Source organism: Nicotiana sylvestris, chromosome 1, assembly GCF_000393655.2.
Source record: "Nicotiana sylvestris chromosome 1, ASM39365v2, whole genome shotgun sequence".
Taxonomy (NCBI): Eukaryota; Viridiplantae; Streptophyta; class Magnoliopsida; order Solanales; family Solanaceae; genus Nicotiana; species Nicotiana sylvestris.
The window spans coordinates 21,165,720-21,237,808 of NC_091057.1; the positions used below are offsets into that span (position 1 = coordinate 21,165,720).

Consider the following 72,089-nt stretch of genomic DNA (forward strand, 5'->3'; position numbering starts at 1 on the left):
GAGAGAGGAAAATCAAGCAGAAACAGAAATCTAAAAAGGAAGATAGAAAGAAAGGAAAACAGAAACATTTAAACAGAATTCTACATCGGAAGTTAGTATTGAAGCTGATTCTGTATTTTGAAATTGAAAGCTTTTTCAGTCTGCTTTGTTCTAAGTCTCAAAAATCAGAAATATTATTCTTTGTATTAAATCTGTCCGGATTTGCTCGATCTTTTTGTTCAGTTAAAAAATCTGAAATTTCTTAAAAGTACTGTCACTGTGCATCTGGTTCCTCAGGTCTTATTATTGCTCAAATCTGTGGGAATACTGGTATTCTGCTGATTTTGTTACTGCTGCAACTGTTGAAATTTACTCCTTCTACTTACCTATCTTTTAAATTCTATGTTGGGAAGAGATTCAGCATGATAAATCAATGAAGCTTGAATTGCAATTCTATTTTTATTTGTCTAGGTTCATTATTTTAAATTTCAGTCTTGTTTCATGTTGGTTAGTATAGTAGTATGCTTGACATGATAATTATCAGTTGATCATTCTCTTTTGAAATTCATATAAGTGTTGTAATAGTATTATTTATTCCAGAATTTCATTAAAGTATAGTTATGATTGAATTGTCAAGATAGGGAACATGACATAAAGTTGGCCATTAATTAAGTCTTATGACATTGTTAGTCAGGTACAGAGTAGTAGGGAAATGTCAAGAAAATGCATTGTTAGCATATTTTAATTATTTGGTTGTGGATTTAGGCTAGATGATGTTGGTCGTATTTTGTCCATATATGGCGTAATAATGATTATGTTTATAATCAATAGTCGAAAGTTGCATTAGTAAAATTCGCTATGTTCACAATGTCAAAAATATGGCGAATAATGTTGTATGTAATATCATTTTATTAAGTCAATAGGTAAATTTGTTTTTCTTTCTTAATAACAAATCGCCTAGGAATTTTACAATGCGAAGGTTAGTGTTTAGCAATGGTTCACATGAATTGAGAATCAAATCAGTTTGATTATATATATATATATATATATATATATATATATATATATATATATATATATATATATATATATATCTTACGTTCAATCATAAACCGAATTAACAAAATAATTAGGCCTATTAGATTAAGAACAAGCAATGTAGAAAGAGATTAGATTTATAATGTGTAACAAGTTTAAGATTGTAAAAAATAACATTCATTGCAAATGGAATAATAAGAATTCTTCAAAAATATCATTTCCTTTCAAGAACTGATTTTTTAGTTTCATACGCTGTGCACATTTTAGTATACATATTGTATTTATTAAAATAGTATTAGTCATATGCTTATTGTGCTCTTTAAATTTGAATAACTTTGAGGAATATAATTCATACGCGAAGAAATATAATTTGCAATCAACGTCCAATATTGTAAATTCTTCTAAAGGAATTAGAGACTATAGGAATATTTATTTCTCATGATTTTTACATAAAAATACATGAACGTAATAAACAATTTATGGGAAATTTATGCTATTCTCAAAAAATATTCCACGTGATTAGGGATACGTTCGCGTAACCTGATTATATTTCTAAAAGAAATTCGGATTATGCGTTCGCGCAACTTCGAGCGAACATTTAATAAAAATGGGTTTCTTCGGAAAATATCAAGTTAATTTCATAAAAACCCGAGATGTGCAGTTCACTACTTAATTATACAAAGGGCGGATGTTCTTGATTTTATTTAAGCACAATTTCGAGTAAGTATTTTAATAAATATATTACCTATATTATTGTGTACACGTGCGCGTGACACGAATCCGCACGTTTTTTTTAAAATATAATCTATAACACGAATATACGTACGCGTGATTCGATTCAAAGAAGGGCCTTTAATTAGAAACAATCTAAACAAAAGTGATAATAAAAATTGGGCAACAGATAAATATGCATTTAACAAATCAAAGCCAAATATAAAAACGGTTAAGCGACCGTGCTAGAACCACGGAATTCGGAAATGCCTAACACCTTCTTCCGGATTAACAGAATTCCTTACTCAGGATTTCTGGTTCGCAGAATAACAAACAGAGTCATATTCTCCTCGATTCAGGGATTAAAACCGGTGACTTGGGACGCCTTAAAATTCCCAGGTGGCGACTCTGAAATAATTAAATAAATCCCATTTCGACTGTCCTTCAATTGGAAAAAACTCCCTACGCGGCCCGCGGGTGCGGAAAAAGGAGGTGCGACAAGTATCCCATCTAATCTCGAAGAAGTAGAGACGAGAGTTCGACTTGATACTTACTAAGGTCAAATAATATAATGAAGTGTTACACTAATCATGGGAGTCACAAATAATCAACAGTTTGTAGCAAGAGGTAATAAGTCATGTTCTTAACATTTTTACAATTAGCCATTTACATTTCAAATATTTAGCAGGTCAAGTCATGGATAAGATTTCACATAGATATCATGCGCACATTATGCCGAGGACGACGGCCCGATCCAACAAAAAATAAACTGTGCACTGCAAGAGGATCGAATGGCGCGAACCATAGATGCATCTATTTCTACCGAGGCGATCGGCCCGATCCACAATTTATATCATGAAACACAAGAATGTGCATTTATTTCCAAGTAAATTCATACAAGTGTCCAACAAGTGTGTACATTCGCTTATATTCCTTTCCAAATCTCTAACATGTCCTAAGTGATCACATTAGCAAGAAAATATAGAGATATTCACAAACATAGCATGATACAGGTCCTAGACTACCCGGACAATTAACATAATAGTAGCTACGCACGGACTCTCGTCACCTAGTGCATACGTAGCCCCCGCATTTAATAGCAAATTACTCAATTATTACACTTATGGGGACAGTTCCCTTTTACAAGGTTAGAAAGGAGACTCACCTCCCTCCAAAGCGCACTTCCAATACCAAGAACGAGTCCAAACCCTCAATTTGGAGCCGAACGATCCAAAACTAGTTAAATGAGGTAGGAACTAATCAATATAAGCTCACAAAATCGTATTCTAAATATTTAAGCAATTTTCCATCCCTTACCACAAGTTTCCTAAGACCCGACCCCGGGCCCATGTGCCTAGATTCCAAAAATTTTCGAAAGAAGTTGTCGTCTATAACCTAAGGATCAATAATATATGATTTCTAATTCATTTCATAACCAATTTCGTGGTAAAATCCTAGTTTTATTAAAACTCTAGGTCTAGCTCTAACCCCTTGATTTCTCCAAATCTTTAGGTGTTAATCTACCCAAAACTCGACTGTTAAACTTAGAAAAAAGGGGGATGGACTTACCTCACGATGCTATGTGGAAATCCCTTCTCAAGAGCTCCAAAATCGCTCAATACCTATGTGCCAAATGGTCAAAAATGGCTGGAGATCGACTTAAATGAAGCTCACTGCTTTAGTAGTTTTTGCATCTGCGGTCCCGCATCTGCGAGAGGAGACCGCATCTGCGGAATTGGCTAAAAGGGTTGGGACCGCTTCTGCGGTCTTGAAGCCGCATCTGCGTAGCCGCTTCTGCATTTTGGCCTCGCCAGCTCTAGGCCGCATCTGTGAGGCTACGACCACTTCTGCGGTCTCGCAGCTGCGGTCGACCAACCGCAGGTGCGGTTATGACAGGAGCAGATGCTTCAACACTTCTCTAAATTCCCAACTTCACTCGAGCCTCGTCAGTTTGACGTTCGGTGCTCCCAGCCCCTGCCCGAACGTACCAACAAGTCTGAAATTACGAGACGGACCTCCTCGAACCTTCGGAACACCCGAAACAATGCTAAATCTAAGAGTCACCCCCTAAAACCAAATAAATCAAACTTATGAACTTCAAGTTCTTAATTTTCCTCTAACGAGCCGAAACGCCCTAAAACTACTCGGATTGACACCAAATTTTGCGGGCAATTCTTAAATGATATATCGGACCCGTATTGGGCTCCAGAACCTACATACGAGTCTGATACCCATGTAATCAATCATTAATTAGTTTCTTTAAATTCTTAGAATTTCAGTTCAATAATTTCTAATAAATTCATTACTCGGGCGAGGGACCTCGGAATTCAATTCCCAGGCATATGCCCAGGTCCCATATTTTCCTATGGACCCTCGGAACCAACCATCCCCGCAAGTCATAAATTATTTAAAGCAGGCGCAGGATGTTTTATTTAGGGGAACGGGGTTCTAAAAGGCAAAACGACCGGTCAAGTCGTTACAGCCGCACGAAATCCTTCTACGCGATCGCAATGGTCCTAATGCAAATGCAGTGACCAACAAACTCACCATATGCGATCGCACTCCTTACTCTGCGATCGCAATTTACAACAAATTGCCTGGTCTCAGCTTACTCTACGCGATCGCAGGTGATCTCACACGATCGCAATGAACAACCAAACCTACCAACATATCCCATAACTTCATTTAAACTTGTTCCAACCTTCGGAACGCTCAAAACAACATCAAAACACCTATTTTTGATCGGATTCAAGCCTAAAAAACCCAAAAACTCTAAAATACGCTTTTGATCAAAAAGTCTATCAAACCTCGTCCGAATGACCTGAAATTTTGCACACACGTCACATTCAACACTACGTAGCTACTCCAACTTTTGGAATTCCATTCCGACCCTCAGATCAAAATCTCACTATCGAACCGGAAACTTCAAAAATTCAACTTTCAGCATTTCAAGCCTAAATTAGCTACGGACCTCCAAAACGCAATCTGAACATGCTCCTAAATCCGAAATCACCCAACGGAGCTAACAGAACCATCGGATTTCCATTCCGAGGCCGTCTTCATACTATTCCGACTATGGTCAACTTTCCAATACATAAGCTCTCATTCAGGGACTAAGTGTCCCAAAATTCTCCGAAACTCAAAACCAAACATCCCGACAAATCAAAATAGCAGAAATAAACGTGGGAAAAGCAGTTATGGGGGATCGGGGCTTTAAATTTTTAAAACGACCGGTCGGATCATCACATTGGTAATATCAGTTTGCCACACATTCTTAATTTGATATTTGTTCGTGATTATATGCAATATCTATTCGCTAGATAGATTTATCGATACTATAAGAAACTAAGAAACTTTATGACAACACTTTTGGAAATATTTTATTAACATTTTCTTTTAAAGAAAAGCATAATTAGCTAACATTTTCAATATTACCAACCCTAAATTTTAAATTTTAGCAATATGAAAATAATCGTCTCTTGGTATTTTAAAGTGGAAGACTTCTAATGTCACCTGGATTATTATTGTTCCAGGAGAAATAATAATTTTTGGAATTATAAATTCTTATGAAAATTATCTTACTCAAAATATAATTTATCTTACTGTGAATATATTTCTACATATTAGGATTTCCTATATAGTTTAGATAGAAAAGATTTAGTAGTCAAAACTTGAGTTGATTTCAACGTCCTAATTATTAAAAAGTAATTACTAACAATTAAACGATAATTTTGTCCAATATATAATTTATTATTAAATAATAAAAAAGGTTGATCAATTTTGCATTGAAGTTTCATGCTTTTATAATAGTTTAAAGTAATTAGAGAAGACGAAAAAGAAAAGTGAAATATTATTTTTCTATATACTAAATAATTTTTAATTTTAATCTCTCATTATTTACCATATAATAAGAATTACGTTGTTGTAAATACTAAATGAATCAAAATAGTTCTTAAAAGAAATTTCTTATTTGATGTTAAAAAATTATTTTATTCGTCATGAATAAATTAGAATGCCATTAGTGTCACGACCCGGATTTTTCACCCTCGGGAGTCGTGATGACGCCTACTCGTAGAAGATAGGTAAGCCACTAAACATAGAAATTTTTTAACTCTTTTATTTATAACCCTTTTTAAAAATCTGAATTAACAGGTATCCAACATTTAGATATTAACGATAAATGAAATCAAGCGAAAGACTTAATCTAATATAATAACCAAGACCAGTACGATAATAACAACACACATCTTTACCCGGAATCCGGGGTCACAATATCACGGACGGACTAAGATTACTACAACAAATGTCTGAAAGAAATACAATCTTACTCGAAATCTAATGAAAACAAAGTACATAATAATGTAGAAGAGAACGTCGGGCCTGCGGACGCCTGCAGGACTACCTCGGGATCTCTGGCTAGACTAAAGGAAGGTCCCCCAAGTGTTACTGTCCAAAAGCTGCTCCGAAATCTGCACATAGTGCAGAGTGTAGCATCAGCACAACCGATCCCATGTGCTGGTAAGTGTCAGGCCTAACCCCAGCGAGGTAGTGACGAGGCTAGGACCAGACTCCAGATAAACCTATGCAGTTATACAATATACAACGGAAAATAAATAGGAATAAATAATTAACATGGGAGGGGTACATGCTACGGGGGAAATATCGAATCCAGCAGAAACTTAAGAGAAATATGAGAGAACAATTCAAGATTTACAACAAAATCATAATAACACTGTTGTCGTGCGCAACCCGATCCCTATCATTTAACACTGTTGCGACGTGCAACCCGATCCTTTTATATCATTGTTGCAGCGTACAACCCGATCCAATATTACATTGTTGCGGTGTGCAACCCGATCCAACATAATATTGTTGCGGCGTGCAACCCGATCCAACATAACATTGTTGCGGCGTGCAACCCGTTCCATATATAGTATTGTTGCGGAATGCAACCCGATCCAACATAACATTTATATACCTTTAGTAACAACCATACCAAGAGTCACGGCAAGGGTTCAACAATAAGCTACACTATCCCGGCAAGGGATTCAACAGTAAAAGTAAATACGTCCCAGCAAGGGAGAAACAACTATAACCAATTTTAACCCAACTTCTGCTCACCTCAGCTAACACCAATACTCAATCATAAGCAATTTCCACGAAAACAAACTTAATCCTTGCTCAATGTCGAGAATCATCAATTAAAGCATCTATAGTACTATTTAAGAACACAAAATAAATTACAATTTAAGACTCACGATCATGCTCGACACCAACGTATAGACACTCGTCATCATGCCTATATGTCATACTCAACAAGAAGCAAATAGCAAATAGCAAATAGTACATAACTCATAATCCCTCAAGCTAAGGTTAGACCGAACACTTACCTCGAACTTCCACGACCAACTCAAGCCTCAAACACTGCTTTTCCTTTTGAATTCGGCTCCAAATCAATTGTATCTATACATAATCGACTTAATAACATCATAAATGCTAAACAATCCAATTCCATTGCTTAATTATAGCTTTCCCATCATTCTTTCCAAAAAGTCAAAAATTGACCCCGGGCCCGCTTGGTCAAAATACGAAGTTCGGATCAAAACCCAATCACCTATTCACCTAGAGCCCGAATATATAATTAGTTCCAAAATTCGACCCCAAAACGAGGTCTAAATCACAATTATACAAAAAGCCCTAACTCTAACCAAATCCCTAATTTTCTACCCTTAAGAACATGATTTTAAGCCTAGAAATCTAACGGGTGTTAATGGAAATTGAAGAAAATGAGTCTAAGATTACATACCTATGAATTGGTGGTGAAATACTATTTCAAAAATCGCCCAATTTGGAGTTTAGAAGAAGAAGTTATGAAATTTTGATTAAATCCCGATTTGGCTTCTGTTTTAAAATCACTGGATAGGCCTTCATCGCGTTCCCGATAGGCCTATCGCGTTCGCGAAGAGTTGGGCCTAAGTGACCTTCGCGTATGCAACATTGGGCTCGCGTTCGCGGAGCTTTGACTCCTCGAGCCTTCGCGTTCGCAGGCTAGTGGCCGCGTTCGCGTAGCACAAAATTCCCTTCCCCCTCCCCAGGCCCAAAGGCCTTCGCGTTCGCGATAGCAGATCCGCGTTCGCGAAGGGAAACACCCCCAAGGCTTCGCGTTCACGTCCTGTGTCTCGCGTTCGCGTAGAAGGAGATTTCCTTCAGCCTGACTAACCCTTCGCATTCCCGAGAGTCCTTCCGCGAACGCGAAGAAGAACACACCAGCACACCAGAAAACTGAAAACCTGCAATCTTTTCCAAGTTCAAAACCTTCCGAACCTCACCCGAGCCCTCGGGGCTCCAAAACATGTACACTATCTCAAAACATCATAAAAACTTATCCGTGTGATCGAATAACCAAAATAACCTCTTAAACAACGAATTTAACATAGAAATCTAAGAAAATCTTCAAAATTTTCAAAGTAGGAATTTTCACAACTACGGGTTTCGAATCACCTCAAACGACTTCTGTTTCTTACCAAATTTCATAGACTCATCTTATTTCACATATAAGACCTGTACCGGGCTCCGAAACCAGAATACGGGCCCGATACTATCAAATTCCAAATGCATTTCATTTCCAAAACTCATAGAAATTTCCAGAAAATAATTTTCTTTAAAAATTCATTTCTCGGGCTTGGGACCTCGGAAATTCGATTCAGGGCATACGCCCAAGTCCCATATTTTCCTACGTACTCTCTGAGACCATCAAATTACGGGTCCGGGTCCGTTTACCCAAAACGTTAACCGAAGTCAAATTAATTCACTTTATAGTCAAAACTTATCATTTCTCACAGATTCTCACAGATTCCACAATTATGTCAAATTAATTTTCACATATACGCACGTAAATCGAGATGATGCTAAAAGAGGTTTTAAACCCTCGGAACACAGAATTCCAATTTAAAAACAAGTGATGACCCAAAAGGTCATCACAATTAGGATGTCACGTAATTGTGGAAACTATGAACGTCTACAAGTTTTGTACTAACATATACCAAATAATTGACTTTTTAAACATTTAGTTAAGATAAAATTTTAATCATTTTTAAAGTCCTAAATTTTAGGTATCTAGTTTAAATAAGGAAAGATTTAATAACCAATTTAATTTTTATGTCCTAAATATTATGAAATGCTTAATTGACTATTTTATCTAGTGTGAATCCTATTTTTAAAGTGTAAAAAAGGCGAACAACATTTCGCTAAGGGCCTTCGTGCTTTTAATATACTAGTCTTAGGGTACGCGCTTTGCGCGTGTACCTATATCAATAAATATATAATTTTTTAAAATTACGTAAATATTATTAAATCCTATATTTTGAGTTATTGAATAAATATTAAAAAATATAAGATCCTAATGTTAATCTCACTAAGCTAACCCAATAAAACAAATAAATCATACTTCATATAAGTCTTTATATGCTTTATTATGATTTATGAGGAGTGAAATATCTTATGAAATTAATTGTTATCTCTGTTATCGAAGACTATAAACAAACAACATAAAAAATACTTTTACCATAATTATTCAAAGATAATAAAATAAATTGAAAATCTGAATCTTTTGATCTTTTAGAAATTTTTGAGTCATGATGTAGAACTATAGTACCTCAAAGATATTGATAAATAATTTAAAGTCTTAAATGACTAATATTGAAATATAAAAATAATATAATACTATATTAAAAAATATAGGAAGCTATCATTTATCGGAATGAATATTAAAAAAAAAATAATGACAACGTCTTTTGATTACCTTTTGTTTACGTTACATCCTTAATGATTTAACTTAGCATTTTTAGCAATTTAAATTTTAATACTATATTAAAATAAATTTTGCTCTAATTTCTTTTTCTCATGGCCAATGCTCTTTTTGTGAAAATAAATTTAAGTAACTTAAGAGTTTTATCAACTTGATAAATAATTTTACTTACATAATGATTTTGAAAAAAAATGAATCATTTTTATCCCTCTAATTTATTAATCCAAAGACTTAATTATTTGTTGAAATTTCATTCTTTTATGATAGTATAGAAGATACAAACTATTTTTGAACTTTTTTCCTACTCGAACAATATATTATTCTCTTTATTAATTTGTGTAATATTTAAAACTACATTTAATAATTAAAATATGTATTTAGTTAGTACAACATCTCTTACTTTTAATGGTACATCTTGTTAGAGTTATAAGTTTCCCAATAAGAAGAATGAACGTGAAACATATTTCTATTGAAATTGCCGTCGGATATACATGGAAAAGAAAACGTAAAATTACTCCTATTTCCCCAAATAATATCTACTTTAAAATTCTTAATATTAAGACTTCCTACACAATTCAAATAAGGAAAGATTTGATAATTAAAATTTTAATTAATTTTAAAGTCCTATATATTAGGATAATCACTAAATTACAAATTTGTCTAATGTAAAATTTATTTTTAAATGATAAAAAAGGCGAACAACATTTCGTAAAGGGTTTCTTGCTATAAAAAATTATCATTTGTTGAAATACTTAGAAAAGAGATGATGGAAATTCGGTTAGAATAAAATTTGTCTATAAGTTCAATAACATTTTCTACCAAACTATGGACACAAAAATAGTATTTTATTGGCCGATGAAGCAAAATGTAATATTGGTGATTCTAAGTTTTCTTTTCGTCAGAAATATTTTGTTTCTATTCTTGTGTGAGTCATATATGTTAGGACTAATTTCATAGGAGTTCAAAACATGGGATGTACTAAAATTTTAGTTAATTTAAATTCCTAAAAATTTGGAAAGAAGCTTATATTACACTTTTGTCTAGTGTGAAATTTATTCTTAAAGGGCAAAAAAGGCAAACGACATTTTGCTAAAGGCCTTCATGCTTTTAATATAGTATAGATATAGATATAGATATTAAGATATTAATATAGATAGATATAATCAATCTTTATTTTATTGTTCTAGCAATAAATACAATCTTGTAACCGCTGATAAAAATATCCTTGAATCTAATAGTCTTAAAAATATCATGTGAAATGGTGAAATTAAAGAATTACTGAACATAAAAAGATACTTTTAAAACAAATTTTAAAAAAAAACTATAGTAAAGCACACAAATTGAAATAGAGGAAATATTTACTACTCAAAGCACTTATTAATCTTTAAAGTAGACGGCAAAAATCTGAAGGCTAGAGTGTAACTTCATTACATTGGATTGGTGAAATTAATTGAATACTTGAATTCCAATCGCAGAAAAGACAAGAAAAAGCTAGGTAATTTTCGGATAATGTAAGTACCGTGTGCTAGTCAAATAGTCTAGTTAATAAATTGTTTGATTGCACAAGTTAATTTTTTTTTATTTGGATGTCCTAAATATTAGGATTTCATGTGTGGTAATTCAAATAAGGAAAACTTTAATAAACAAAATTTTACTTGATTTTAAAGTGCTAAATATAAGGAAAATAATATAATGACTATTTTGTTTAATGTAAACTCTTTTTTAGAAGGGTAAATGTGATGACTCGGCCAGTCGTCTCATGAGTTATCTCTCTGTTTTCCCCATTTCTGCTTCTTTATGCTTTGTTTATCCGTGTTATGTGATATCAGGTTGGTCGGATCGAATCCGGAAGGAATTTGGTAAGGTTCGAGATACTTAGTCACTTTTGGGGGAGTTTAAGTTGGAAAAGTCAATCAGATGTTGACTTATATATTAGAGGGCTCAAATGTGAGTTCTGACGGTTCGGTTAGCTTCGGGAGGTGATTTGTGACTTAGGAGCTTGATCGGAATGAATTTTGGAGGTTCATAGTAGATTTAGGCTTGAATTGGCGAAGTTGATATTTTAGCGATTTCCGGTTGATAGGCGAGATTTTGATATAGGGGTCGGAATGGAATTCCGAGAGTTTCAGTAGTTTTGTTGTATCATTTGGGATGTGTGTGCAAAATTTCAGGTCATTCAGACATGGTTTGGTTGGGTTTTTGATCAAAATCGTAATTCAGAAGATTTTAGAAAGTTTGGCTTGAATCCGATGTGTTTTGGGTGATTTGATGTTGTTTGAGGTGTTTTGGTGATTGGAACAAGTTTGAATAAGGTTTTAGGATATGTTAGTGCCTTTGGTTAAGGTCCTGGGAGCCTCGGGTGAGTTTCAGGTGGTCAATCGGATCATTTTGAAGTTGGAAAAATTGCAGATTTTGAGTTCCAGCAGTTGCGGATATTTTGGTCTTCGCGTTCGCGAGAGGACCCTCACATTCACGAAGAGTCTGCTGAGGGAGGTGGAAGTTTAGCCTTCGCGTTCGTGAACGGCTGCGAGGTTGTGCATCGCGTTCGCGGGCATGTAGTTGCGTTCGCATAGAAGAAATTGAAAGGTCAAGCTTCAATGGAAATTTACCCATCGCGTTCGTGATGGAAGGATTGCGTTCGTGAAGGTTCATCTGGGAAAAACATCACGTTCACGTGGATTGTATCGCGTTCGCGTCAGAGGATTATGGTTAACGTTATTTTTGTGCTTCGCGAACGCGAGGCTTTGACCGCATTTGCGAAGAAGGAAATTAAGGCCTGGGCAGAATGTTTTTAACTCGTCTTGTCCGCGATTTTGGGGCTCGTTTCCTCTGTAGTTGGTCATTTTGAGAGATTTTTTAAGGAGGTTGAAGAGGTATTCAAGGGAAACCGTTGGGAGGTAAGATTCTTGGACTTAAAACTCGATTATTATGTGAATTACACCTAGAAAATCATGAAATCTAAGCCTAAAAATTGAAGAGTTAGGGCTTGAAATTGGAGACCAAACATTTGGGATTTTGTCACACCTCCTTTTTACCTACACCCGCAAGGGCATAAGGGGAGTTTTTCTAATTAAAGGACAATCGAAACGGGATTTATTTAATTCAGAGTCGCCACTTGGGAGATTTATGGTGTCCCAAGTCACCGGTTGAATCCCAAATCGAGGAAAAGATTGACTCTGTATAACAGTCCGCGAACCAGAAATCCGAATAAGGAATTCTGTTAACCCAGGAGAAGGTGTTAGGCATTCTCGAGTTCCTTGGTTCTAGCACGGTCGCTCAATTGTCATATTTGGCTTAAATTATCTAATTTTAACAATTATGAACCTGTGTGCAAATTTTAACCTTAACCGCTTTTATTCATTTTTAAAGAAAATTGCAACGTCATTAAAACAAGTCTTGAACCACGTCAGATAAATGCACCCGTGGTTTTTGGACATACTTTAACATCGTTGGGATTTGGATTTGGGTCACATAAATGCGCACCCAAGTTTAGGGAGGTAATGTTATTAAAATACGCGCCTAAAGAGACTAACGCGTTATTATTTTTGGGGAAGGCCGTGAAATTCGCTAAACGGCCCGTCCCGAAATCTGAGTATTTTAATATATATATCTATTTAGGGCCCCGCAATTTTGTATTTTTATTCCGCGAGGCTCATCTTTTTTATTTAAAGGCCAATCCTAAAGAGACTATGATTTTCTACCTTTATTGTCTCTACCGATAAAAGAAAGGTCCTAATTAATTTGTTGTTGGACTGAGGCAAACCACATAATAAATCTGCACCAAAGCCATCGGGCTCTAAGACAAGCCCAACGAAGAGAGTGTTACGCTCAGGCCCACGCCCATGATGGGTTGTGCGCTGATTTCAGCCTGGACCCAAATATACACGGCCATCAGAGATGGGCCTGGGCTGCTCATTCAAAAACTGAAAACTATATTGAGTCAAAAGCCCAGACGCAACAATTTGAATTGAGCAATTACTCCTGAGTTGTCTCAGGTTTATTCACTTAATTCAAGCTAGTATTAATTGTTTTGATTGTAGCTTCATACTCAGGCATGCAAATAACTGAAGGTATTTATTTGAAGGTGTTGATCAAATTAAGGGAGGTTATTAACTAAAGCAAACTACTAAACTCAATGAACCAATTCCATGAATCTGAATACTCACAAATCCTAACGTTAATTCAACGATAATAATTCAAATACACACATTAACTAAGTCCAGGACACTTATTCTCATGTATATGTTAAAACAGTGGATATCCATATTACCGACTTAGTCCAGTTAAACTATTATCACATCTGTGCTGACCTCAACATTATATCATGACTGGTCTCAAATCGATTTTCAGTAGCTTCAATTAACATTCAATAATATCAACTGGAAGTTTAAATCGGATCCAATTATCACCTAATGACTACAAAATTCGCATCAGAAGACCTTGAATCAACTAACAGTCCATGAAATAAATATAAATTCAAAGTTTATATACAACAAATCACTGCTCAATTATGCTTAACAATTCTAACGTCCATTTAAATCCAACAGCCAGCAGCAGTTCTCAGAACCAAGCAAGCGTGCAATTTATTCCATGTTCAAGCTCATAATTACATCAAAATTTCGAATGTGTACCTGATTACAACAATCAAAATAAGGACAAATGAGCTTGCAGTTTAAGAAGAAAACAGCAACAACAAGACAATAGCAAGCGTGGTGATCAGCAGCAGTTTTCAATCAATTTCCAACCCAGAAAAGTGAAATACCAGCCCAGGAAAACACTTTCAATTCAAACAAATGAACAAAAAGACCTTAACCTGTCTTGACTTCAACTTATTTCAACTATCAGCTAACTAGAAATTGTTTCAGTCTTAAGGAAATTTTAGAAATCACCAATCACTCAATGGAACAGTGTTACTCCTTAGAGTTCTCTGAATGTTCTCCTTTCAATCTCCTAAGCTCTCCAACTCCTGTTTTAACACTTAGATTATTAAGAAATGTCTTTCTTCCATCATATTCCCTGACAGCCACTACAAAGTGTCTCATTTAATTATTTAATTCAAAGGTGTATGGGCAGCCTGAATTTAAAACTCAAGCGTGCCCTGACAACCAGAATGGGCTTCCACTTGATTTTAACACTTTCACTTCAGTGATTTACCCTTAACTTCATTAACTGATGATTCCTAAACCGACTAACAAGCATGATACAGATTCAAACAACAGCTAAAACAAACAAATTCACACAACTCAACTGATTAACCAATTCAGTGTTTTATTCCAACAGCAAAAGAAACAAGACCACACTGAATTGCCCATAAGATTGTTTGACAATACGCACGAGCATGGGATGAACAAGTTCTATTAAGTTGAAATGAACCAGTTTTACTGACTAAATTATTAAACAAGGCAGGGTTTCACACAACTGACTATACAGACTTGTGAGACCAAGAACAGATTCCCCAAATATTATGATAAACAAAACAGCGAATTGGCAACAGAATAAACAAAATGCCAAACGTTTGTTCTTGATAAACAAAATGGTCGAATAAACAAAATGCCAAAACAGAGGACTGGTTGAGTTTCAACCCGAAAACGACCAGAGAAAAGAAAAAGAGACGGGGAAAGATTGACAACAGAATAAACAAAACTAGGAAATAAACTCACCGGCCAGGCTCGAACTGGGAAATGACATGCTGAGTCAACACAACATAATGCCAAACGTTTGTTCTTGTTGGAGAACCAATGGGCGTCATTATTTTATGTTGAAACAGACTTGAATAAACCAAGAAATCCAAACGAACGACCCCCTTGTGCACTTAGATTTGATATTCGACGAACTTTGGTCTGATCCGAAAGGAATCCATGATGAGTTTGTTATGAAGGAGTCACGGGGGGTATGTGGCGTTGACTTGGGGTCGATTTGGATGAACTAGGGTTTGGGTCGATTTCTTTGATCTAAGATTCGAGGGGCTCGGGGGTGATTCGAAGAAAAATGAGCATGGATTCGAAGAGGGGATGGTTTGGTGGTTCAGGGGTGTGATTTTGGGGTTGTTTGGCCACCGTGGGCGATTTCCGGCTGGCGGAAGGCGGTGGTGTGTGGTGGTGTGTGTTTGGCCTCTGAAGAGACGAGTGGGGGGGGGTGTTTGGTATATCAAAATCAGCTGATTAATCTGGGTCGTTGGATGATGGGAACCAACGGTCCAGATTAAGTCGCTTAAACCAAACGGGGTCGTTTAGGCTTAGCTGGGGCGGGTATGGTTCGGGGTAGGCGGGTCGGGGTAGAGACGGGTTATGGGAGGGGAATCTTGGACCGTTGGATTGGATGATTGAACGGTTGAGATTGATTGGCGACGAAACGGCGTCGTTTGGTATGGTCTCTTGGACCGGCCGGTTGGGCTCGGATATGGGGTGTGACATTGGGCCTGAACTTTACTTTTCTAAAACTGGCCCAGTCCGATTTTTACTCTTCTTCTCTTGTTTCTTCTTTTTCCTTTTATTTTCTTTTTAATTCCTAATTATCAAAAATTCTAAAATAAATGGTAAACCAAAATTAACTTAGAAAAATACTAATTAACCCTTAATGATAATTATCACACAAAATTAAATACAAAGATAATCACACAGTTTTGACATTAGACACTAAAAATGCGAAGTACGTTATTTTTTTGATTTTTCATTTTCGTAAAACAAATTACTGTTTAATTAATCCTAAATTGCAAAACTAAATCGTAAATGCAAATGCAACACATATATTTTTTGTATTTTTAATTAATTAAAATAGAATAAACATTCACAGACAAAAATACAAATAATTATCCAAAAGAAATGCCACGCGAATTTCTCAAAATTGCACACAAAGGAAAATTATTTTATTTTGAATTTTTGGAAGTAGTTCTCATAGGGCAAAAATCACATGCTCACAGCTGTCCCTCTTTGTCCGAAAACACTAGGGGTTTTCGTGCAAAGATAAAGTGAGCGGATACGAGCGATTTTTGCCCGTTGGAATACTCCGTGTGAAGCATATTTTTGAAAGAGAGTTGACCGATCCTCTGCATCGAAGGTTTCCTACATATCCTTGGCTAAAAGGGAATCAGGTCAATGTAGTTCGGAAAGTTTTGATAGCTGGGACTACCATGGAGCTGTAATTTTGTTGTTACTGCTATTGCTGCTGCTGCCACCGTTTACTTACCTCCTTATTACATCATGGTAAAAGAAAACAAAAAGCTGGACTAAACTAGGAATTACAAAATCTTATCTAGATCTTTAAACTTGCTCTTATTGTTGGCTTGCGTTTCTTCTGATGTTTCTTTCTTTCTTGTGAAATTCGAATTGTTTCTTCCCCGACACGCGAATTATCTTCCTTTGACCATTGTTGCCTCTCTTTTGACTTTTACACTTGAGTTTATGCTGGGGATTTTTGTTGTAACCCTCCGCTCTCCTGACGGGCTCCTGACTTCTACTACGACTTAAAAAGATAATACCTCCATTCTCTAGGCGGGCTCTTAACTTCGACTACAACTTGAAAATATAATAACCTCCATTCTCCAGGCGGGCTCCTAACTTCAACAACTTCTTAAAAATATAATACCTCCATTCTCCAGGCGGGCTCCTGACTTCGACTACAACTTGAAAATATAACAACCTCCATTCTCCAGGCGAGTATCCTGACTTCAACAACTTCTTAAAATATAATACCTCCATTTTCCAGGCGGGCTCCTGACTTCAACTACAATTTAAAAATGTGTTCTATTGCCGTTGTTCCTTCCTGCCTCCTGAACCATTTTCCTTCTAACTTGCATTATCTTCTTTCAGAACTGCTTCCCTCAAAACTGGTGTTTCATTCCTTTGAAAAATGCTAGGGATAACACCGGTATTTCATTCAAAAATATGTTATTTTCCTCCTTCAGAGACTACTTCCATTAAAGCTGGTGTTTTCCTTCCTCTGGAACTACTTCCCTTAAGACTTGTGTTATCTTCCTCCCGAAATTGCTTTTTTAAAACTTGTATTGCCTTCTTCCAAAAACTGCTGGGGATACCACTTTTCTCCAAACTTGTGTTATCTTCCTTCTTCCCCATGTGGGCACCTGCCTTCCAGAAAATTTTAAAAATGAAAGAAAATTTTCTGCCCCAGTTTGACAATCTTTCTTGTGGCATGTCTTTCTGTCATCAATAACATTTCCTGTCCCTGCTTAAAATCAAAGAGAATTTGTTAGTTTAAAACATGGGGATGCTCCTGCTGGGGACGGTTTTCCCTTTCGCTCTTTTCCATGCTCTGCGTTGTTCGACCATCTTGAAACTTGGCCGATAACCTCCGACCTTCTTGATGATTCTGTATTCACCAACTTCTCAGTCGTTGTTTTCCACCTTTGCTCCACACTGTCCCGAAATCTTAGACCAATCCATCATCTGGTCTTACAACGACGTCTTTCTCGTCCCATCACATTATCCTCGCCTGTCTTATCCCCATTTACCTTGCACCATGTTGGAAACTGGTAGTTAGCTCTGAAAATCCTTCTTAAAAACAAACTACTATTGATCAAAAATGGAAAATGATGACTTCGAAAGATATAACAAGAAAAATCTTTCTGAACAATTGTTTGAAGAGAAAATAACTTATCTGAATGGTATAACCGATCTCAATGGTCATGTCGTGCATTTTTGGATTAATCAACCTAGTCTATTTACATCAATCAATCTTTCTGATGTCCCTACTTTGCATTTCAGAGGTCCCGCAACCCATCTTCTTTTGCCGAAACAACATCTCTATTCTGCTTGATGTCTCGACGGATCCTTTCCATCAACCTTATCTCATTTGCCCCCTTTTAATTCATTGTCGCCTTATAGTGACCTTCGAGGGGTTTTCACTAATAAGACTCTCTCGTTTCTCTCAACTCCCATCGCCTTACGGTTCCTGTGAAGGTTTTCACCGATAAGACTCTCTCATTTTACTTCTCTCAACTTTCGTCGCCTTATGGTGTATGTGAAGGTTTTCACCAATAAGACTCTCTCATTTTCATTAATTTCCCTGCTTGGACCGGAGTATTACCCTGATATGAATCACTTCTGTTTGCTCGACTCGTCATCTCTCGAAAAATTGATCATAAGATCTTTCTTTGGACCTTAATGTGGGCTTTTTGATGAGATTAGAAAGAAAGGGTATCAAAGGCTCAAAATAATTTTGACATGGGTTTAAAATTACAACTTTTGGAATCACATTTCTTATTACAAATACAATCTCTGCCCCAGTTTCTTGCTTGGGGATCTTTTGACTTTTATTTTATTGTTACTGAGCCGTAAAGCTGCCTACATACCCTTAACAGGGATCAGGTCAAACGTAGTTCACACCTGAATTTCCTTGTTGTTATATTTTCACTTCTTTTCTTTTCTCTTTTTCTTTTCCTTCTTTTTCTCTCTTTTTCGTTATTGATTCCAAAAGAGGGGTATGAAAGAAATAAATAAGGCTCAAAAAAGGGAACAAAGGGTAAAGTGTTTAGATAGTAGAACAAATTGCCTTCGTCATTTCAGTCTTCGAAATAATGCCAAATATAAACAATCAACAATGATACCAAAAAATCATACATAATATCTTTTTACTACGTCAGAATTGATAGCCATGTCTATGCATTTTCCTTCGATATTTGTTAAACATAAAGCACCATTGGACAATACTCTGGTTACAATGAATGGCCCTTGCCAATTCGGGGCGAACTTATCTTTTGCCTCAGCCTGATGTGGAAGGATGCGTTTCAGCACTTGCTGGCCCACCTCAAACTTCCGGGGACGCACCTTTTTGTCGTATGCTCTTGCCATTCTCTTTTGATATAACTGGCCATGACACACAGCTGCCAATCTTTTTTCATCAATCAAGTTCAACTGCTCCAGACGGGTTTTGACCCACTCATCATCATCAATCTCAGCCTCAGCGACAATCCGAAGGGACGGGATTTTAACTTCCGCAGGTATTACGGCTTCAGTTCCATATACCAACAAATAAGGAATTGCCCCTACTGTAGTACGGACAGTAGTGCGATAACCCAGCAACGCAAATGGTAATTTTTCATGTCACTGCCTAGAACCTTCTACCATTTTCCGAAGTATCTTTTTTATGTTTTTGTTGGCTGTCTCAACTGCTCCATTCGCCTTGGGACAATATGGGGTAGAATTGCGGTGTGTAATCTTAAACTAATGACATACCTCTTTCATCAAATTGTTGTTAAGATTAGCACCGTTATCTGTGATGATCACCTTCGGGATTCCAAATCGACAGATGATATTTGAGTGAACAAAATCGACCACTGCTTTCTTGATCACAGACTTGAAAGTTTTGGCCTCAACCCATTTGGTGAAATAATCAATGGCTACCAGAATGAACCTATGCCCGTTGGATGCTGCTGGATTAATTGATCCAATGATATCCATTCCCCAAGCGACGAAGGGCCATGGCGCTGACATTGTGTGTAATTCCGATGGCGGAGAATGAATCAAATCTCCGTGTAGCTGGCACTGATGACATTTGCGCATAAAACTAATACAATCTCGCTCCATGGTGAGCCAATAATAACCTGCTCGGAGAATTTTCTTTACCAACACATATCCGCTCATATATGGTCCGCAGACCCCTGACTGTACTTCGGATATGACAGACGTAGCTTGTCTAGCATCTATGCATCTTAACAATCCCAGGTCTGGTGTTCTTTTATACAAAACTCCTCCACTCAAGAAAAATCCGCTTGCCAACCGTCAAATTGTTTTCACATTCAGCAAGTGATAATGCTCACCATGAAGTGTCACCTGGGAACCTGTCCAGGCCTGAGCCCTGCTCACCCCCATCTAACCCTCATAATGATGACTCCAGGCCTTCTCATTCACCCTTAGAAAGCCAGACATCAGGAAGTTTTCCTGTTGTTGACAGTCCAGGAGAGGTCCCTCCTGGTGCACCTCACAGTCCAACTGTTATAATTCAGGATCAAGGAACTTCAGTCCCAAATCAAAACAGACCCTCTAGAACTTTGAAAATTCCTACCTATCTTAAAGATTATGAGTGTACACTTCCCAGACTTCAGCAAACTCATCAAAACCAACCAACCTCTCCAAATGATAGCCAAAGTACACAGTCTTTTTCTTTCAACACATCTGCCCCTAAACATATTGATAACTTACCTAATGAAACACATTCCACCTATCAGCATTTGATAGGAACTGGTCCACATGAATGTGAACCTAGCTCATTTGAGGAAGCTGCTGTAAAGACTGCCTAGCAAGCAGTAATGAATCAAGAATTCCAAACATTGTATGCAAATAAAACCTGGGACCTAGTTCCTCTTCCAATTGGAAAGAAGGCAATAGGGTGTAAATGGGTATATAATATCAAACATAAGGTAGATGGTAGTGTAGAAAGATCTAAAGCTAGATTAGTAGTAAAGGGGTATACACAACAAGCTGGGATAGATTACACAAAAACATTCTCACCTGTAGTAAAAATGATAACTGTTAGGGCTCTTATAGCAACAGCAATCAAGAAGGGGTGGCAGGTCTTACAGCTAGATGTAAATAATCCATTTCTTCAGGGGGATCTCCATGAAGAGGTGTATATGGAGATACCACCGGGCCTAGTTGTGGACTCACCAGGTTTAGTGTGCAAGTTGAACAAGTCCTTGTATGGATTCAAACAAGCAAGTAGATAATGCTATGAGAAATTAACTGAAGCTTTGTGTTCTAAAGGGTACACTCATCCAATGCTTGATTATTCTCTGTTCTATAAGAAGAGTGAAGGCTTAGTAGTGTTTGTAGTTGTGTATGTAGATGATGTTCTTGTTACTAACACCCATCTGCAAGAGATTGAGTCCCTGAAAACTTTTCTACACAGTACTTTTAAGATAAAGGACTTAGGGAGACTTCATTACTTCCTAGGACTGGAAGTTCAATACACAGAGAAAGGGGTTTTAATGTCACAAAGAAAATTCACTATTGATCTTTTAAGAGAGTTTGGATGTATAGATTATCCTTCTATGACTTCTCCTATGGACCCCTCTGTGAAATTAAAGGCTGATGAGGGAGCTCCACTAGCTGACCCTTCTTATTATAGGAAGTTGATTGGCAAACTCAATTTTCTCACTAACACTAGGTTGGACATTGCTTATAGTGTACAACATCTTAGTCAATTCATGCAAAGTCCCAGGGAAACCCATTTGAAGGCAGCATACCTTGTCCTAAGATACTTAAAAGGTGATCCATCCTTGGGCATCTTCCTCAACAACAATGCAAACTATGGAGTAAATGCATTCTGTGATTCAGACTAGGCTACTTGCTCTCAATCTAGAAAATCAGTTAGTGGGTACATTGTGCTGCTTGGTACCAGTCCTATTAGTTGGAAATCTAAGAAGCAGTCTACTATTTCACTATCCTCTGCAGAAGCTGAATATAGGTCCGCTAGAATGGTGGTTGGTGAACTTGTATGGTTGGCAAGACTTCTCAATGAACTTACTGTTCCATTGGCCTTGCCTATCCCCATATTCTGTGATAGCCAAGCTTCTTTACACATAGCAAGAAACCCTGTGTTCCATGAACGAACGAAACATATGGAAATGAATTGTCATTTTGTGAGAGATCAACTACAGGAAGGGCTAGTTTCTCTTCATCATGTTTCTACTAATGACTAGTTAGCTGACATCTTGACCAAGTCTTTAACAGGGATCAAGCATGTTGCGGATCAAGCATGTTGCACTTCTCAGCAAGTTGGATGTGAGGTCCTCCCCTCCAACTTGAGGGGGGATGTTGAGATTATTGATCTGTAATGCACCATATTTATTCTTTCATTTTTTCATACTTGTATTCATATGTGTATTGGTCATTAGGTAGTTAGTTAGTATTGGGTAATTATACATCCACTATAAATAGGACATCAATTTTGTATTTTTCTTTTTCTTTGAGTTGCAATAATGAAAACAGCTCTTTTCTTTCTAGAAACTTCATTCTTCTGTCTGTTTTTCTCTCTCTGTTGTGCGATCTAATCCGCCATTAGAGCTCACATTGAGCTCACCTCTTTTTCTCTGATTATCCCTAAACTTTCACAACTTAAAGTTTAAGTTAAATATTGTAAAATATTATTCAAATCGATCAAGAGCAAGAGGATTATAACCTTCTTTTTAATTTTTGGGTGGTCTGGAATTCAATCAAATACGCTTTCCAGTACGTATGTAGTACGGTAATCACGCAGTCTCCTATATTTGCCAAAGTCAATAGAAAATATATTATTTTTAGTACATTTTTCAACCTAACCCTCCTAAACTAATGTTGTATTCTGCCCAAGGAATCCATGTCTTTGGATAGGAAATTAAAGGAAAATCAATTCAACCTTCTTACTTCTTGCTACCATTGCCAAGTAACTTAGAAACACATTTTGTCAAAGTCAAAATTAATAGGATTAATAATAAAAACTTAACTCGTTCGTGTTTGAATCACGTACTGTTTTATAGAATTTCTGTGCCTATAAATATACTAAGTTACATTTCGTTATGATTCTCATTATCCCAACAACCTCCAAATATTTGTCTGCCTCCAAAAATAATGGATTCAGTTAGAAAATTCATTTCATTATTTCTTATTATTATCTCCATTATTCTCACTCAAAATATCTTATTATTAGCAAAAGCATCTAGGCCTATGGGTGTGTTTGAATGGATGACATCGTTGCCAAGAGGCCAAGTTCCATCATCTGGTTCTTCTTCTTGCACCAACATTCCTGATCAAGGTGGCAACGGCTCTTGCCCATAAACTTTAAATCTTCGCTCTGCCCAATCAAGACGAGTCCAAAATAAAATTGTTCCGTTTTTCTTCTTGTTCTTCAATCAGTATATGATCGACTTTTCATAGGATCGCCGGGCATGTCTATCACCGCGTGTGCATGTAGTATTTTATCCATAAATACTAGTAAGGAAACTTACGAGTTTCTCCTTACGGAAACGGATGGTCTGTAGCAACCACGACTCGAATTATCGGTCGTTGGGAATCCTTACAACACGGATGAAATCTCTTATTTCCACAGCCTAAAATACCCTTCAATGAATTCTACCGCCTAAAAATCCCTTCGAAGAATGCAGAGAATATCTAACCCTAGTCATCTCTTGTCTTGTGAAAAAACCCTCGTTTTCAATACCCGTAGTAGTTCTTGTATAGACTAGTACTAGGGTTTTAGGAGGAGGACTAGCTAATCGGTTAACGGGCTAATTATAGATGCAATAGCAAGTTTCCAAAGGTGCATGATTGCCTTTTCGTGGTGATATGATCTTTGTCAACCTTCCGTGGCGGCCAGGAAAGCTAAGGAGGAAAAAAAATAGCTTCCTTTTGATGATCATGGACATATAGATGATATGTTTAGAAAATTAATTCTTTGATAGTTTAAGTCTTCTCATTCTTCAATTTATGAATATAGTTGCTTTGTAGTTTTTCTTTAACTTGGAGAAACCATTGAACAAATTATTGGTAAATACAAGTGATTGGTGTAAATAACGATACAGAAATTCATGCCGAAGGCATATATACTTCTTTTGTGTTTCTAACAAGGAAGACGAGTTTTAGATCAACGGTAAAGTTGTTTTCGTGTAATATATAGGTCACAGATTCGAACCGTAAAAGCAGTTATTGATGCTTGCATTAGGGTAGGCTATTTATATTACGCCTTTGGGGTGCGACCCTTTCCCGAATTTGCTTGAAGACGGGATGCTTTGTGCACCGAACTGTTCTTAACATTATAAGATACTACTAGCAGCGTCAGCGTCAAATATGCAGTTTGAACTCGGGGTGTACAAAGAAAACCGACAAATCGCATCAATCCGATAATCTGAGTCAAACCGTGAAAAAAAAATCGATTATGGTTTGGTTTGATTTGGTTTGGTGTTAGGAAAAAAAACTCCGAACATAATTGATTTGGTTTGGTTTTAACTAAAGAAAGTCAAACCGAAAGCAAACCAACCCGATATTACATATATAAAAAATTTAGATATATTTAATATATAAATATAATTATTGTGATGTAATTTATAAATATTGTTTAAATATTTTTATTATTTTATCTTTTAAAGTATTATTTCAAGATTGGACATAGAACTTTTGAATGTTCCAATAAGTTTTATAGCCATTAATATTATTAACTTAAATAACGCTAACAAAGCCCAAACAAAAATCAAATCATACTAATGCTAATAAAAGACATTCAATTCAATACTAGGAACGGCAATGTATTGAATATCTATTTTTTATTTTACAATGATTTAGATAAAAATGCATAGCCTATTTTTATTTTATTTTTAGCGTTTAGTCATGTAATTAATACTCCCTTATAAGTCTACTTATTTTAGCATGATTTAGTACTTTTAGATTATATTTATTTTTATTATGGCTTTTTAATTAGCAATATTTATATTACATAATTTTATTATCTTTATTGTTGAATATTTTAGGATAATGTCATGACACATCTCATATTTTTGTATTATTTTCTTGGAAAATATCTTATATAGTTGTATCTTACTATGATTAAAGAAATATTTTGAGCACAAGTTATATGTTTTGTGCTACGAAAATTTTACCGAAAAAAAATCCCGAATAACCCAAAAATCCGAGAAAAATTGAGATTGAAAAATCCGAGTTTTATTGGTTTGGTTTGATCTTTAAATTTAATAACCCGACACAATTGGTTTGATTTGGTTAATTGCAAAACCCGAACCAACCCGACTTATGTACACCCCTACTTTGAACATTAAATTCAAAACTAATTTACGAAGGTATTTCAAAATCTTAGAATTTATATCAAGAACCATATGCTATTTTACCTAACTAATTAAACTATTTGTCGTTCTTTGGAAAAACATTTTAGACAATCGTAAATTTGGAGAAACTCTCTTTTAACTTTTAAGTGGAAGATGACTAAGCGTGCAACAAAAAGGCACATAGTATTTAATTGCATGAAAATAAATAAAATTAAGAAACAAACATATTGCGTATCGATATTAAAGAAATTCTATAAATTGGATACGAGGAAAAGTCCAAGCTGGGTTGTGTTAACAATGCAAAATTGGTGGCTGGTCAAATCTTTATAATTTTAGGGATCAATGCTAAACACCCATCAACAATTTTAAACTCAGTAATTAGCTAATGAGCAATTAATGACTGAGTAATTAGTACTTTAAGCAAATATGCATACTCAATCTTAAATTTGCCAAGTTTATGATTTTTGCAGCTGCCTAAATTGACTAAAGAGATAAAAAGAGTTGATCATAAACTTAAATTTTAATTAATAGTCTAATGCTAAGCAACTATAATTGACCATATAGAAAGGATATTTAGTAATGGATTGAAGGATTAATTATATTATTAATTGCTATAACATATCGCCTTTGCGTGCAATTATTAAAATGGTTTATCGTAGGTAAATTTCATTCAAGGGAATTTATTTTGTTCAAATGGCTGGTTAAAAAAAAGGATCATTTAAAAGACAGCTCAGAAATCAGAATTATGTCATAATGATCATCTAATCTCTTCGTGATTTCTTGAAACTTTATATTGTGTCCGGCGAATTATATATGTTTTTGGATATAAACTTGAAATTAACTTTTTTCCTCGTACTTGATCTTTAATAGAACAAAATTGATGCTAACGGTAATGGTGAATACAATGAGATGTAACTTAGTGTATTTATGGGCAGGGAAATTCTAAGTAGGACGTGTTCCAGTGACTAATAAGTTACTTTTGTTTTTTTATTATTCTATTTTTTTTTTTTTACTTTAATTTGGCAAAATTTGTTATCAAGTGTTGACTTGGCAATGGTACGTACTACGTAGTAAGAAGTAAGAAGGTTGAATTGTTATTCCTTTTTGTTTCCAATCCAAAGACGCAAATGCTTGGGCACAAAACAGCCTCTTTTAAAGAAAGTTTGGTTGAAAAATGTATTAGGAATAATGGGATTGAATAATTCTGATTTTGGAAAATAACAAGGAGCTTGCTTGATATTCGTACTGCGTACGTGGAAATTAAAGTAAAAAGGGATTATGCATAATTTGCCGATTCTAAAAGATATTCAAGTTTCTGTGTTTCTTTTCTGAACCAATGGTTGGATTTAGGGAACTCACTACTTTCAACTTAGTTTTGCATTAACACCAACAGTTACCAATCAAGATATGAGGGGAAACAATCAGAAATAACCAAATTTATAGCTGTTAATTTAAAATAACTACAATTTCAAAGGTAATCAAAAATTAGCCACTTTTTCATATAAAGATAAAATCTAAACATAAACACCTTTAAAAATTAGCCACTTTTTCATATAAAGATAAAATCTAAACATAAACACCTTTAAAAATCCGGAAAACTTACGTCATCATATGCTGGAGTTCGAATTTTACATATAAAAACTCCAACACAATGTGTTGAAGATCCAGCATAATATGCTAGAAGTTTATATGCAGGAAAACTTCCCGTGTGCTAGAATTCCAACATAATATACTAAAATTTTAAACGCATGAACTCCATAATCTAGCATATTATGTTGGAACTTATGTTTCAGCAAAATAGTAACTATTATGCGATGACTTTACAAGCGCCGGCTATTCTTCAATTATCAATCCGAAAATTGCCTATCTCGTGCTATTTTCTGGAGAGAAAAAAGGACCATATTACCAGACTTCAAGAAATAGAAGGCCAAACTTCTAAACATCAGATCCCCCAATTGGGGTGATAAAAAAGCCACATTTTCAAAGCTAATAAAAATGGAAACCAAGAAAGGCAGAATCACTCTTTACAAAATGTTTCCTTGCCAGAGGATTACAACCTCCTCCGCAACTCCAACGACCACACTCTCCTCCAGTACATTATTATAACGGAATACAGCCTAAACACTAATGGCCTATGCTCCGCCCCATCGATAGAGCTGAACTAGTCAAAGACCATTTGGAGGCCTATATACTCCATAGCCATTTACTCCACAAGCCACGTTCGAGTAGTCAGGAACGTGATATGGGTAACTAGGATCATTTTCCACATTCCTCATTCCTAGAAATGATGGATCAGAACCCATCATTTGCCACTGGTTAGGAACTAAACCATCAATCTGCCCACTTATAAACCGTGGATTAGGCTGCCGAATCATATCCCTATTAACACTATCAAAAGGGACTCCGGAAAAACTATGCTGGATTTCATCATGATAACTTCGTGTTCGCTCAAATCTACAGGAACTTGTTGAGGGACCTAGATCAGCAGCAGGCATCCCAATATCACCAGGGAAAGAGAAATGCCGATTCAGATGGTGTGACCCATTGTTATAACTTTGATGAAAGCCTGTGTTGGGCATCGAAGTCCTTCCAATTCCATGCTCATCATCAAGCAAGTCGTTGATGATATCAAGATGTGGAAATTCATCGGCCAGTGCACTTTGAGACTGGCGTCCAGACGTGCAGGCTGGAAACTCGGATGGGATATGATCATGTGTTCTGCTGTTTACAGGCTTGAACAAATCAAAGTTTTGAAACTCGTTTCTCATAGAAGCATGGTCCCGGGACATACTCCTGCTGTCCCTCTGGGAACTCTCCCATTGCAGTCCATTCTGGAGGGTATCATGATTCATCATTCCATATGAAAAACTTGGTCTGATACAACTAGGTTCTATTCTTTCTGAGCCTTGTGGTAAAAATGACGGCCCAGAAATCAGTGAAGGTGATTGAGGATATGACTGTGAACTGTTAACCACTGGACTTGGAGAATAGGGTTGACTAAAACCAGCCGAACTTCCAGAAACAGGATTGCCCACAATTGCATTTCGATAGGACTGAGGAACATAACTGTGTGTTGCTGGTGACGGGTCAGAGCCCAATTGACCAGCTGCACTCACTGAACGGGCCAGTAATGGCGATGCCGGAACCATGGAAACAACAGGGGTAGCAGGCCTAGGCCCAGGTACTACAGGAGCACTCAAGGGTCTGGACAGGGCAGGAACTTGTGATTTGGGTTTTTCAGTTGTCGCAGAGGAAGTCACTTGACGAGATTGGAAGTTCTGAGGTGTAATAGATACTGAATGCACCGAAGGCTTCTCTGCCGCGTGTCGTTCTAAAACTTTATGAGGATCAGCCTTCGACAACACAGCAGTTTCAGCTGAATTAGCCAACGTTGTCGATTTATGAGTCAGCTTAGGACTTTCCAAAGACAATCTTTTAACAAAATTTGGATCACTTGTGACCGAGACCTTTAGTTCTGACTTCGACTGAACGGCAGATGCTGCACTTTTTGGAGGGCTTCTAGGAGGAGACATGACATGTGGCTTCTCCAAGAGAGGTCTCTGTGTATCAGCCTCTGTCAGCTTTCTCTGCTGTGAAACTACTATTTTCTGCATACAACAAGAAAACGTGGCAATGAAAGTTGGAACTCGCTGAAAAGAACATAAACAGAATCATGGCATCCACAGTAAAGAAATTGCCCTCAAAAACCCAAAAAAAGGAACTTCCTTAACAAAAAAACAAGGATACCCAAGAAAAAAAAACATGGTAGTTTACCAATATTTCAGGAATACATTGTGTTTTGCACGAATAGAAAGAAGAACAGGACACTCAGCTTGCAAGATTTTTTTTCATCTCCTTTCTGTTAACTATATAAACATGAACGAAATGCTGAAAAGGGAGTGAAGGAGTTAAAACCCCAAAAAGGAAAAAAAGATGAAATATGCTCGAGTGTTATGACTCACAATACTCAGCAAAAGATTTTTTGATTTTTTCTAGGATGAAATCAAGTCAACGGGTAAAAGATTAATAGCCTGTTGAAAAGTGCTTTTTTAAAAGTACTTATGGTGAGAAGTAGTTTGTGTTTGGCTAATTAATTTGAAAAACACTTCTAAGCAGCAATTAGTGTTTGGTCAAGCTTTTAAAAAGCGCTTCTAAGTGTATTTTTCTCAAAAGTACTTCTCAAAAAAGTGTTTCGAGGAAGAACAGGGGCGGCTCAATAGCATCCGAGGCCTAAAGCAAAGACTTAATAAGAGGCCTTATATATATATATATATATATATTGAGCACCGTTATCCGAAAAATTAGACAAGTGAGTATGTGAAATGAAAAAAAATGAGAACTAGATTTTATAAAGTATAAAAAATTGAATGAATTTAACGTTGATTGCATCACAACTGAAATGAGCGAACCCATAAAACATACTTACTCCGTCCAACCTTATGTGATACCTTTATTTAAGTCACTCCCCTTTCTTTATTTGATAATAATTCAACTTTGATTTTTTTACCCTTAATGGGATGATTTCTAGCCATATAAGTTTCTATGGTTTGTTTTGGGTCACAAGTCTCACAAATTTTCCTTTATTTTATAAACTCCATGTCTAGTCAAACATCTTCATATAAATTAAGACAGAGGGAGTATAATTTATGTGAAGAAAATAAATGATAAGTTAGATTATCAGATATATTTACGTGACTAACTAATGAATAGAGAAATATAATTTAGTAAAAACGTAAAATAAGATTGACAAAAAATATTTTTGTTATAGGAATATTAATTAGAGGAAGATATTAAGTTATTAAAAATTAATAATAAAATACTAAGAAATAATTATATAAATAATATACTATATATAGAGAAATTTTGGGGCCCTTAAATTCTTGGGGCCTAAAGCAAGTGCTTCACTTGCTTTAGGGTCTGGCCGTCCCCGGGAAGAAGCTACTTTTTTCTGCTTCTCCAAAACTGCTTCTGCTTTTACTCAAAATCACTTTTTTTTTCTTCTAAACGCTTGGCCAAACACTTCAACTTTGAAGGAAAAAAAAAAGCATTAAAAAGTGCTTTTCAACTTGGAGAAGCTTGGCCAAACAGGCTATAATGCATAATGGGAGAAGAAGACAAACCTTCTTCACCACTTCCTGCTCGTGCGAATGCGCAATAGCCCGAGACTCGGATCTAGTTGGCCCATAACTTACAGCTGTATCACTCAGCCGCCCTGCATCTGGAAGAGCATCTACTGGCTGACTATGCGTTTCACTAGCGCAGTCAGCTGCATTACTGGTTGATTTGCTTCTGTGGTTAGCCACTCTAAAAAGTCGACACACCAGGAATTAGAATAACAACAGATATCATGAAAGATAATCAAATGGATGCCAAAAAAATAAATTATAGAAGGTCACCTGCTGGGTGATTTCTGGTTTTTATGGTTCGAAGTCCCTCTGTAAGGCGCATTCGTAGCTGCTGAAGGGACTGAGTCAGTAGAACACGTTGATGAACTATCATCCATAACAGAAAGACTTTTTCCTGAAATTCCATTCTGTACAGATGAAAGGCCACTCAATCCACTGCAGCTAGTTTCTGTTGAAGGACGCATTTCAGAGGTGTCAGTATCCCAGTTGACAGGACTTGCGCCTCTGTCCTCAAAATCAGGATGGTTTGCTTCTGGGACACAATCAACTGAATCAGAAATGTCCGAAACATCTTCCAGTATATCTGTTTTTCCCAATGCTGCCTCTGGCTCCTCAGTCTCATAGTCATTTCCATCACCGATACACCCATCTCGTTCAGCCTTCTCTTGCTCGATAACACAAATTTTCTCATCCCTCCCCTTATCCTTTGTTTTGCGATTATTCTTTTTCTGTTTACCCTGAAATACAAGGTAAGAATGATAAAATGTATTTACACAATATCCCCAAAAAAGCACTTTCTTCAGGAGGTGAAAAGGATAAATACTTTCACTAAGCCTCAACGGACAGTTAAGAGCTCGCACACCAACTAGTTGACAAAGTCTACAACTTTGAAATTGTCTCAACACAGATTCTTGTCAAAAAAAATTAACCCTCTTTCGTTCTTCTCTTTTTCTTTTTCTTTTTCTTTTTCTTTTTCATTTTTTTTCCTCTGTTGGGGATCCCAGAACATTCAGTTCTACTACTATATCACATGCTTTTTTACACATTTGTGTAAGCAACTTTTATCAGCCAAGCTTTAATGACCATATCTTGAACAAAAAAATTTAGGTGGTGCAATGGCAGAATATACAATTATCTGATATACAGTATAGAAACCACATTAGTTGATGCCAATAATTGAAAGCCAGGACATGGTTTTCAATTGAGCTGACATAAAGAGCTCCTTGCTTCAGCATTTCCTAATTCCTTCAAGGCTATAACCACAATTTGCGCATAAAAGGAATTACAAGCAAAGGCTAACTTTGCCCCTCGACAAAGTTAAATAGCTGATAGCAGAGACTCAAACTCTAATACCAACGCTGCAGGAGCTTTTTTTAAAAACAATGATCTGTAGCCTCACTTAAACAGATGTTCCCGTAAATTGTAAATAAAAAATATTTCAGATATCTTAACTGTGTAATCAAATACCATAATCATATGCAAGGACAATACCTGCTTTTTCTTTGACTTCTTTTCCTTGTCAGACGCTTTTTTAGCTTTCAGCTCAGTTTCAGCCAGCCAAGAAGCCTCTTCTTCACGGATGAGCTCCTCTTGCCTCTTTAAAGCAACAGCTTCCTGATATGCGACCTCAATTTTACTACAGAAGGAAATAACCAAGTCATTTTTTTAATCAGTATATTCAAGTCATTGTTCCATTTCAAAAAAACAAAAAAAAAATTCAAGTAATTGTTAACCATCAAAAAGTGCAGTATGACAACTACCCACAAATTAGACAAAGTGGACGAGCTTTGCCGCTCATTACACGATATTAGGTACAACATCATCCCACATCAATGCAGAAAATGCAGTTGACAATGCAGCTGCTTCCAAATTTGAGGTTTGCAAATCTAGTTAGATCTCTTCTAACTTTAAAAGTCGGCAAAACTAATTAGTGTGTTAGACTGCCTCTACTGTTAAAAGTTTCCAAAAGACCCTGACGCAATACAAATGGAATCCAAAGCAGAAGCTATGTTTAGCCATTTCAATAGCAGCAATCACAGTTAATAGCAACTAATTGATTAACGTAGTTTACCTGAAAATATGTGCAAGGACAAATATCTCAATTGTTCGACGACCTAGTTCAGTTAGGCGCCTCTCGTCACGCACAATGGAATCTTTGTTGAAGTCTTCTCCTGAAGCACCATCCTAAAACAAAGAATAGTAGGATAAGTACTTGTCTTCCTTCCCCTTTTTTTTCCCAGGAGTGGGGGAACAAATTCCCCAGTGATACACCAAAAAGAAAGGAAGTAAGAGAAGTGACTCTGACTAAAGTAACTCTTGCCCATATTTACAATTTTTCAGTTATGCTAGGCATTGAAATAGGACCCAATTCAAATGTCATCCATAAAAAACATAGTTCACTCACAATTATTGACCCTGTTTCATGACAAAAGCTCAATCTCATTCTTACTGACTTTCATGGCTTATCCACAAAAGCAGTTTGAGATATATCCAAACACGTTAAGGAATCATAACATAAGTACAACAACAACAACAACAACAACAACCCAGTATAATCCCACTTAGTGGGGTCTGGGGAGGGTAGTGTGTACGCAGACCTTACCCCTACCCTAGGGTAGAGAGACTGTTTCCAAATAGACCCCCGGCATCCTTCCCTCCAAGAACTTCCCACCTTGCTCTTGGGGAGACTCGAACTCACAACCTCTCGGTTGGAAGTGGGAGTTGCTTACCATCAGAGCAACCCCTCTTGTCTACATAAGTGTGTCCACAAATAGGAAATATTACTGAAGCATATTTATCTCTCACAAAACCTTTGACAGAAGGGCTAATCTATATTTCACAAAAATCCAAAAATAAATCCAAGAGCAGCAATAACAAGAAACTGTCATACAATATTCAAGCCATAAATTTGGAACATTTCAGAATAGAGCTTCAACCACTGATTGTGTCACTTACCTTTGTACGGTTCTGGGGACCTTTCTCATCCTTTGGAGGCAGCGGTTCCAAGGCAGCCCTCTCAAGCAATAGCAAGACATCATCGACCAAGACAAACATGTCTTCATCCAAACGAACAATAGGAACGAGTTGTTCTTCTGCATCCAAATATTTCCCCTTACCTTTCTTGCCTTTAGTATGGCCTTCAATAGCCTTAAGCCCACTGTACAAAGAGTCCATCACCAGAGTAGATGTAACCTCTTTTTCAATGAAGAAGTGCTTGACAATCACTTTCAAAATCGAATCTGATTTCTCCCGAGACATGCAGCACCTAGAATTTTGGTCCATTCCCAGCCAAAAAGCACAGAAACTGCATTTCCATGTCATGTGAAAAGTCAGTATTCTATGATAAAATGCTAAAAAAATCAAAAATCTAAAAGCGAGCACATATAGCATTGCCTACATGAGGATTATGGAGAACAAATATGTCATTCAACAGAAAACTTATCCACATCCACCACCACAATTAAAGAGCTAAATAAGACACCACAAAACTTAGATATTAGAATCTAGAGAACTATCAAGGCTAACAGTCTCTAGAACCAGGTAAGCAATAGAGAAAATTTACAGCATACCTCGACCATCTAGCTTTATCCTCTATCAACTTTCCAAGTCTTCCTCTCCGCTCTTCAACAAAACGGCGGCAAATCTGTTCAACATTGGTCAAATATACTCTAACAAGCTCCCTCCTATATTGACAGTCAAGGCAACGAAAGGGACGATCCGCTCTCTCCCTGCAAACAAAGAACACAGCCCAGAATCACCATTTGAGATCCATCACAACATCCATGGAACAAGTTAAGAATTCTCAATATTATATAAAATAGATATTGAGTAGCAACAATCGCGTCTCCTAGGTCTACTTTGGTGTAAGTTATGGTATCCAAACACTGTTATACACAAAGTAGCAACATTTCTAAATGTTATTGTGTCCATATTAAAAACCATGTTTAACATGACCCTCACAGACATACCACAAACCCGCTCCACACACAAATCATTGATCTCCCAACTTTTCCTTTCTTCGTTTGACCACAAATATATATATGACATCATAATGTTTGAAGACTACTATATCTGTATCTCATTCTTCCTGATATATACAAAGCCTAATAACACTAATGAAACTATCTCTGCAAGGAAAAGATGATGAGTTATAAAGGTAATGGGTTATAACCATGAATTTTGATGCAAGAATGTCTTTTAGTTCCATTTGAATCCAGTGTTGTAAATCAAACAGTTAATAAAACATCAATGCCAGCATGTCCATGTCAAACATTTATGGCATGTTCACATACATGTTGACATCATCCTGTTTGATAAAAATTTATAGGGGAACACCTATGTTGAACGAAAGGTCGAACCAACTAGCACTTTCAAATCTTCACATGCAAGCATGAAGAGGAATCACATCGACTTAGACTAGCAAATGGTGGTGGAAAAACATACTATTGTCTCACCTTGCTATCGGTTGATGTAAGATACAGAAATTGGTACAAAATTATAAAATAGGGAGATCAAAGTGAGAAAAGACCTGATAACTTGAACTTGAGCTTTAATTATGAGGGTATCAGCATCAATAAACCCTTCTAAAACTTTTGAAAGCTCCATAAACTTTTTCCAACCCCAATCATGCTCTTTCTTCCAGAAACGATGTAATGTATCTGCAGAAATTTGCAACTGTATTTTAACACGAACATGCAAGGACTTCAATAGATCCATCACAAAAGACCATATGTAATGTACCCACCTGAATACTTGGATTTCTTAGGATCTTTGTTCACCACAGCAATAGTGAATTGAGCAAAATGACTCCAACCTGTTTTTATCAAAAGACAAGAAAACATCAACAACACAGCTACAGCAACACTTGAAGATAGGTTTGGGTGAACTACCAACATTATCACACCTGGAAGGAGCTTGTCATGATTAGCCACACACAGAAACAAAGAGAGATGATTGCAGACATCGCATCCTTGAGGGTAAATCAAAATATACCTGTTGCCACCAGTTTGATCATATCAAATATTTGTTAGTAATTTTATAATTCCTGAAACAGATAATTCTCATTCAATGAGAGGAATAAACAAGTATACAAGATTACAGTAAGCTTCAATTAAGGGTGTAAGAATATCAAACTTCGTACAACCCTAACTCCAAACATAAGATGAAGCAAGATAAACAGCGTCTATAATTACCTCTATGTCAATGAAAAAGGAGAACCTAGTGAACAAACTCAAGCTGGCATCAGCCTATTCTCTAAGAGTAAACTAACAGTGTTTGCAGTCATGCAATTTCTCTCAGAAAAAGATAGCGCAAGAGTGCAGGGAAGAAGCTCCTGTAATTTTCTCAGGTAATCATTCATCTACCCCAGGAAGTAAAAATGAATTTACTTGTTTATATTCATCCAATTTCAAAGGGGATTGTAAAGATGACCTAGACAAACTGCATGCCCCTCTGCTTTTACTTCCTTAGAACATCACCGGAAAACCCTTTTCTTCTTCTCTTTTGTTACATCCTGCTCTTGGCTGCTTATCTAACCCAACCTAACATGGTCCCAACCAGAAACAGAGTATGCACATGTAACCAACTTACTCCATAACTTACTTCGTAACTTTCTATTACAAGATAAGTTGTGCACCCATCTCATTTTACTTCCTAACAGAGAACTGGGAATAGACCATCCCTCTTCTCTTATTTACATCCTGGCTCCTCTTCTAAACCAATGTAACATCATCCAAACTAATAGAAAAGGGTCCATACATAACTTTATCCACAAACTTACTTCCTAACTCAACAGGTAGAAGATAGAAAGTCGAATTTTTCCTATTACAATTTACTTTATCCAAGTAAATAGTGGAAAACCATTAACATATGAAAAGCAGCAGCAGGTAGCTTTTGAAATGGATAGACACTGGACAGACAGCATTTTGCTCGTTGAACAATACATATCTCGTTCTACAAGTAGTTGAAAGATGAGAACACATTAAATACTTTCCGGTTAAAGGAAAGATGAGAACACATATAAGGGAACCGAACAAGTATATTCACAAATAATTCTTGCCAAAGATATCATACCATTTGAAGCCTCCGACCTCAAATGCATTACTCCGAAGTTCTCTCTTGTTAATTTGTGAAAACTTATCAATCTTCCAGGTATATTTCCCATAAAGCTCGGAAGGTTTAGGTCCTAAGAAAATAAAAGAGGATAACTGAATAAATAAATCAAAGGTGCTTCCGATAAGCACGCAGAACGGTAGAAGGATACAAAAGGACAGAGCTAGTTAAGTGTAAAGAAGAAACTTCTGAAGAAATACCAATAGTCTCACAGCCTAGAGGCAGTTAAAAACACATGCATTATCGAAATCAGGTCGAAAAACAGTTACACATAGTTACTGTTGCCTCTTTTTAATCAACAGTATAACATCCCCACCACTAACCCTGAATGAAAAGCACATAAAAAATGGAGTCAAGCAACTATAGTAGAAAACTACTCTTCAATAATGATGTAAATGGATCTCATCATATCACAATTGTGAAAAACCAAATTCCACAGCAGAGAAGTTACTTCTTGTAGAATCCATTTCACATTATTGCTTAGGTCAGAGATAGCAGTAGTAATATCAATGGTCATGTAACCTCCAAGAATTTACACTAGACGTGTTCACTTTTCATTTAGAGACTTGGAAAAGGACAACAAGCTAGGTTGGAGTGCACTATCAGCGGCTTTGGTGACAATATAAGAGCTCACAGAGGTAGAGAAGGTAAGGATAGAGAATTATGAAACTGATTAAGGAGAAAGAAATATGTGTGTGCATGGTCTACTATCAATTAGCCAGGAAGTATTGGCAACGAGATGGTTATACTGAAAACCAACAGCATATGCAAGGGTAACCAGCAATTAGTAGGCAATGATAAACATTCTAAGGGTTCATCTTCAAAATCAATCATGTCTCCATCAAATAACATCTAACTGAAAACCATCTCAAACTTAAAAAGTGAATATTACAGGTATATTTAATAAGCAATGATTGACATTCTAAGGATTCATCTTTAAAGTAAGCAAGCAGTTCACTAAATATGAAGAAGACATTAAACTGATTAAACACTATTAACAAGACTCAGACTCAGTGATATTCAGAGTTCTGAAACCAAAGAAGACTGTCAATCCAAAAATAAGTATGCAGTGATTACGCTCATTTTTGCAGAAAAGAAATTAATGGTGGATTCAGATACGTCTGTCATGAACCAATCCAAGCAACTGACAGTTATTACATGAATGGTCCAACTTCCCCCAACAAAGTACTAGTCTCCTGATACTCATTCCCCAATTATGACACTTAAAGAAACCAACAGAACTATTCTTATACGGAAAAAGAACACTGAAAATTGCAAGCAACATCTGTCAAGAATTGAAAGAAGACTTCAGAATTACAAAGAAAAACATTGAAACAGGCAAGCAGCATACCAGCATCTTCATCATCATCACTATCCCAGTAAGGAGGCGATGTGGACGGAGTTCCATTCTCCAACTGCTCCGAAGACCTCCATTCGGCCAACGCTTCACTAGATTGGCATCTCTGCTGGCCATTTGACACTCCCTCCAACGACCGCCCCGTACCAGCTTCCTCAGATGCACTTGAAGCCATTCTCACCCCACAACTCCCACCAAATTATTAAAAGCTTCACCTTTCTCATCCAAAAATAATTACACCCCATTAAAAATACAAACAAAAACCTTTCTTTCCACACCTTTACAGTTTTAAATTAAAAAGGTAAAAGCAATGCAACAAGCTGAATCTGTAGTCAGTGGCGGAGCCACATACAGTGAAGTTGAACACCCTTCGTCTGATAATTATACTAGTGTCGATAGAAAATAATACTGCATATATAGGTCAAAATTACTTTTTTACACATATATTAACGAAATTCCTGGCTTCACCAACTTCTCAGCGGAACTTATAGTACATACATAAGAATTCTTAAACCTTGGCCAAAATAAAACAATACAAATTTGTACATATTCCAAATAAGGATGTATTCCAATTCACAATTACTATACCTGAAACCCCACATTAGAATAACTCCCAATAAACCCTAGTTCAAACCCATCTTCCACAAAATCAAAAGAACCCGAAAATTAAATCAATCAATAAATTCAGATAAACCCAGAAAAATGAATCAATTATTAATTTACCATAAACCCAATTGAACAAAAACCCATAAACCTAATTGAAAATCAACATTCCCAGATCAAAAAAAACAATAATTCCAAAAAACAACGACAACACAAAATATAAAATAAACCCTAAAACACAATTTTTTTTAAAAAAAGTAAAAGGGGAGCAAAAAAATAAGGAAAATAGTATAATAACATAAATAAAATAAAATTAGGAGAGTAGATCAAGGAAAAAGGAGCAGACCTGAAGCAAAAGAACAAAGCTTTTGTCAATGGAAGCTGTGAAAAAGAAATAAAGAGAGAGAGAGAGATTTGAGAGGTGGAAGAAGCAGCAGAACAGAGGCGGAAATAAAAAAATATAATTTTTATATATACCCCCTTTATTTCTTATTCTTTTTTAAAAAAAGAATAATTCACATAATTACAGGAAGATGGGTTTGGGTATTGTGTTTGTGTACCTCTCTCTTTATGTATATCTCTTTCTTTAATATTTAGGTTTTCTTTTTCCTTTTTGTTATTTTAAAGGTTTTTTCCTTTATAATTATTTCATGTTTTTTCTCATGTTAATGTATATTTTTAGGATTTTTTCTTCTCTTTTATGATCGAGTGCATAACGATAACTCTATTTATCAAAGTTTGAACCGGGAATAACTCACATAATATTTTTGCTTTCTTTTAGGGTTTTTCTTTCTATGATGATTTATTTTTCTTTATAATTATTTTATGAATTTTTTCTTGTAGTGACAATTTTATTACTATGCTTGTTCATTTTGTGATGGTATATTCAGAGTGTTTTCTCCTTTATAAGTTTTTTTTTTTTTTCTATTTACTAACTTGAATTTGAGGAATTTTTTTGTTAGTCCTTGAGTTAGTAGGAAGATGGGATTTGGGAATAAGGACTTTGCTGTTTATTTCCTCCAAAATAGCCAAAATTACATTACCTTTCTGTCAACAAAAAGAAATTAATATTAGTATTTTTAGCATTTATTAAATTTAAATAATTAAATATGTAGCAAACCCTCCCCTCCTACCCCCTTTCTACCCCACCTCCCACCCCTTGAGGGTCCCTTCATAACCTAGATGCTCTACTCTTAACAGTTAACACTTGTACATGTTAAGGACTTTTGGGGATCTTTTTTTCTTTTTCTTTTTCATGAAGAGGGTTGATATCCTAGTAAAAAAAATTAAAAGTTGATTGGCTAAAATTGGTCCCACCAATTTTAAAATACTGTTTTGGGTTTTTTGGTGAGTTGGGTTGCATTGAGTTTTGGATAAGATCATTGTGACGTTGGACTGATTCATGGGCTATATTTGGGCCGGTCCAATCTATGTATTTGGATGAATTAACCCAAATAGTCGCCTACCCTACTACTTAAATTAAAATTAGCCGATAAATATATAATATATGCATAATTTATATATTGCACATATATATAATTAATGTATAATTTATGTATAAGACTAAAAAAAATAGACAATTAGTATGGCCGGCTATTTGTGTAAAGATCTTAATTCTTCTATCTCAAAAAAAAAAAGCAAAATACAAAAGAAGAGTTAACCCAAATAGCCGCTCATCCAACCACTTAAATCAAAAATAATCGTTTGAGGTGTGATATATGCATAATTTATATTATGTGTGTGTGTGTGTATAATTAATCTCTCTCTCTCTCTCTCTCTCTCTCTCTCTCTCTCTCTCTCTCTCTCTCTCTCTATATATATATATATATATATATATATATATATATATATATATATATATATATATATATATATATATATGTAGAAAAAATAAATAAGGAATATGACCAGCTATCTGTGTATCCCAATACAAAATGGGTCGATCGATTAAAACAAATTTGCATTCGCTAGTCAAACACCAGAGGTAAGTCATCATAATGTAAAAATAGCACGGTCTAGCCAGTTTTCGGACTGGTCATTCAAAAATAGCAAGCGTTTACCAAGTCAATGAAAAATAGTCACTATTTTGCTGTAATAGAGATCGGTCCAACATAATATACTGGAATTCGGTGCACCTGTGTATGAACTTCCAGCATTAGTATACTTTGCTGGCTCCAGTATATACTGGAGATTGGAGCACCGGTGCTCCAAACTTCAATATATTATGCTGGATCGGTATATTATGCTGGAGTATTTTTTTGAATTTTAAACAGTATTTTCGTTCAGATTTATCTTTACATGAAAAGTAACTAAATTTCAATTATTTTTAAAACTGGGCTATTTTTGAATGACCACTTGTAGATCTGGCTATATTTAAATTTCTCCCATCATAATTGCACTTAGCTAGGAGATACAGAGCAATTAGTTTCCTCTCTCACTCACCCTCTCGTTATATTATAGGAAATAAACATAATTTTATCAGCAAATGCATTAATTTTTCTTGTTTTGAGTTCGATGCATGTAAATTTATAGCAGTGTCAATATTATTAATTTAACAAACCGTTCTATTGGAATTCCTCAGCTAAAATACTTGAGCTATTAAATCCATTAATATAGACACTAGGCATAATTGATATATTTACTACCGTATCATTCTTAATATATTTATCCCATATGTTTTTATAAAGTGCACTAGCAACTTTTTATCTAAAGATGCATCCTATATGCTTGTCATCTTTGTTTTTTTTCTCACCCGGTGTTCGGTATCCGCAATGGAGCCCGACTATATCCGTATTCGCGGCACGTAAAGCCTCATTCGAGGAAAAGCACTTCCTACTAAGGTTTATACGGTCGAAATCGAGCTTGCCTTGGCATGCTAGGTCAGGCTCGGAACATGGCAATAAAGGACTAAAGATCGACCCTAAGTCTCACCGGGCTAGAATCCGGAGTCAGAGCGCCTGCCTTCGAGAATATCAAGGTTGTGATCCCGGAATCGATCCTAGCCGCGAACGAGCTCGAAGCAACATTATTAGCATAGCCAACAGAAGACCGAAATATCCGTGACCGGTCGGATATTACGGCGGGAATCTTGGCACTTATTAATAAGGAACTGACAATCAGCAAATTAAGAGTTTTTTTACCTTTTATAGAATTGTACCAGAAGTAGGACTCATCTACTATATAAAAAGGGTCTGATCATTCATTTAGCACATGTCAACACGCATTCCAAAGCAATGTATTATTATTTCTCTCTTTAAGCTCTTATTCTCCTGTATCTTGATACCGATCGAAGTGCATCCAGTTTAAGGGTGACTGACCTCCCAAGACTGTAATTGTTCAATTCGTGTGATTTGAATTTACTTTTATCATTGTTTATTTCAATTGCAACTTAATTTATCGCATTGTGTCAGGCTAATCTGTGTATCCTTAAAACTACTTACAAATTCAATTGTTATTTGATTTTGAGGGTAAATAATTTGGTGCCCACCGTGGGGCTAAGGATAATAGGGGTTATTTGATATAAATTTCCATAACACACACTACTTTACACTTATTCTTTGAAGTGCTTCTAATTTCAGATTAAAGCTCAAAATGTCAAACTCACAATCAGCACCTCTTCATGTTGACAATGAGTCTGACTATAACAGTGAAAAATAACAATATAGTGCCCAATGGCGGGGTATCGCCAGTCGATCCCATCGGAATTCCAGTTGCGAACTCGATTGACGCTAACTCGCATGTGGCCATCGACAGAAATTTGCCTACTGACCCCGAGAATAGCGTCCGTGGTGGAGCCTGATCGGCAGCTCAAAATAAACAAAACATTGGAGGAGACGGGGTCAATTTACGGATGATATTCAAAATGTTACAGATTCAACAGGCGGCGATAGCCCAGTTATAGAACCAAAGCCGCGCACCTAGCAGAATTGAACCCGATGCATCTTGGGAAGTCATCCGTATGGATGAACCAGTTGCAAAGAGGTAGAATGAAAACGAATCTGGGACTAACCCCGAGATCATAAAGATGGTCGAGGAATTGACAAAACAGGTTGAATCAAGGGAGAAGAAAATCGACGCTAATGAAAAAAAGGTGGAAACCTACAATTCTAGGGTCTACCAAATCCCAAGAGCGTCGCAGATATTGAAAAGCCTGGATTCCAAGAAGTTCGTGCAAAGACTTTTTCTTCCAGGCGCAGCTCCAAAGCCGATCCCTAAGAAGTTCTGATGGCCGAGATTCCTAAGTACAACGGAACGACCGACCCAAACGAGCATGTAACCTCCTACACATGTGTCATCAAAGGGAATGACTTAGAGGATGATGAGATCGAGTTTGTCTTGTTGAAAAAATTCAAGGAGACCCTATCAAAGGGAGTTATGATATGGTATCACAACTTACATCCTAATTGTATTGACTCGTTTGCTATGCTTCCAGATTCCTTCGTAAAAGCACACGCCGGAGCTATTAAGGTCGAGACCAGGAAGTCAGGCCTTTTTAAAGTAAAACAGAAGGATAATGAGATGCTCAGAGAATTCGTGTCCCGGTTTCAAATAGAATGGATGGACCTGCCACCGGTCGATGATGATTGGGTAGTTCACACTTTCACCCAAAGACTCAACATTCGGAACTCATTGGCTTCACAATAGTTAAAACAAAACTTGGTAGAATATTCGGCTGTCACTTGGGCAGATGTCCATAACCGGTATCAATCATAAATCAGGGTCAAAGATTATCAACTTGGGCCCTCTTCCGGGTCCATGTATCCCGACAGAACTATCGACAAAGTCAAGAGAGACATCGATCGTGAACCGAGATTAAACAGGGATCGATATTAGTCGTACAATAGAGACCGAAGAGCAGTGGGTCTGGGCGGAAATCTATAAGAAATGAAAGGATAAGTAATAGAGGTTGGAGCAACCAGGACTCATGAGCAAAAACAGCTTCGATATGCCCATCGGGCCTAAAGAAGCACCAAGATTATCGGAGTACAACTTCAACGTCGATACTGCCGTTATTGTATATGCTATCGGACGCATCAAAGATACCAAATGGCCTAGACCTTTACAGTCCGATCCAGCCCAAAGGGATCCCAACCTAATGTGCAAATATCACGACACTCATGGCCACAGAATAGAAAACTGTTGAACATTAAGAGAAGAGGTGGCCCGGTTGTTTAACAACGGACATCTCCGAGAATTCCTGAGTGATCGGGCCAAGAACCACTTCAAGAATAAGTACTCTAATAAGCAGACCGAGCAGGAAGAGCCTCAACACGTCATCAACATGATCATCGGTGGAATCGACATTCCCCATGGTTTGATGCTGAAATGCACCAAAGTATCCGTCACAAGGGAAAACGGACTCGGGATTATGTACTGAAAGGAACCTTGTCTTTTAACGACGAAGATACTGAGGGGATCATAAAACCCTACAACGATGCACTTGTAATATTTATACTCATAAATCTCGAATTAAGCGTGTGTTAATTGATCTAGGTAGCTCGGCCAACATCATCAGATCAAGGGTCGTGGAGCAATTTGGCCTACAAGATCATATCGTACCTACGGTTCGAGTCCTGATCGGGTTCAACATGGCATGCGAGACCACTAAAGGGGAGATAACATTACCGGTGAACGTCGCTGGAACCATACAGGAATCCAAGTTCTACATAATCGAAGGGGATATAAGTTACAACGCTCTGTTCGGGAGGCTATGGATTCATAACATGAGAGCAATACCCTCGATGTTGCACCAGGTGTTGAAATTCCTAACACCCGGAGGAGTCAATACAATTGATAGGGAACAACCAACCGCCAATGAGATGTTCGCGGTCGATGAAGTCATCCCCACATCCACACTCTCAACATTGGAGGATCTGAATCGGATGGTCAAAGACGGGGCCATATAGCAATCACCGATACTTGCCTTGATAGAGTCAAAAGAATGAGGGGTAGACGAGGACGACGACTACGGAGTCCCCATATCTTTCATAGCCTCTGACGATTCTGGCGCTACAAAATTGACGGTCGAGGAACTGGAACAAGTCATACTAACCAATCACTTGACCGATCGAAAGTTATACCTGGCCATGGGGTTAAGCCCCGAGCTTATGAAAAAAATTCAATTTCTTATAGCTAACGGAGATTGTTTCGCTTGGTCCCACCTTGATATGACAGGGATTTCGCCGGAGATAACCACTCACAAGCTAAGCCTGGACCCGAAGTTCTACCCGGTCAAGTAGAAGTGGAGACCCCAGTCCAAGGTCAAACATGATTTCATCAAGGACGAGGTATTTAAACTCCTTAAAATAGGGTCCATTCGGGAGGTCAAATACCCGGAATAGTTAGCAAACGCAGGGGTAGTCCTTAAAAAGGGAATAAATTAAGAATGTGTGTAGACTATAAGGATTTAAATAAGGCATGCCCCAAGGACTCCTTCCCTTTGCCCAACATCGATCGCATGATCGATGCCACGGCTGGCCACGAGATCCTCAGTTTTCTCGACGCCTACTCCAGATACAACCAAATATGGATGAACCCGGGTGATCAGTAAAAAATCTCCTTCATCAACTAAGTACGATATATACTGCTATAATGTGATATCATTCAGATTAAAAAATGCTGGTGCCACTTATCAAGACCTAGTAAACCGGATGTTCGAGGAATAAATAGGAAAATCAATGGAGGTTTACATTGATGATATGTTTGTTAAGTTCTTGTGAGCAGAGTACCATTTAAAACATTTGCAGGAAACTTTCGGCATATTGAAGAAGTATAATATGAAGCTGAACCCGGAGAAATGTGCGTTTGGAGTCGGATCAGGTAAATTCCTCGGATTTATGGTATCCAATAGGGGAATCGAGATCAACCTTGATAAGATCAAAGTCATCGAAGATATCACGGTTGTGGACAATGTGAAGGCCGTGCAAAGATTAACTAGATGCATAGCCGCCCTAGGGCGATTCCATCTCGAGGTCTTCCGATAAGATCCACCAATTCTTCTCACTATTGAAGAAGAAGAATAACCTCTCATGGACCCTGGAGCGCCAACAGCCCTTGGAGGAACTCAAACGGTATCTATCGGTCTCACCGTTGCTTCACACACTGAAGATAGGCGAACAACTATACCTGTTGTAGCAACCCCCTATGGGGATGCCACTTATAAACACTAATATAATACTTATAAATTTAAACATTCTTTTAATAAAATAAACTAGCAAAAAGAGAAAAAGAAAATATGCCCATGAATAAATTTCAACATACAACATCTCAACTTAGAAAAATATCATAAAAATCTCTTTAATATTTCAAGATACAACTATTAAAAAAAAGAGCAACATCTATTTAAGTTAAATTAATGCTTTAAAATTTACCAAATATCTAGTAGAAGAATATCTTTTTCATACACCATTCAAGACTCAAACTAAGCATAAAGTTCAACTCTCAATCAAATAAAAACTAGTTAAATCTTCAAAAACAATCTCCCAAGTTCAATTCAAGTACCAAATTTAATAAATTACAAGACTTGGGCATAAACACCCACAAAATAGTCAAAACATTCACCAAGATTAAGTTACCAAAATACTAGTGTCACGACCCAATAATTATTCAAGAGTGCATATCTAAGTGTATCATATGTATCATGTACAAGTTCCCAAAAGTTTACAAACAAAAAATTACATATGCCTATGCAAGTGTGATCTTTATCTAATCTTTCAAAGAGTCTACTTCAAATGATATCCTCAAGCATCTCTCGGCATATCACCTACGATAGTAACAAACTATCGCTAAGCATAAAGCTTAGTGGCACATAACCTTAACTAACATTTCATAATAAAAGAAAGGTAAACTATGGAATGAATACAAGGAATAAATTCTATATATGAGCTTATTAAAATCAACATCAAGTACTTATGAAGGTACAATCATCTCAAATGTAGACTTACAATAGATAGACTTATGAAGGTACTTGCATGATGTAAAATAGTTCAAGATACTATTATTCAAAATCTCAAATGTCAAGAAGATTTTCAACTATAATCCGAAAAAGTCTATCTATTAGTTAATTCGTCTAACACATGCGTCATGCAATTACATCAAAACATAATCAAGTAACAAGAAGGACTAGAGTCCTAGATCAAATAGGGTCGTCACCCAATTATCAAGAGAATCAAGACCCATATTGAAAGTGACTTTTCCATCCATACTCAAAATGGACAAAGTCCATGATTAGGATGGAGTGTGAATCCAAAGTCAAGATGGGTCAAGATCCAAACAAAAGGCATGCCGATAGAAGTGACAAAGTCACTATCACAAGAGGGATAAAATCCCAACAATAATGCAATGATGCTCAAGCAATCAGTATATGTGGGCGAGTTAAATTGTCTTTTAAAAATACTAAATGATGACACCCATATGATTTTTAACATATTCATAACCCAATTACGAAACTACACCTTCAATAACCACTAATAAATCAAAATGCCTCAAGATATTCTTTCTCAAGCAACAAAGCAAGTAAACTAGTAAAGTAGCAACCAAGTCAATATGACAACAAATTTTACCTAAATTTCACCAAACCTTAACCATTTACAATATCTCAACAAATTAAATTGAAAGAAAAACTCAAGTTTATGTGCAAATCTTAGAGCTTTAGTGTTGCTAAAGCTCAAACGACATCAAGGGATTTAAGATCTTCTAAGCCAAGAAAATAACGATTTTCCTAAGGTGTGCTCTTTAGCTTGAACGAATATCTCTTGTATCTTAAACATGTAATCAACACTCACTTAAGGTCTGAAATTAAATATGTTTAAACCAAATCATGATGAATATCAAAAAGTGAGACTAAATGGGTCACAACTATTTTACTAAAAATCTGGCAGCAACTCTGTCATGTATTTTAGCCATCTTTTGACATAGTAGACAGCAGAACTGACCATTTTGATCTTCGTAACAATTGTAGATCTATGTCTTATATTTCTACAGAATTTTGAAGCACTACAATCCGAGTTTTAGAGAAAAAGTTACGCTCAAAATACTAACTGTTGCTCAGTTCAAAAACGGGATTGAATCTCTTACTTTCAAAATCTCAAATTCTCTAACAACAAACTTAATAATTTCACCAAAATATATATTGAATAAGAAGCTGACCACAAGTTTGAAAGAGTTTCTCCACAAATCCAAACCTAGGGTTTCAAATAAGCTTAACCCATCTTGATTCTTGAATATAACATTCCAACATATATTCAAAAGATAATGACTAAAACTTTTATGCAGACAAATGTGATCTTGATTGTAGTGGCAGAATGGAACTTGTGTGGATTGAGAGTTCTCCAATAAAAGGGCTAGAACAAAGAAGAAGATAAGAGAGAGAAAGTGATTTTGCTAATATAAAGGATCTATCTCCCAAATGAGTAGAAGCTAGATATTATTCCTTATCAAATGAGTCAAAAATAGATCTAAGGGATCCAATAGGATATACTAAGTCTTTTTTACCTCACTCTCCTTTTTTTTAATCAAATAAAATAGAAAAATTAAATTTAAGAAAAGTGATAAAACATTAGCAATAAAAACAAGATTACCTAAATAAACATAATTTATTTATAAAATTCTTGGTGTTACACCTGTACTTGGCAGTATCAGAGATAGCGGTAAGTGAAATCCTGGTCCGGAAAGAGCAAGGTACGCAATTTTCAATTTATTATGTTAACAAGACTCTAGGTGAGGCCGAAACTAGGTACCCTCACCTAAAAAAGTTGGCGCTCTCTTTGCTAAGCGCCTCTAGGAAACTGAAACCATATTTTCAATGTCATCCTGTATGTATTGTGACTACTTACCCATTGCGAAATATAATGCATAAACTCGAGCTCTCGGGACTATTGGCCAAATGGGCCGTAGAGATCAGCGGGTACAATATTGAATATCGACCCCGGACCGCCATCAAATCTCAAATTTTGGCAGACTTCGTGGCTGACTTTACGTAGGCACTAATACCCGAGGTGGGAAGAGAGTTATTTGTCGAATCGGGGATGTCTTCGGGGAGACCCTCTTTACGGATGACGCCTCAAACGCAAAAAGGGTCCGGACTTGGCATCGTATTGAAGCCACTAGCAAGCAATGTAGTTAAACAATCTATTAGGAATGTGAAATTGACTAACAACGAGGCCGAATATAAGGCCATGATTGCAGGTCTCTAACTAGCCAAAAGGTTGGGGACGGAGGTGATCAGAGCTAAGTGTGACTCCCTCTTTATGGTGAACCAAGTTAATGGGACGTTCGAGGTCAGAGAAGAATGAATCCAAAGGTACCTGGATAAGTTACAGGTTACATACATCGGTTCAAGGAGTGGACTTTACAACACGTACCTTAGGATCAAAACAGTGAGGCCGATACCCTTACTAACTTAGGATCGTCGATCGAGGACGACGAGCTCAACTCGGGGGCAGTCGTACAACTCATGAGATCGATAGTAAAAGAAGGTCATGCCGAGATAAACTCAATGAGCCTAATTGGGACTGGAGAAACAAATATATAAAATATCTGAAGGCCGAAAAACTACCTTCGGATCCAAAGAATCGAGGGCCCTACGTATGAAGGCAATCCGGTTTAGTTTGTCTGAAGACAAAACCCTGTTCAGAAGAAAATTCGGTGGCCCGCTCGCGATATGTCTAGGACCAGGAGATACCGAATACATTCTAAGGGAAATCCAAGAAGGCACCTGCGGAAATCATTCAAGTGCCGAATCATTGGTTTGAAAAATAATCAAAGCCGGCTACTATTGGACCGATATGGAAAAGGACGCAAATGAGATCGTACGAAAATGTGATGAATGTCAAAGACATGCTCCGATGATTCATCAACCCGGGGTACTGCTGCATTTGGTTTTGTCACCATGGCCGTTCATAAAGTGGGGAATGGACATCGTTGCCCCCCTTCTGTGGGCACCCGATAAGGCTCAATTTATATTGTTTATGATCGACTATTTTTCTTAGTGGGTGGAATCCTAAGCATACGAGAAGATCAGGGAGAAGAAAATCATTGATTTCATTTGGTACCATATCATATGCTGGTCTGGAATGCCAGCCGAGATCTTGTGCGACAACGGGAAACAATTCATCGGCAGCAAAATAAGCAAGTTTCTCGAAGACCATAAGATCAAACACCATATCACCCTAGTGGGAACGAACAAGCAAAATCAACCAACAAACCATACTCCAAAACCTCAAAAAGAGGTTAACCGACGCTAAAGGAAAATGGAAGGAAATCCTGCCTGAAGTCTTATGGGCATACCGTACGACCTCAAAGTCCAGTACCGGGGCCACCCCGTTCTCCTTGATTTATAGTGCTGAAACTCTAATACCGGCCGAAGTCGGAGAACCAAGTCTCAGGTTCTGAAATGCAACCAAGGAATCAAATGAGTAGGCCATGAATATGAGCCTGGAGCTATTAGACGAAAGGTTCGAGATCGCCCCTGTCCGGTTGTCCGCCCAAAAACAACGGATCGAGAGATATTACAACCGAAGGGCCAATCTTCGACATTTTAATATCGGGGACTTAGTATTAAGGAATATCACACTAAGCACCCGAAATTCAAATGAAGGGAAGCTGGAGCCGAACTAGGAAGGACCATATCAAATTATTGAGATCACCGAAAAAGGACTGTACAAACTCGGAGCAATGAACGATGAACGATTACCAAACAACTGGAACGTAAATCACTTGAAGCGATATTACTGCTAAGGTACGACCAAATTTGTTCCTTTTACTTATTTGCATTTCGAACTAACACTTGCAAGAATGATACAATTTTTAGGCCTAAAAGCACGCGTTGTACTCTTTTTTCCTTAGACCGTTTTTGTCCCAGATAGGTTTTCATGCAAGTTTTTTAATGAGGCAACAGTAAATCGTGCTAACTTAGAATTGAAGGCCAATTACGAGCCGATATCAAAGATTAAGACAACAGTATTTGAGGCCTCTCTATGATCGACCCCGAACATTGAAGGGGGGCCATTACCCTCGGATAGCGACTTTAGCAAGGAAAGAATCTTTGTGATTGAATGGTCTCAACTCGATCCATATGATTTACTGTAAGGGCCAAACGGTCAAATGAACCGTGCATAAAGCGTGTACACATGTGTAACTAATACGCACAAGAATAAAAAGAAGTCTCTACCTCGTGGATAAATATCTTGTACCTTAAATTTTTTTCTTTTTTCTTAAGGAATCTCCTACATCCGATCCCATAAAAGTATCAAGCCCAAGGGCCGCCTTAATCCGAGTTCAAACGATCACTCCCACTTGGAGACTGCCATCCAAAGACAAACTTGGACGGCCCGGGCTATCAGAGCCCGGGGCACAAGACCTATTAGGCAGCGCCTGAGCCTTAAAGGCTACGGGTATATTAAAACGGTTCGGATATGTCCGAGACCCATAACAAAAAACAAGGCCTTCAAAATTTCTTAAACGATTCTAAAGGCTACCCTCGACAAACTATAATCTAAAAAATAATAAGTATTTTGGGAAAAAAATTCTGGTTATACCGAACCCACACGATGACTTAAACAAAATAATATCAAAGGAAAGGCCTGTTCGAACCTCCGAACATAACCTAACTATTCCATGCTAAGGTATTTCGATCTTTGCAAATATAAATAATAAAGCAAAGGAAAACAATACTCAGAGATTGTCGAAGGGAAAACGAAGTCTTGTATTATATATACATATAGTCTTTACAACGGCCAAACGACCTTGACAAAAGTACAAAATACAAAAAACAAAGAAAAATGTACAAGGCACTTAAACTGTCTGGTCTTTATTGGAGCCTGCCTCGTCGCCAGGGTCTTCGGGGTCTCCTCCACCCTCGGACCCACTATAACCCTCGGAGTCTTCTTCATCCTCGGGATAAGCCAACTTCTTGGCATCGGCTTCAAGCTCCTTAGCACTCTCAATTTTGGCCGACAAGTCGAAGCCCCGAGCATGGATTTCCTCAAGGGCCTCCCTTCGGGATTGCCGCTTCACGTGCTCGCTGATATCCTTCGTTTGATCCTGGCTGCCTCGGCATCAGCCTTAGATTGGGCCACCATATCGTCGGCATCGATTTTAACCATCATGGCCACCAACTTGGCCATTTCAAGCTCCTTGGCCAGAGTTTCTCGATCAGAGACGGTTGAACTTAGCTGAGACTGGAGCTTCTAGACCTTTTTGTCCTGCACCTCTGCCTTTCCTTTGCCGCCCGAAGCTGGACCTTAGCCGAAGTCAGCTGCGCCCGAGCAGTCTCCTTTTTCGAGGCCAGGAGGTCCATCCTACCTCTCAATTCGTCGGTCTTGGCCTTGACAACATCCATCTCATCTCGGAGCTGGTCAATCCAATCGACTTTCTGTTGGACCTGCATATTCTGACATTAGTCACCGAGTCTAGCTCATCATCACTAACCTCAAATATTTTTACCTGCTAGACCAGGCCGGTGTACTCCTTCTGAGCCACCTCTAGCTCAGCTTGGAGGCTCTTAGCCTCCCGTTCACGTTGCTCGCTGAGAAATTTGAAAGTATCCCTCTTCTCATTGAGCCCTCGAACCTCGGCCTCAAGCTAGTTCAACTCGTCCCTATATCGGAGAAAAGTCTCGTGATGAAGCACCGAGGCCTATAGACATAAAGAAAAATGTTATGATTATCTATAAATTAGCCTAAGTACAAATTAAAAGTCATCAAGAGGTATCTGAAGTCATCAAGAGGGGACTATCTATATACGGTCGAAATTGAGCTTGCCTACGGCATGGTAGTTCAGGCTTGAAACATGACAATAAAAGGACTGAAGATCGACCCCAAGTCCCACCGGGCTAGAACCCGAAGTCAGAGCTCTTGCCTTCGAGAATATCGAGGCCGCGATCCCGTAATCGATCCTAGCCCCGAATAAGCTCGAAGCAACATTGTTAGCATAGCCAACAGAATACCGAAATATCTGTGACCGGTCAGATATTACGGTGGGAATCTCGGCAGTTATCAATAAGGAACCGACAATAAGCAAATCAAGAGATTTTTTTACCTTTTATAGAATTGCACCTAAAGTAGGACTCCTCTAATATATAAAGGGGATCTATAATTCATTTAGCACATGTTAACACACATTCCAAAGCAATACATTACTATTTCTCTCTTTAAGCGCTTATTCTCCTATATTTTGATACCGATCGAAGTGCATCCAGTTCGAGGGTGACTGACCTCCCAAGACTGTAACTGTTCAATTCGTGTGGTTTGAATTTACTTTATCATTGTTTATTTCAATTGCAACTTAATTTATTGCTTTGTGTCAAGTTAATCCGCATATCCTTAAAACCACTTACAAATTCAATTGTTATCCGATTTTGAGGGTAAACACAAGGATTTTTCCATATCAGGGCTCGAATTCGAGACCTATGGTTAAGGGAAGAGCAGCCCCATTCGCTGCACCACATCCTTTTGGTGGTTAATCTTTGTTATTGCTTTGTAGACTCTATCTGTATTTAATTTGTAAAATATTTCTTTTCGAGATTTTCAAATAATATTTAATGTAAATTTTTGCATTGGCGGTGTTCATAAATGTTATTTGTTGTAATTTTAATGAATTTTATACATTAATTTATAATCTATATTGAAAGTACTTAGTTTAGATGAACCCGATAATATAAATTAGCAACCGTCCCTGGTGGGGAGTGTTTCCAGCTAGGAGTAGAGAAATTTGCAATATTTTAGCAGAATAATTTTGCAATTTGTGCAGTTAAAGAAGATGTGATGAGTAGTTTTCCGGACTTAGAGTAGCAAATTTTACTAATATCATCCCTAACAGTATTCTTGTGTGATGAAAAATGCATACGGATTTTGATGGCAAACAACCATTATTGATAATTTCCATTAATTATTGGCTAACTTTAGAATTTGATTCAATTATATTTTTCCCTTAATTTTTCGTGCTTATTCAAACCCTATTATAAAATAAAATGAAACAATTAATATTTTACTTTAAAAAGCTAGGAAAATATGTCACATAAATTAGAATTAAAAATATCACTTAAAAGTTTTAATTTATATGACTTAATTTAATTGACACGAAATTTAAATGGCTGATTAACAAGAATATGGTTTCACTCTTAGAAGAGAAGTTCAGCTTCGTATCTATTCTCCAACAAAATTTACGAAGCAATTCGTTACACCCGAAAAATTGTCACTGCAATTTGCTCAGAAATTCAAGTATGGGTGGTACAATACAAATCAATGAAGGATAACTTATATTACTCACCTCGTTTCAAATTAGATGAGCTACCTTTTTTTAGTCCGTTTTAAAATAAATGGCATATTTTTAAATTTAAAAATAATTAATTTTAAACTCTTCATTTTACTCATTTTACCCCTAACGAAAAACTTTTATAATTACACAAATATTTTTTACTTTTAAATTTTTTACCCCTTAAACTTTTAAGGCCATAAATTTTAAAAATCTTCTTACTTTTGTTAAACTCCTGAATAGTTGAAAGAACACGTGGCAGCTTTATTGTTCACTGCCCTACTAGAAATGTTGGGTTTGGGCCTTTAAGTTTATGAAACGGCACCGTAGGAAATAAAATTTTTGTTTAGGGTTTCTCAAAATGGTCAAACATTTTGGCTGCCTATATTAGATCCAAATTTTCTATCAAACTTGATTGGGTCCTTGAGTTTGTAGTTGCATATCCAAGGTATGTAGTTGGATTCATTCATCTTTTTCATCTCCTTCATCTTATTCTACTTTTGAATTCTTTTTGTACTTGATTTTCAATATTCTAGAATACTATGTAATGTTCTTAAAGTTTTCAATTTTTTTTAAAGAAGCTGAATTGGGTTAAGTTTGGTTTGAAATTGAAAATGTGTTTGGATATAAATTTTGGGACAAGTTTTGATATATTAAAAAGTCTTTTTTTTTTCTAACTAAAATGTCTCACATGGTCATGATTTGGCCCAAAAAGATGTCTTAAGTTATATTTGAGATTTGAAATTTTGATTTTTAAAATCTCCCAAAAATTACATTTATTGATATAAACAAACACACATTTGATTTTTTTTTTTAAAAAGTAAACTTCCCAAACTTATGGCCAAGCGCCTACTTAATGGTCAAAACCTAGTTATAAAGCATGAAAATTGTTTTGACTTTGATGTAGTTTGATTGTATACATAATTTAAGAAATAAATGAAAACTTTTGAAATTTGTGGTTTTAAATATATCATAGCATTGTGTGCTATAAGATTTTTGCAACTTATGATTAAACATGCCATAACATTTGTCTTATTATAAAAACTTTTCACTAAGCATAAAATAAAAAGTTCAAAGTTAAATTATTTATAAATTTAAAAAGATGCAATTCCTTGTGGAACGAATAAAGAAATAATGTTATTAATTTTTGAACAGGAGAGTACAAATTTTCATATATTTTTAACTTGAAAAGTCGTGATATGTAGAGCTTTTTGACTCATTTCGTCTCATTTTTAAAGATATAAATTTGTTTTTAATACGTAGGAAATGAATGTCCAAATTCAAACTGAATACTATTTGGTTTGACTTTTATGTTTTGAATCTCGTCATCTTTTTGGGGCTGAAAAGGGACAAAATATTTTATTTCAATATACTCTTTTGTTTTCCATCTTATGTATATAATTCAAGTGTGTATAACTTGAATCACAAAAATGACTTTATGGATCTCCAAATACATATGTGCATAGTAGGAACTTCAGTTACACTTGTGGAATTACACTACAGAGGTAAAATGTACCTTGTGAAATATGAGAATTACAAAAGCATGTGTCGATATAATATCGTCATAGAGGTTTGAAAGTTTTTGGGCGAACTTGGAGTAGGATGGCTTACCAAGTTATTTAAAGATATACTAAGATGTGGTAGGAAGTCTGACTGGGGAGAAATAATACTGCGATCACAATGTGTTAGAGCAAAGGATATATTCAAAGTTGTGCAGACTCTTGGAAAAAGTGATAAAGCGTAGACTTAGGGACATTACAAGAGTGATGAAGAACCAATTTGGTTTTATATCTACTACGAAGGTTATATTTTTGCTTAGAAGATTGATGGATATTTATTGCAACATGAAGAAAGATCTGCACATAGAATTCATTTACCTAGAAAAGGCATATGATATTTGTTACGATAAAGAGAAAAGGCATATGATAAAGTAACAAGAAAAGTCCTTTTGATGGGTGTTGAAAAAGAAATGAATTCATATTGATAAGGAGCCTTCACTAGTGTGAGAACACTAGTAAGAGATATAAAGGAGTTTTTCATAACTATGGTTTATACTAAGGATTGACGTTTAGCATGTACTTTTTTACCGTGGTTATGGATCAGCTGACCAATACAATATAAGATGGAGTCCCATGGTGTAAACTATTTGCTGACAATATTGTGCTAATTGACGAAAACAAAGGTGTCACCCAAATGCTTGAACAATGGAGAAACATTCTCGGTAGAGGTAAGACTGAATGTATGCACCGCAAATTTAGTCAATACAAGAAGAGTGAAATTGAGGTGAAATTAGATGGGATTGTAGTGCCTACATGCAATAATTTAGATATTTAGGCTCGTTATTCCAGGAGAATGGAATGATTGGTGAAGATATTATTCATAAGGTCACAATCGAATGGTGAAAGGAAAAAAGTGCTAAAGGGGTGTTATGTGATAGAAAGATGCCTACTAAAGTGTGCGGTGAGTTCTATAGAACCGTTACAAGTCCAGCACTGCTATATAAGAGTAAATATTGGGCCGCTAAAATTCAATGCATCCAAAAGATGAATATTGTAGAGATGCAGATACTAAGATTGATGTGTGATCATACAAGATTAGAAATGATCCGCAAGAAGGTTCAAGTAACACACATTGAGGATTATAATAGGCTGCTTGAATTGGTTTAGTCATGTCATGCGTCGATCGTAGAAGCGAAGGTCAACTGTTTGGGCGAGCACCGCAAATGCGGAAGGTGTGTCGCACCAGCGAGCCTGCAGATGCGGAGATTGGGTCGCAGGTGCGGTAAAAGAATTTAAATGAAAAACCGCAGAAGCGGTTGGATAGTGGAAAATCATGTTTTATGGCCATTTCTCCATTGTTTAATCATGGTATTCGTGGAAAATTAGGGAAGAAAGTTGGGAGATTAGGGCTTGGTATTGGAGACTTTGATTTAGGGATTCGAAGAGTTGTTTGTGGTTAGATTTTGGTGTATTTGGTATGTATGAACTCGTGAGAGTGTAAGGATTCTAGTTTTGTGAACCTTATCGGAATCTGAGACGTGACCCCAGGTTCAGGTTTGACCATTTTCGGGATTTGTGATGTAATTTGATTATTTTCGCGTGGGCTTTGTTCCCTTAGCATATATTGATGTTATAGTTCTGACTTAGGTTAGATTCGGGGCATTTGGAGGCCGAATCGAGAGGAAAGGGCGTCGTGGGCTAGAGTTTGGCTTGGCTTGAGATAAGTAATGCTTCTAAACTTGGTTATGAGGGTACGAAACCCCCAAACTATGTGTTCTATGATTACTATTAAGGTGACGCAATGCCTAGTGACGGGTGTGTAGGCGTGCACTATGAGAAATGCGGCCTGGATCTGTCACACCCCAACCTCGGGAGGCGCGATCGGTGCTCAATCGAGTGAACCCAACCGAGCAAACCTTATCAAACACTTTCTACCAACTCAATACGATTAAGGAAACCATGCCTTCGTTTATTTAGACAATAGGAAAGGTTGTACATTCAACATTGATAGTTCATTTTATATCACAACCTTAAACCGTAGTTAAGTTTCCAAGGTTCCATCCAGTTACAATCTAGAGAAATAAGAGTTTAGATTTATAACATAGTTCATAGACCCATCCAACACCAGTACATAATCCACACAAACGTCTATGGAGCCTCTAAGGATACAAAAGACAATTATGACAACGCTGGCAACAAGGCCCTAGCTATACCTCAAAAGTGAATATCTACAACAAAAGATGTACAATATAACCCCTTGAAGGAGAAAGGGGCTCACCAAGACTTTGAGAGGAGGATACTCTGCTACGCATGATCGGCACTATCCTCTATGGAGCCACCTACATTCATTTAAAAATATAGCGCCCTAGGCAAAAGGGGAGTTATACTATGGAATAGTACTAGTATGTATAACTAAACACCATTTTATTAGAAAGAACTATCATACAAGAACAAGGAAATCACAAGAGATAACCGAAGGTTTTTAACCGAACACCACATCATCAAATACAAGAATCATATAATCTTTCGCATAATTTCTATAGCTTTAGTTTGGGGAACTTCATACTGTCCATCATCACTCACAATACCACCGCTTTCTAGAGCAGAGTCCGATCACGACCCGATCAACTAGGTTGCCTTATTTGAGACATGTACTTCACTCACAATCTTAATCTCCCTGTACATAATTCAATACCAGCACAATACCACCATGTGTGCGGCATGACATCCGATCACGGCCCGATTGGCTAGGCTGCCTTACCGAGGCGTTGTTCCTTTCTCATTAATCATCTCGTTTCAATCTTTTATTTCATATATATCAATTCATAGGCACTTAGGGCCACAATTATCACATCATTTCTATTTTCAATGTCAACCTTGCAACTTGGGACCACAAGCACATACAAAAGCAATTCAAGTTGTAAGCATAAGTAAGATTTCCCATAGTTGGCATAACAATCTCAGTTTTAATCTTGACATGAAGTCTAGGCATTTCAATACATGGTTCATATTCTTCGCACATCTTTAAATATCTAGAATGTTACATTACACACATTGAGGCACACCTTTCACGTATATATATATATATATATATAATTTCAAAATCAATTAATGTGAAGTAACAATCAATACATCAATCAAGTTTTCAGTCTTACCATATTTGCACATACACCAACAGAGCTCAATTTCTAATAAGAGGAGGTTTAAGCCATACATACCTCAACAGAGTTTTCTTTAAATTCTTACAAAATTCCGGGACTCTTAGTAACTTCGATCTATTTTATGAAATTTACAAATTGAACCACAAGTTGGAGACATGATTAAGATTCTAGCTTATTTGAGCACATTATCAAGCCCTAGGTGTGCATTGTGATTATAGTACCCTTTGTGAGAGATTTTCATTATCTTACACCCCAATTCCTATCTTTTTAGTTCACAACCTCCCCATACCCTATTATATTTTATGTATGGAAGAAAATCTATTTTTATACCCATGAACCCCGAAGCTAATTACACATTCTAGTGTGCATTTCGAAACCAAAGGCTAGGTCTCAAGTTCTTACCTCTTGGGGTGAAGGTCTAGCAGCTTTACTTGTTAATCTTCAAGGGTTTAGGCATGGATTGAGTGGGGACTTGATGAAGATCACCCTCTCTCACTCTATTTGCAGGAAAATAACATAAAAAAGGTCTAATGGGGGTGTTTTTAATGGGATGGGGTCGGGTTTTACAAGTTAGAAAATAGGAGCCCCGACGAAATTTGCGATCACATAATGGACACGTGGCCCGCAAAAAGGGACCGCAAAAATGGCCCAAAAAACCTAAACAAACTATCTGGGTATGCAATAGAAATGCGGTCCGTATACCTGTTCTGCGGTCACATAATGCACCGCAGAACTGCCCCTTACAAAAATTCAAAGGGGATTATGCGATGACTATGCGGCCTGCATATTGATTATATGATCGCATAATTGACCGTATAGTTGACCTCAAATTAACCATCAAACTGTCTGACTCTGCGACGACTATGCGGTCCGCAAAGCTATTATGCAATCACATAATGGACCGCAGAAATGCACTTTTCTGGAAAACATTATTCCTTACAAATTTCTAACACATATTCCTAATTTGGTACTATGAGTTTTTGAGTTTTGAGTAGAAATTTTATGGGGCCTTACAGGATCATTTCATGGCACAGTTTAGTGACTCTTTTATGTTGATATCTGTGTTGTAATTATGTGATTAAGTCAATGAGCTGCAAATCATGCTAATTATCATGTTACGACTTCACGCCAACACTGTTGAGACCCGATAGATTATTTCTTGCTGTCATGTCATTAACTTCATTTATATTCTATACTCAGTCCTGTTCATGCATATTATATCATGCCTCAGTCTCGATTATTGCTATTTGACATATCATATCATTGTTCGGGCTAGTATCAGGACATTTTGAGCCCGTGTGTGTGAGATTGGAGAGTATCGACTGAGTGAGGCCGGGAGCCTGATATTGATTGACAATATGGGTCGGGCTGCACGCCGTAGTGAGATATTAAATCATGCCTTCACCGACATTAATATTGCGCTTGGGCTAAGAGAAGTCCCTCTGGAGTCTTTACACCCCCATTGTGCACAATTGATGATACTGAGGGATGGATCTTCCCGGGACATGGATCTTTTCCGAAGTATTGGTATGGAGATGGACCTTCTCCATGAGGCTGGATTGGCCTGTTTCTTCGGTACTGGGTGACATATGATGTATATATTCCGGGATGGATCTTTCCTGGGCCGAATGGGCCATATACAGTACCGAGTGGTTGAACATTGTGAGTAGAAGTACTATACGTAACATTAATCATGTTGTCACAACCCAAACCGATGGTCCGTGACGGGCACCCGGTACCTTACTCAACCGAGTACCAACGTAATATATCTTTCATATCATTCTATCATAGGTTAATGAACCGGAGTAAAACATGAGGGAATACAAACTTATACATATGAAGTACGGGCCTATAAGACCAAAATTACCATTTGTGTACTGAATATGGGCCGACAAGGCCATCAAATCTTTTACCTACATGACATCTGTCGACAACCCTCTAAGGATACATAATTTTCATAATGGTCGGGAAAGAGTCCCGCCATACCAAACAATATATGTCTAAATCATACTAACAAGTCAAGAAACTCCGAAGCAAATGGAGCATACCAACATCTTCCGCTGAGCTGATAACCTACTTGGAGGGCTCTCGACCTGTCTATCGGGACTGCGGGCATGAAATGCAGCATCCCCAAGCAAAAGGGACGTCAGTACGAATAATGTACCGAGTATGTAAGGCACATAAATAAGTAAAACATGGAAAAATATAGAGTAAATGACTCAACCTGTAAGTCAAGATAATTCTATAAATTATGAATTACTTATAGTGTCATGCATATACGTATGAATGTCATGTCGTGCATAGGTACATATGTTCATAACATCATCAAGCCTCTGAGGGCATCCCATCATATCATCTCAGCCATTGTGGGCAAATATCAACGTATACCAGCTGATCAGGTGGTGGTGCGTATATAACGCCATAACCTTTCCCATATCCCATATACATATATATACGCGTATATAATACCATCTAGTCATGGGTCGATGTGCATATATAAGTGCATGAAATACATATGAAATATGTTAATAAAATCTCTCGGTACGTCATAGGACTATTATATCTCTGATTAATATCATGAAACAAACTTTATCAACTTACGTATTTTATGAGACCCATGAAAAAACGATAGAATAATAAGACATATGTGAGTTCAAGAACATAGGCATCCCTAGTACTTCTATGAATAGAGTCATTTATGGAAGTTGTGTATTTGTTCGTTTCGTTCATGTCGTATAGATCATACCAAAAAGAAAGAAGGAGTAACCTTAACATACCTTAGCCAATTCTCTTAACAATCATTCTAACACACATCAATTGCGATAAAACAAGGAACAAGTCATAAGAAAAGCTCGAATCAACGACATTGTTTATGCAGAGACCATCTTGATTAAACCATTTTCCTTAAGTAACTTAAAAATGAAAATCTTGATGAAGCTCCTTTAGAGCAAAAATATTACAAAATGTTTGCTGGAAGGTTTTCATAAGATATTATGAAATGAAAGTTTGCTGGAAGGCTTTTATTAGATGTTATGGACAAATTTGCTGATTTTGATTTATGAGATTTTAATCTTTAGTCTAGGTGGCCTCACAAAGAGAGCTTAGTGTCTTTAGGGTATGACACCTTTCTAATTTCATTAATAGTCATTAGAGAAATCTAGGAGGGCTTGCCACGTTGTGGGGGGGGGGGGATTATTATTCTGTATCCCTTTATTAGTTAATTAGGTCATATCTCGTTACCCGGTAATTAACTAATTATCCACATAATTAAGAATTATTTCCACTTACTTAAAATTATTACTCACTTTTAGCACACATTATACACCTTACTATCATTTTCATGTGGTACCTTGTATGACATTAGTCCATAAATATCGAGTATTAACGCTCGGCCCGTATTTTACCCCATCATGCTAAACTTGGACGAAAATTCATTTTTTTTGACTTGCTTCCCCTCTCACCTTCACGAATTTACTAATTACTTGTTTGAAATAGCATAATCCTTAAAATTTCCAAATAATATTTTCCTTGGACTGATGTCAATTATCTTACGATAAATTCAACCATACAATACTATAGGGTGCAACATCATCTTAATTTAATACTGCAAAGCGTAACATCATCTTAATTTATAGCTCTTGTGAATACCTCAATAATCTCCTTGCCATTTAGGCAGTTGTTCTGTGAATAAATCCAAAGACCGGGGCATCCCCCTTTTAGGCCTCTTTCCCATGCCACGACTCGTGATTGAATTCCTTATAATCTCGTAACTGTTGCTACCTTCTATCATGCAACCTCTACGATACTGACCTTGTAAGTGCGCCTATGCGACTCTTCTCTCCTTTTTCCTCCAGCTTTTAGCCAATCTCTAGGCCTTACTTTGTAAACATATACAAAGTTTAATAGGATGCCTCTCTAGTCATCTATAGGTGTACTAAAGTTCTTCGCTCGATACTTTGTTGAACTTACGAATATTGCCATGCCTTATTTCATAGACTCGTTTATCCATTCGTATGACTTGACTGCATCAAGGTAGGTCATACTCTACCATAATTATTACTTCAATTTATCATTACTGGGGTATACCACCAAACTTCAGGTTACTTTTGTTGCTTATCCTATAGGTATAAATTTTCTGTCCTTTAATGCTTTTTCGTTACCATTCATCTTAAGAATGATGGCCTAATCTCATGTCATACTTTGTATCTTGTATCCGTTCATTGTTGATTCACCTCAATATTGATCTACACTCTACCACTGATAACTTGAAACCTCTTACGTAGTCATTAGGGCTCACGTTGCATTGAGGATCATTTGAAGTGATTAGACTAATCCACCTGGGGCGATACCACGCTTCCATTACCGTATCTCACAACATCCCAATGTAATTCACCTTTTTGTGGGTATTTTAGTCATGTCCAATTCATGAGATCCCTTTCTTTTCTTTGTTAGATCATTACTCAATCGAAGGCCCAAACGTCATCCTTTATCTATCACAATTAATTATCATTGTATTATCAGGGAAGCATTCCATTTCTTCTAAATGCTATTAGTCTTAAATTCCTTTGAGTTCATTCAGGCTATATTGAGCTTTTTATGACTTAGAGGAACCGTCAGCTCCTTTGTTTTCACAGGCTTAATCCCGAGGACTTATCCATTTTCGTCACCTTCTCACTTGCCATCTTCTTATCCTTACTCTTTTCTTTCTACAACCTTGTCGTTCTATCATATTTTAGATTGTGATCAATTCCCATGCATTTTCTGGAACACCAAGTGAGACACTGCATCGTCTCTAACTCTTCTCTTACACTCTAATTAGACCTTTCAGTACTTAAAAAATATAGGCAGGGAAGTATTCCACTGATGACGCTGCTATCATTCCTGGATACTGAATCCCAGCGCTTCTAGTCCTTTACCTGAAGTATGGACCACTTTCATCCTTCTATACTTGAGTATTTCGTACGTTGTTCACCTTTGCCTTACTTACTTTAAAATATTACCTTACATTCTTCTATCTTTCTTTCATAACCTCTCTCCATATATATAAATCGCATCTATCATTTGAAGCTCTATTATAATACTTGCACCTCTGGTGCATATACAATTCGGTGGGAGCTCCATACTGACTTCTTATGAGGCTGGTACTTCTTCTAACTGGCTTTATCGTAGACCTATTATAGGATATGGTTTTTGTAATATCTCCCTTGTACCTTTGATATTAAGACTAATTCTGCAATATTCTTAATCACGATTTCTATAATTTCTGGGTCCAATAATCAGATTCCTGATTTACTTCGTTGATGTTACTCTTTAGTTTCCTCCTTCTTCTGACCGGCCTTTATGTAGACTTAAATTATCTCCCGCTATGGGGTTCATGGTATTATTTATTCTATGTCGTTAATTGGCACTGAGGAATATGCATGATACAATCCTTTAATAATTTAATCCTTCGTTTATGACCTGGGATCAATTCTTTCTTTTAACGTATACCAGAATCTTCTATGAGTGTATATGCTATATGTCTAAAACTTTGAACCCTTAAGGGCGTTCATAACGTAACCAGCTCTAGATCATTGATCGAATAATTCCTTTCGTTCTATCTTAGCTTTCTTTCAAGGTAAGCTATTGCTTTTCCTGGTCTTTTTTCCCCCCGTGTTGCGTCCGTACTTAGCTTATCTTAGTGCCCACACATGCTAAAATTTTTGTACAACTCATGTGATCTCGAATATTACTTCTAATTTTACTTCCTGTTCATTAGCCACGATAGGTGCCACTTTCCTTTGGAGTGCTTCCAATGTTGTTGTGAGATTGTTGTTACATAACCATTTTCTCTTTAGGTCGTTGTGCTTAGGTTGAAGCCTTCTTCCTTATTTCCTCAGCTAGTCTATCGTTGTAGTACTTAGGGAGAACCCTTAACTCTTGTAAAACTGTGAGCTTGTTACGGACCTTTTGATGTCCTTCTTTGCCTATAATCTTCCGTAGTTGCCTACCTCTGTGCCATTGTGCTTATAGTGTTGCTTCTAAACTGATATTTTGACTCCCTTCCTAGTGGTAATTTCCTTTATCCCCGTAACACTCATACGGTACCTTTAATTACCCCGACTTCCATTTGAATATATCTAAAGTATTATAATAACATTACTGCGAGGCTAAATTCTCCATGTTGGGGTTTACTACATTTATCTTGCATGATGTGATGATTTGTCTGTAAATTCTTTCTAGCCATGATTAGGCTCTTCCTGAATCAACTACTAACTACTCGTCGACCCATTCTCACATCCATATTCCGCGTAATCTCTCTTGAGTTATTTTCTTGGTCTTACTTACCTCTTGCATTGACTCCTTATTTATCAATAACCTTCTGGGAAGTAACCCTTACTTTCATTTTTTGATGTCATGCTTACATAACGTTCTTGAATCATAGCATATCTGTAGGATTCAGATAAGTTCAATCTCATCCCTTTCTCATTTTTATCGAATTTTTCCTTTATCATTCCATATTCCCCCCTTTAGGGCAGTACTAAGACTTGGAGCTACGACGACCTGCCTATAGATGTTTTTGCTCTCCATCTTTGGTGTCTTTTCGCATCATCAATGACCCTTACTCGCCTTGCGGTAATCCTTATGTACCAAGGATAACAAAATTCCTCACTCGCAATGGTGGAACTTAGTGTAACTAGCACATATAGTCCCTTAATCTTAACTTTGCTCACATTGCTTGCTTTATGGAAGCGTTTTCCTGAATGACCATCCTCTGAATTCGCCATGGATCTTCTTCTATTGTCCATTCTATTACTGTCGGAATGCAATATGAAATTCTCACGATGCTGACTATTATCAAATCACTCAGTTCCCAAGTCATGTTTAGTTTATCTTGTTCACCGGTCCATATTGATTTCCATTACTCTGGGGTCTAACTTTCCATTTTGTTAATCACGTTAGAGTCGCGAACTTATTTCTCGAAATGAGGACGTGACTGTATGGTCTATATTCTTTTGTTGTATTAATTCCCATCAACCTCATCTTTTTTTTATTTGACTATAGATTTTGTAATACTGTCATCTTTTTGACCTACCATTGTCATCCAGGTAGCACATCATACTCTTAATACTTCATTAGCTCTCTTCTTATTTCTTGCTAACATTTTTGTCTATCATTTTATTTTGAAACTTTCAACAAGATATTCTTTCACTTTTAGCTCTCCTTGCTTCAGTCATCGGCTCTTCGGGTTGCTCAACCCCCTCACTCTACTAGGGACGAGAGTCACACTAAGGTAATATTTATCCCTTCCAAACTTTCAGTGCCTATCTTCGGAATTTTTTTGATCATGCTAGTATTCTCATCTAATTATAATATTCTAGAGTGCACCAGCTGGTGTCTCACAAGGAGATCTATTAGCACCTTTGTAATATCCTTCAGAAAGGTCAACTATCGCAAACCATCCATTCCTCATTTTGGGTTACTTTAACCCCAGCCAGATCCTACTATCATGTCCTTCTCTTAAACCATATATGTTAGCTCCCATAAGGCATGGTTGAGATAGGTGTGGCTGATTGAACGCACAACTATTACTATTGAAAGTAATTCAAAATGCTTATATCTCCCTTCTTGGATGGTAAATAATGATAATCTTTATTAATTGGGTACCTTGTACCCTTCTTCACCTTGCTTGTTTTACTTGATGCAACTTGTGTCTAACTTCCGATACTGTTATTCCTTTTTACCGCAAGAGTGGATAAGTATTCTTTCCTAAAAGCTCCTTATCAAGAACCGTGCACCTTTTAGTACATGCATGATCTGCTGAAGACCTCACATTTACTTATCATAAGCAAGATGCAAAATCAAGTTCCTCTAATTCAACACTTCTACTGCTATATCTCTTATCGATCATCTTTTTGAACGTATACATCATCTTATTACGAATAAAATAGAAGTTCGGAATTTGAATTTTTATAATCGAGCTCTACCACACGATCTAGAGCAAGAAGAAAGAGTGACAGTCCTAAATGCCTTGTAGCCTCCTGCTTATTAGTGTGGTGCATGACACACCCATAAACAAGACTCTACTAGACAAGGCTTGTAGACTCCTAAGGACAGAACTGCTATGATACCACTTTTGTCACGACCCAAACCGATGGGCCACGACGGGCACCCGGTACCTTACTCAACCGAGTACCAATGTAACATATCTTTCATATCATTCTATCGTAGGTTAATAAACCTGAGTAAAGCATGATGGAATACAAACTTATACATATGAAGTACATGCCAATAAGACAAAAATTACCACTTGTGTACTGAATATGGGCCGACAAGGCCATACAATATTTTACGTACATGATATCTGTCTACAAGCCTCTAAGAATACATAATTTTTATAATAGTCAGGACAGAGTCCCGCCATACCAAACAATATATGTCTAAATCATACTAACCAATCAAGCAACTCCGAAGCAGATGGAGCGCACCAACATCTTCCGCTGAGCTGATAGCCTACTTGGAGGGCTCTCGACATGTCTATCGGGACCTGCGGGCATGAAATGCAGCTTCTCCAAGCAAAAGGGACATCATTACGAATAATGTATTGAGTATGTAAGGCACACAAATAAGTACAACATGGAAGAAATATAGTGTAAATGACTCAACTTGTAAGTCTGGATAACTTTGTAAATCATGAAATATATATAATGCTATGCATATACGTATGAATGTCATGTCGTGCATAGGTACATATGTTCATAACATCATCAAGCCACTGAGGGCATCCCATTATATCATCTCGGCTACTGTGGGAAAATCATCAATGTATACCAGCTGATCAGGTGGTGGTTCATATATAACGCCACAACCTTTCCCATATTCCATATACATACATACATACACACACACACACACATATATATATATATATATATATTACGCTCTCTATTCATGGGTCGATGTGCAGGTATAAATCGATCAAATACATATGAAATACATTAATAAAATCTCTCAGTATGTCATAAGACCATTATACCTCTAATTAATATCATGAAATAAACTTTATCAACTTACGTATTTTCTGAGACCCATGAACAAATGATAGAATAATAAGACATATGGGAATTCAAGAACAAAGACATCTCTAATACTTCTATGAATAGAGTCATTTATGGAAGTTGTGCATTTGTTCGTTTCGTTCATGTCGTATGGATCATGCGAAAAAGAAAGAAAGGGTAGCCTTAACATACCTTAGCCGATTCTATTGACAATCCTTCTAACACATATCAATTGCGATAAAACACGGAATAAGTTGTAAAAAAAGCTCGAACCAACGACATTGTTTATGCAGAGACCATCTTGATTGAACCATTTTCCTTAAGTAACTTAAAAATTAAAAACATTGACGAAGCTCTTTTAGAACAAAAATATTACAAAAAGTTTGCTGGAAGGTTTTCTTAAGATATTATGAAATGAAAGTTTGCTGGAAAGCTTTCATAAGATGTTATGGACAAGTTTGATAATTTTGATTTATGAGATTTTAATCTTTAGTGTAGGTGGCCTCACATAGAGAGCTTAGTGTCTTTAAGGTATGACACCTTTCCAATTTCATTAAAAGTCATTAGAGAAATCCAGGAGGTCTTGCCACGTTGTGGGGGATTAATAATCTTTATCCCTTTATTAGTTAATTATGTAATGTCTCGTTACCCGGTAATTAACCAATTATCCACATAATTAAGAATTATCTCCACTTACTTAAAATTACTATTCACTTTTAACACACCTTATACACCTTACTATCATTGCCATGTGGCACCTTGTATGACATTAGTCGATAAATATCGGGTATTAACGCTCGACCCGTATTTTATCCCAGCATGCTGAACTTGGATAAAAATTTATTTTCTTTGACTTGCTTCCCCTCTCACCTTCACGAATTTATTAATTACTTATTTAAAATAGCATAATTCTTAAAATCTCCAAATAATATTTTCCTTGGACTGATGTCAATTATCTTACGAAAAATTCAACCGTACAATACTACAGGGTGCAACATCATCGTAATTTAATACTGCGAAGCGTAACATCATCGTAATATAATATTGTGGGACGTAATATTGACGTAATATTGCGGGGAGTAACACATGCTATCTGTGCATTGGTACTTAGAGGTTCTTGAGCCTTATACTTTGTATTGTTCATACTTTGTTTTATCACTGCTGAGAATTTTCTTGAACTGTAAGCATGTCTACTTTTTGGTACAATTACATTGTTGCTATCAGTTAAGGTTTGGTTCGTCACTACCGTCAGTCCATATTTTGGACTTGTTACTTACTGAGTTGGTGTACTCATGTTACCCCCTGTTCCCTGTGTGCAGATCCAGGTATATCGGGGCATGGTAGCGGTTGCTGATCATACTAGTTGGAGAATCTTCTTTGGAGATTGCGAGGTAGCTACCTGGCGACCGCAGTTCCGCCTTCTCGTTCTTTATCTTCCATATAGTACTTTTATTGTATTTTTTTCAGACTATGTAATCTTGGTTATTTCAAACGGTTATACTATTTTGCTCATGACTTAGTGACACCCGAGGTCGGGCTTGTATTTCTTTTCCGCTAGATTTGATTTCTACTTTTTATCTTATTAGATTTTTATTAAAAATATGACTTTTGTTAACTTTTATTTCAAAAACAGAGTAAATGGGTAACCATTAGCTGGCCTAGTATCACGATAGGCTCTATCACGATCGAGTCAATTTTTGGGTCGTGACATGTTGGTATTAAAGCCTAGGTTACATAGGTCTCACAGGTCATGAGCAGGTTTAGTATTGTCTCACAGATCGGTAAGGAGACGCCTGTACTTATCCTCGGGAGGCTGCAGAACCTTTAGGAAAAACTTCACATTCTTGAATTCTTGTCGTGCGAATCTGTTGATTCTGGTACTAAACTTCTGTTATTCTATTCTCTCACAGATAATGAGGACGCATGCTACCGGTCAGGATGGACGACCACCAGTACCACTAGTTGGGGCCACTAGAGGCCGAGGACGCGGTTGAGGCTGTGGTAGGGGCGAGGGTGTATCCTATACAACAGCTAGGGCAACACCTGTAGATCCACCCGCCGCCCAGTTCATGATCAGACTCTAGTGGGGGATGCTCCAGCAGTACTATCTCAAGCACCAACTGTGCCTATTATTATTCCGAGTGTCTAGGAGACTTTGGCTCAGATTCTAACTGTGTGCACCAGTATTGCTCAGGCAATCACAGTTTCTACTACAGAAGCTACTTCTCAGGCTGGGGGAGGCACTCAGACTCCCGCCTCCCGTACACCTGAGCAGGTTGTTTAGGGACTTCAGACACTGGAGGCACTACTAGCCCAGCCGGTTGCACCTGCTCCGGACTTTGTGGTTCCAATTTTTCCTAACGACGAGCAGCGCCGATTGGAGAGGTTTGGTAGACTTCAGCCTCTGACTTTCAGCGATGCGAAGGGCGAGGATGCCCAGAGTTTCTTGGATAAGTGTCAGAGGATGTTGCATACAACGCGTATTCTGGAGAATAGTGTAGTCTCATTTACTACTTTTCAGTTTTTTAGAGCTGCCGTCACTTGGTGGGAGGCTTATGAGAGGCTAACTGCCTTCACCTGTTAGTACACCGCCCCTTACCTGGCATCAGTTCTCCATTCTTTTCTTAGAGAAGTATGTACCACATTCCCATAGAGAGGAGCTGCGTAGGTAGTTCGAGCAACTACGTCAGGGGATATGACTGTGTTGTAGTATGAGATAAGGTTCTCCGAGTTGTCCCGTCATGCCATCTGGCTAGTTCCCACGGATAGGGAGAGGATCAAAAGGTTTGTTGATGGCTTCAACTATCAACTACGGTTTTTTCAGACCAGAGAGAGAGTATCTGGCGCTCCTTTGGAGGAGGTGGTTGACATTGCTAGAGAGATAGAGTCAGTTTGCCTCCAAGAGCAATATGAGAGGGAGGCCAAAAGGTTATGGGGATATGGTAGCTTCAGTGGTGCTCCTTCGGGAGGTCAGTCTCAGCACGACAGAGGGCGTCCATTTAGACATGCTCAGCCAGCCCGTTCAGGTTACCGTGGTGGGCCATCTGCCATGGTTCTCACAGTTCATATAAGGATCACTCGTCTCTCAGTGCCCTTTCCAGCTCAGATTTCAACTCAGGCGCCATCAGTTCAGGGCTAATATACGCCTAGTTCTTTTAGTGGGTAACCCGGTTCGCGAGGCTCCCTTCAGCAACCACTACCATTTGTCGGGAGATGTTGCTTCAAGTGTGGAGATTTGGGTCATATCAAGAGGTTCTTTCCCCGTCTTAAGAGAGGTTCATCCCAGCAGAGGAGTCAGCCTTCAGCTTTAGGTGGTGGGTAGGCCCATTTATATGCCCTCCCAGCCAAACCAGATGCTATTACTTCAGATGCTGTGATTACAGGTATTATCTCAGTCTGCCACAGAGATCCCTATGTATTATTTGATCCCAGTTCCACTTTTTCATATGTGTCATCATATTTTGCCCATTATTTGGATACACCCCACGAGTCTCTTGTTTCATTGGTTCATGTATCTACTCTGGTGGGTGATACTATTATTGTGGACCATGTATATCGGTCGTGTGTAGTCACTATTGGGGTTTTTGGATACCCGAGTAGAGCTCTTGTTGCTTAGTATGGTTGATTTTGATGTGATATTAGACATGGATTGATTATCTCAGTGTCATGCTATTTTGGACTGTCATGCTAAGACAGTGACATTGGCTATGTTGTTGGGGTTTCCACGGATTGAGTAGCAAGGTTTGACGGATTATGTACCCAGTAGAGTGATTTCATTTTTGAAGGACCAGCAAATGGTTGGGTAAGTTTATCTTTCGTACTTAACCTTTGTGAGGGATGTCAGTGCAGAGGCTCCTAGTATCGATTCTGTTCCTGTAGTGAGGGATTTTTCCGATGTGTTTCCTACAGACCTACCGAGCATGCCGCTGGACAGGGATGTTGATTTTGGTATTGATTTGTTGCCGGGAACTCAGACCATTTCTATTCCATTGTATCGCATGGCACCCACGGAGTTGAAGGAGCAGCTTCAGGAGCTCCTTGATAAAGGGTTTATTCGGACTTGTGTGTCATCGTGGGGTGTGCCTGTTCTATTTGTGAATAAGAAGGATGACACTATGAGGATGTGCACTGATTACAAGAAGTTGAATAATGTCACAATCAAGAACAAGTATCCTTTGCCTCGTATCGATGATTTATTTGACCAGCTTCAGGGAGCGAGAGTGTTCTCCAAGATTGATCTCCATTCAGGTTATCACCAGTTGAATATCATGGACTCGGATATTCTTAAGACAACTTTCAGTACCCGATATGGTCATTATGAGTTCCTTGTGATGTCTTTTGGGCTGACCGATGCCCTAGTAACATTCATACATTTGATGAACACCATGTTTCGGCCTTATCTCGACTCATTCGTAATTGTATTCATTGATGATATTCTAATATATTCGTGTAGTAAGGAGGAGCACACATAACATTTGAGAGTTGTGTTGCAGAGATTGAGGGAGGAGAAGCTTTATGCAAAATTCTCCAAATGTGAGTTTTGGCTCAGTTCAGTGGCTTTCCTGGGGCACGTGGTGTCCAGTGAGGGTATTCAGGTTGATCCGAAGAATATAGAGGCGGTTCAGAGTTGGACCAAACCGTCCT

General features: G+C 37.2%; 1 protein-coding gene across 2 annotated transcripts; it reads right to left on the bottom strand.

Moving 5' to 3' along the window:
• Positions 1-27,209: 27,209 nt before the first annotated feature.
• Positions 27,210-38,937, bottom strand: LOC104225640 (TNF receptor-associated factor homolog 1b-like). Of its 2 annotated transcripts, XM_009777484.2 has the most exons (13): positions 38,842-38,937; positions 37,887-38,107; positions 36,497-36,608; positions 35,328-35,416; positions 35,169-35,237; positions 34,953-35,082; positions 33,994-34,152; positions 33,380-33,728; positions 32,496-32,608; positions 31,916-32,060; positions 30,695-31,161; positions 30,419-30,602; positions 27,210-28,906 (listed from the first exon to the last, which is right to left on the bottom strand). In XM_009777484.2, exons 2-13 carry the CDS (start codon positions 38,065-38,067, stop codon positions 27,464-27,466), a joined length of 3,441 nt encoding a protein of 1,146 aa, XP_009775786.1. In that variant the 5' UTR covers positions 38,068-38,107; positions 38,842-38,937; the 3' UTR covers positions 27,210-27,463. The 2 variants fall into 2 exon arrangements, with proteins under 2 accessions (XP_009775786.1, XP_070026597.1); XM_070170496.1 differs by having other exon boundaries at positions 35,169-35,416.
• Between the last annotated feature and the right edge of the window lie 33,152 nt (positions 38,938-72,089).

Coding starts and splice junctions, on each gene's coding strand:
- LOC104225640 (XM_070170496.1), bottom strand. CDS start 38,067: ATGGCTTCAAGTGCATCTGAGGAAGCTGGTACGGGGCGGTCGTTGGAG. Junction 34,153..34,952: donor GCTCAAGTTCAAGTTATCAG/GTCTTTTCTCAC, acceptor CTTTGTTTGCAG/GGAGAGAGCGGATCGTCCCT. Junction 32,061..32,495: donor GTCCTTGCACATATTTTCAG/GTAAACTACGTT, acceptor TTCCTTCTGTAG/TAAAATTGAGGTCGCATATC.